The sequence below is a fragment of the Odocoileus virginianus genome, chromosome 28 (assembly GCF_023699985.2).
Source record: "Odocoileus virginianus isolate 20LAN1187 ecotype Illinois chromosome 28, Ovbor_1.2, whole genome shotgun sequence".
NCBI classification, from domain to species: domain Eukaryota; kingdom Metazoa; phylum Chordata; class Mammalia; order Artiodactyla; family Cervidae; genus Odocoileus; species Odocoileus virginianus.
Genome location: NC_069701.1, coordinates 32533083 through 32605171, shown reverse-complemented (window position 1 = coordinate 32605171; position 72089 = coordinate 32533083). Strand labels below are relative to the sequence as shown.

Below are 72089 nucleotides of genomic sequence, written 5' to 3'. Positions count from 1 at the left end.
CTCCAGGCTTTCCTATCCATCACCAACTCCCAGAGCTTGCTCAAACTCATGTCCATCAAGTCGGTGATGTCATCCAAGCATTTCATCATCTGTCATCCCCTTCTCCTCCTGCCTGCAATCTTCCCCAGCATCAGGGTCTTTTCCAAGGAGTCAGCTCTTCACATCAGATGGCCACAGCTTTTGACTAGATGGGTCTTTGTCAGCAAAGCAATGTCTCTGCTTTTTAATATGCTGTCTAGGTTGGCCATAGCTTTTCTTCCAAAGAGCAAGTGTTTTTTAATTTCATGGTTGCAAGGGGGTTAGGGCTTGAGAATTTGGGAGGACACCTCAGATCATAACAGCCCAGGCCTTCACAGGGCATTAGTTGTGCAACAGGCTGTAAAAGTGGGATATTTCTTATGGTCTTAGTTCCTTGAGATGATGGGAAAGATTAAGATTTAAAAAGGGAGCAAAAAAGGTGGAGATTTCTCTAAAAAAAAATGCTTTGTGCACATATATCCTCCTAACTGCTGCTCAGGTCAACTGAAATAAGCTTAAAGGGAGTTCCCAGTGGCTTCGACACACACCCCTTGGATTAGGGAAGAATGTGGAAGAAGGTCTGAAGAGACGAGGCCATCCCTGGCTTGGGGATGGGGAGGGCCGTGCTGGGAGGATGAAGAGAAAGCTTGCAGCGACCTGAGTGGTACCAGAGACTGGACAAGAAGAGTTTTCCAAGATCCAAATACAGATCCCAGGAAAGAGCCCAGCCATGAAGTGGCTTGAAAGCCTGTCTACCCAAGGGGGCCGCCCATGTAGGGGTGCTAGGAGGGTGACCTTGGCAGAAGAGGACCGAGCTGAACTTCCAGCTACGGGCTGGGAAGAGTCATGAACAGCAGCCAAGGCAGCTGACACCCACATCAGAAAGTGGCAGTGACCGAGCCCAGTGGGAGTGGCTCAGAGGAACCTAGAAAAGCCCCAGGAGAGAGAAAGGCAGCCTCGGGTCCTCAGCACAGAAGGCCCCATCACAACTGCACCTGTCACATAGGGAATGTGCACCCCACCACCGCCTTGCACCCCAAAAAAGCAGATGCAACAAGAAGCCTGAGAAGGACAGGAAGACCCAAGTAGGCAGTATGGTAGGGCTCGGGTCTCTGCAGGCTTCCCAGCCCCCAGCCAGGCAGGGGAGGCAGAGAGAGCCATCTGATGAGAGTTTGATAAAAGAATGGAAATGACCTGAATATTCTATGGGATCTGCAGGAAGGAAGAGGGAACTGAGAAAGAATTCAACACAACATGCAGGAAAGTCCCCTCCTATTTGCACTCTGCCATGTTCAGTCCTTCAGAAATAAGGTAAGGCAGTTATGTACAGTTGTGCTCACCAATCCAGCCACGTGGGGCTCAATGCTCTGTGAGCACCACCTTCAAATTTTTAATAATTTTTACCTGGAAGCCCCAAATTTCCAGACTTCCCTGGTGGCTCAGATAGTAAAGAATCTGCCTGCAATGCAAGAGACCCGGGTTCTATCACTGGGTGAAGAAGATCCCCTGGAGCAGGAAATGGCAACCCACTTCAATATTCTTGCCTGGAGAATTCCACGGACAGATGAGCCTGGTGGGCTACGGTCCATGTGTTTGAAAAGAGTTGGACACGACTGAGTGACTAAACACTTTCACCCAAGTTTTCACTTTTCCCTGAGCCCTGCAAATCAAATAGGTGGTTTGGTTATATAGAGAGCAGGGACTTAGATGTGTTCTATGTAACCCCATGGGATACATTAGATCTGATCCAGGGGAGGTATAAAAAAAAAAAAAAACCCAAAAAACAGCTTTTAGCCCAATATTAGAAAAAGTTCTCAAAACTCGTGGCTGCCCAAAATGGAACAGGCTATATGAACAGGAAGAGCTTCTGACACCAGCTTCCTTACAGCAGAGGAGGGTCAGCTACTTGGCAGGAATACTGGAGGCACAATTTAAGCATTGGACTCTGTACCCTCCAAAGTCCCTTCTAACCCTGGAATTATCTAATTCTTTGATTAATGAATCTCTTTCGAGGTGTCTGCTTTACCCACTTCACCAGGAAATGAACTCACTAGTGCTGAGACCAGGTAAGGGTCTTGCCAAGTCCAGCCTCTAACCCTCCGTGGTTGGGAGTTTTGCTGACTCCCTGGGTTTCTGTCCAAGTCGTGAGCTGTTGTTTTCCTTGATGAGGACATTACTGCCATTACTCACTGTATTTTTGATCATCGTTAACTTGGACGTTGTTATGGCTGGCACACTGTGACTTCCAGCTTCTAAGAAAAAGGCCTAAAAAGACTCAGAAAGTGTCTTGGGCTTAAAACCATGTTCATTAATCACCATTTTGACAACGAAGCATAAACAGACCTAACAAATACTGATTAAATGCAACTCTAGACATCTATGCTTGTGTTTTGGTTCTTGTCATCGGCCTGATTATTAGTCTTGGGGAAGAGGTTTCTCAGAGAAGGAAAGAAAGTCCAAGGCTTGCTGAGACCTTCCACAGGTAACTGCTCAGCGTCTACCTCCACGGGGCTGGTCTCTGAGGCTTCGATCTGAAGGACCAAAGCTCCGGTACAGACACCATCGGGGACTGTCCTGGGTCAGGAACCCATAGGAAACGGGTGTGCTTGGTCATGCCCAGTAAACTCATATTGGAAAACTTTGAGCTTCTTTCATACCACATTTTGGCCATGACCTCTCTATCATTCAGCCTCCCAACAATGGAGTCTATGTGTCTCCACACCCTCTGTGCAGGCCCCCTAATTACCACCATCCGTTAAGCTGTCAGGAAGAAACCCCTAGCTCAATCCGGTCTTTATCAGACTCTGGCTGCCAGTGGGGTCAAGACAGGCGTCAAGTCTGACCCGCCTGGAGGCCCTGTCCTGCGCTGGTCCCCACGCTCACTGGGGCCTTTGTGACGGGGCCGGGGGACAGCCACCTGGTGCCCCAGCTCAGCCCCCTCAGATGCGCTGCAGACAGGGCGGAGCCAGGAGGAACAAGGGGGCCGCCTCAGCGAGGGCCTCCTCTTCGGCTTCATCTTCGGGGAATTTGGCACACAGGAGTTATGCGGGAGTGTCAAGGCCCTAAACTGGAAATGGAGACTCTACTGAACAGGCAGGAATCTGGTGTCAGGGAAAAACAATTCCCCAGCTTGGACCTGCTGTCAGAGACGGTGGAGTCATAGATGTTATCACTGCCAAGGAACTTAGTGGTCATCCGACTCACCCTTTATTTTACAGGTCAGTGCAAGTCTGGCCAAGGGGGTAGGGTTTGACTTTCATTGGTGGGCCTGGTTTTCTTGAGTTCTAGGTGAGTAATATTTTAAAGTGAGCTCTATATAATAAATCCAGGCTTGTTCCTATGAGGCCCCATGTTACTCGCTGTTTGTTTCACGCAAGTGTGTTTTCTTTCAAACAAAAGATCATAGAGTCTCTCCAGAACAATTATTTCTTCTCTATTAAGACTCTGTGCTTTCAATGCAGGGGGCCCATGTTCAATTCCTGGTTGGAGAACTAAGATCCCATATGCCACACAGTGCTGGCAAAAAAGAAATACAAAACAAAACCAACCAAACAACAACAAAAATTGACCCTTAACTGATAACATGATCATTGTTATTAGTAATAATACTTGAAGCATGCAGAGCTATTAGTTTACAAAGATAAACACTGTTAACAGTTTCTTGTATATCCCTCAGTAAACCACACACATTCTTATTTATACAAGGGGAAATTCTGTCATACCTGTTGCTCTGCACACTGCTTTTTTCACTTAAAAACATTTCTGAGGGATCCTCCCACATCAGCACATGCAAGTCCACTTTATGCTTCTTCAAAGGCACTTAGGGTTGGATCTACCACATCTTATTTCACCAGCCCTATACTGATGGACAGTTGTTTCCAGATTTGTGCTTAGAGGTGTCTATTTTTCACATTCTGCCATGGAGAGTTTTAAGTAATTAGCTTGACATCAATAGTTTTATATCTTTATTTCAGTAGATGACAAAATTGAAGTCCAGAGAAGTGTGGTAATTTCAACTACTAGGGGCAAAACCCTAACAAGTAGGACTTCGTATTCCTGCGTCCTCTTCCACTGATCACTGCAACATGCTTGGGCCACTTCAGGGCACTGGACTTGCTAGCCTTGGCTACTTATATAGGCAGTCAAGAGCCACCGCCAACCTCATCTCCGAGGAATATCCACAATCTGACCCAACAATCTTTGTTGAAAGAACTGATTCATCAAAAGACTCTCATCATGGTTTAAATTTTACTAGCCCAAAGATCACTGGATTAAACTTCCCATTTCAGTGGATGAACCCAACTGCTTTGAATAAAGACGTAATTCAATAAAAACTTAATACTCTCATAAAATTGAGTATTCTCTGGTTCCCCAATGAACTCCAAAACATAATAGATTTCTTCTGCAGATGATATGAGATGAGTGGTTTTCCCTGACTAACCCTTTTAAAAATACATTATTATTTAAATGTTCAAATTTCTTTTATCCTATAAATCTACAGAGGAGCAATCACAGTGCTCCTGGAAAAGAAAGAGCTGGTGGAGGGGTTTTATCATGTGGGGTATTTTAAGACATTCATTCAAGAATTAGAAACAAAAATCATATTGAGGTTGTACATATGTATCTCACGAATGGTCTCAGGCAGTGGCTCCTTCTGCAAACTGCCACGTGAGGAGTTTATCACAGATTGAGAAAAACAGAGCACTTAAAGGGAAGGAAATGGCAACCCACTCCAGTACTCATGCCTGGAAAATCCCGTGGATGGAGAAGCCTGGTAGGCTACAGTCGATGGAGTCACAAAGAGTCGGACACGACCAAGCAACTTCACTTCAGTTAAGATTAGGACTTTCTAAGCGTGAGAATCTGAAAGTTACACTGACTTTTTAGACAAGTGCTTTTTGCTTGCTTGCTATAAAGAAACAAACAGAACGTCTTTGTTAAACAGCAAAAACCAAAGTTTCTGGTTGGGTTTCAACCATGAAAATAACAATAGCTGCCATGCATGAAGCCCCGGCTCCGCAGGCACTGTGATCACGGCCACACACTTGAGAAAAATCTAAGAGAGAGAGAAATATCTGGGAACCTTTGGACACCAATTTCTAAATAACTTCCCAACAATCACCAAGTGCCCACAGGCTATGTCCCAGTGTAGTCCTAGGTTTATGCAGGGTAGTTGGAAAAGGGACGAGCAAAAGTGCAGGGTGCTAATGATCGTCCATCATTCCTTCTGGATGAGCAATGGGAAAAGAGAAGGTCACCTAACATAGCATCTTGGGCCAGAAGAAGGATGCTCTCGTAAAAAAGGGATCTTGGCTCAACTCTTGTGTGGTTTCTGGGTCAGAAAGATTCCATGGAGGAGGAAATGGCAGCCCACTCCAGTATTCTCGCCTAGAGAATCCCATGGACAGAGGAGCCTGGCAGGCTACAGTCCATGGGATTGCAAAGAGTCAGACATGACTGAAGCAACTTAGCACTTGAGCACCAGAGGGGTTGTTGCAGGCAAGCCGAGGCTGACCAATTTCTTGGTCTTAACCCTAATCCTGCTCTTGTGCTCCCTCCTGACCTGAATCTCTTCTTTAGAGAGTCCTCGCTCCCTGGGAAAGCTCCTTCTGTTCCTCCTTCTCTTTCAGCTGATTTTCCTAATGCAGTTTTTCTCTAATCTTTCAGGTATCATTTCTGGTCCTTTTTCATTCTCTTTCCAACTGTTGCTAAATTTCCAATTTTAGTCACTGCTTTCCTCCAAGTGAGTTTTAAAAGGATTTTCTCACCTATGAGTCTAAAAAGAGAATTTTAGAAGATCAGGAATTCCATTGTACTTGGTATTTGACTCAGATGTAAAGAGGGGAAAAGGATTACTGGGATCAAATACTCTATCTGTTGTTATGTGCCAATACTTCCATTCTATACCTGCTCTATGACTTTCCCCATATTACATCTGTGGACTCAGAAACAGGAACTTCTATCTTAATAAAACAACTTGATACATGCTCAATGCCCATTGAAACAATTATCCTCTAGGTCAGTAGAAATTCTCTGCTTGCTTCTGTGTTTTTTCTTTTAAGCTGAAAGATTCTACCTCTGTCTTTCCTCTTGGGCTAAGTTGTTCAAATGAAAAGGTTCCACCTTTCTCTCTTAGCATTTCTTCATCTCTACCCTTTAGTATAGTTTGGAAATCTATGAGGAAAACATAATATTTTGTTTCTTTATAGGCTCATTCATCTAGTTCCTCCCAACCGAAGTTATCCTGGTAAATTAAGAGCAAGAAAAGCATGAACGTTTCCCCAGATTTTTTTGCTTCTAGAGCAGGGGTCAGCAAAGTTTTTCTGCAAAGGGTCAGACAGTAAATATTTTAGACTTTGCCAGCCAAATAGTCTTTGTCACAATTACTCAGCTCTGTGCCATAATGTGTGTGCCCTGGGAAATGTGTAAACAAATGAACATGGCTGGGTTCTAATAAAAACATTTATAAAAACTGGCTGTAGGTCATAGTTTACCCATCCTTTTTCCAGGTGAGTAAGGAGAAAAGGAAGAGGAGGATATTGATGGCCAACTGCATTGAACATTGAGTGCCTTTTCTGTGCAAAATACTGTGCTAAGAATTCTATGAGAATTATCTCGTTTAATCTCCGTAATTCTACAAGGTACATGCAGTTATTGTGTCCATTTTATAACTGATGAAACTAAGCTTTAACGAAGCTAAACAAGTTTCCCCACAGTCAGACAAACTAATAAATGGTGAAGCCAGAAGCTCAGCTCTGACACCAGTGAGCATGCTATCTATCACTAAGTTGTGCTGTAAAACATACACATTCACCGTTGGAAGCTTTTTGACCAACTTCTCTTAAAAATTACCTCCGAACACAGGGGTTGGGAAAGCTTAGTAAACTCACAGAATTCAATTTCAATCATTTTAATTTGCTTAATCCAAGTAGACTTTGAGTTATGGAGGTGTTTATTGGAACAAACATTTATGATGCCATTACTGTAAGCCTCCAATTATAACAGTGACTTGAGGAGGAAAATAATAGAATATAGTTGTCTTATGCCAGACACACATAGGGTCTTTTGTGGGAAAGCTTTCCTTCCCTTTCTTCTCTTAGAGTCCGTCTTGCTTGGAGAAAGCAAGCCCACAGCTGGCATTGCTTAAGGAAGGCGACCAAAATTTATTTTCTGTTGTCTTCAACCACAATGTGTTTGCCTTTCCAACCTCTGAAGACTAATGTTTTCACATGGATTATTTTTGTTCGTTTTATTATAGTGAAATAAGCAGTTTTTAGGGAATTTCAAGTGATCTTACAAAAAAAAATCTTTTCCCAAGATTTAAAGCCCCAAGTCCTGACAGCCTTTCCCAGAACATCGTAGCCTTGATGTTTATGACTGAATATCCAACCCCAGTGAGCATCCCAAGTTCTCTGACCCGTGTCCCCAGTTGTCTCGAGAACCCCCTCCCTCCTGACACTTCTCCTTTCATAAAGCTGCGCTTGTGCAACCACCGGGTGTTTTGTGTTCTAGCAGTGGGTGGCTTAGTGTAGAATCACATAAGAGTGAACATCCTGACTCTCATGAAGCTAATGACTCCTAATAGTCCATACCTCCAGCAGTTCTAGTAACAGTTCTCTCTACTGTCATTCACAGAATTGCTTCTCTGCACCCCCTCTCTTTACTCCAGATGAAATGCCTTTTTAATTTCCTTCCCCTCCAAAAGCATCTGTTTAATTGTTATCATGCCTCATTTGCACTATACCCAAATGGAAAGCAGCCTATGGTGGTGGGGCTTGGTGTTTCTTCTCCCCAAAGGTCAAACCTCACACAGCTGTTCATGAACCACCTCCAGCTCCCAGCAGCTGCCCAGAATTTATGTTATGTTAGTGATGTTCTCTAGCTGCAGAGCCAGAGAGCTTGCTGTTCGGCCAAAAGAAACCCTCAGGGAAAAGGGAATGAATGCCTGCAGATTGCACTCAGGGTTGCTGGGCACCTCCTTTGTGCTGTGGTTCCCATAGAGAAGCCAGTGCAGACCAGTGCAGGCTCACTAGTCAGATCCATAGCTTCGGGGATCTGACCTGGTTCCCCTGCATCTTCAATACCCAGAAAGGCACCATGGAAAATCCAAGAATATGTTAAGGACTTACCTCTGGGATTAAGATGTATCTCTCTGATTACCAGCCACTAGGAAGCTCTGAGAACAAGGGGAAAACTTGTATACCACCAGTGCCTTGGAGAAGCATAGGATTCAATTCTGTATTATTATAGTACTGACACCTTTTTTAATGGGTGAAATTTGACAAGGATAGAAGAGAGAAAAGAGAGAGGAGGAAGAGGAGAAATGAGATGCTGCATCTATGCTGGTGAGTTCTGCTTGGTAGAATAACACATCTACCTACAAGGCTGTAGCATGACTCCCAGGCTTCAAAAATATTTGACCCTGCCCACTCCCCATCAGCATCCTCAGTCTTCACTAGTACCACCTTAGTCAGCTCACACACACCCTTGACCAATGGCAGAGTCCACTGCTGCCTTACATATGCTGGGTAACACCTCAGAGATAGATGGGAATCCAGTAAACTCAGGATACGAAGCTCAGATAAGAGGTGGAGGAAAGGACAGGCTCCTGGGGCTCCCAAGGACAACTGCTCAGCTCCCCAGAATTCTTTTGGGAAATTCCTGGGTATGGATGGTTCTGTCTGCTTCTTGGGGGAGTTCAATAGAATGGGCAGAATGGGGCTCCTCTTGGCCACAGAAGCAGCCACTGATGCAATGTTCTCATATTGGCTTTCTCTTCTTGTCTATCACTCTCACCCATCCTCATCTCTGTAACTTGGAATCACCTCCCAAATAAACTACCTACCTAGATGCTCTTGTGTCTGGCTTTGCTTGCAGGGAAACTGAGTCTTTTCGGAGCTACCTGTCCAACATGAGACACCCGTTGGATCAACCATGATAAAACCACCACCTGGTCCAGTTACACTGGGATAGGATTGTATGATGCTTGGGGGTAGTGGTTGTGGTGGGGAAAGCTTACCTTCTTAAGGCCTCTGCTTCTCATAGCTTGTTACTCCCAAGTAGTGAGATACTGCCCATGGGAGAAACTCATCCGTCACCCTATGTGTGCCCTGATCTGTCTTCCTTTCCATCTGTCAAGGATATCCATCAGTCAGGGGGTGAGAAGGAGCCATAAAAATGATAATGGAGAGAAACACCAGTAAAAGAAATGGCAGACTAGGAAACTGCCTTATTTCCTCATGGAGACATTAAAAAAAAAAAAAACCAAAAACTGGATAAAATAACTTTGTGTGAGTTATGGAAAAACAACCAAAGGTCTACAGCAGCCTAGCAAACACCCAATCAAGAAAATGCCACTCTCAGAACAGTAGGAAATTCTGTGGTATGGATATTTTTGCCTGCCCTTTCCCCACCCTTTCCCTGGTGGTCTTGGTCTGGAGGACACAGCAGTTCTCAGTCCCCTCCCTTGAACGGGAAGGAACAGAGCAGATTTGCAAGGTTATATCATCTCACACACTAGTAAAGTAATGCTCAAAATTCTCCAAGCCAGGCTTCAGCAATACATGAACCATGAACTTCCAGATGTTCAAGCTGGTTTTAGAAAAGGCAGAGGAACCAGAGATCAAATTGCCAACAGCCGCTGGATCATCAAAAAAGCAAGAGCTCCAGAAAAACATCTATTTTTGCTTTATTGGCTATGCCAAAGCCTTTGACTATGTGGATCACAATAAAAACTGTGGAAGATTCTGAAAGATATGGGAATATCAAGCCACCTGACCTGCCTCTTGAGAAAACTATGCAGGTCAGGAAGCAATAGTTAGAACTGGACATGGAGCAATAGACTGGTTCCAAATAGGAAAAGGAGTACATCAAGGCTATATATTGTCACCCTGCTTATTTAACTTATATGCAGAGTACATCATGAGAAATGCTGGGCTGGAAGAAGCACAAGCTGGAATCAAGTTTGCCAGGAGAAATATCAATAACCTCAGATATGCAGATGACACCACCCTTATGGCAGAAAGTGAAGAGGAACTAAAAAGCCTCTTGATGAAAGTGAAAGAAGAGAGTGAAAAAGTTGGCTTAAAGCTCAACATTTAGAAAACTAAGATCATGGCATCTGGTCCCATCACTTCATGGCAAATAGATGGGGAAACAGTGGAAACAGTGAGAGACTTTATTTTTGGGGGCTCCAAAATCACTGCAGATGGTGATTGCAGCCATGAAATTAAAAGACACTTACTCCTTGGAAGGAAAGTTATGACCAACCTAGACAGCATATTAAAAAGCAGAGACATTACTTTGCCAACAAAGGTCTGTCTAGTCAAGGCTGTGGTTTTTCCAGTGGTTATGTGTGGATGTGAGAGTTGGACTGTGAAGAAAGCTGAGCGCTGAAGAATTGATGCTTTTGAACTGTGGTGTTGGAGAAGACTGTTGAGAGTCCCTTGGACTGCAAGGAGATCCAACTAGTCCATCCTGAAGGAGATCAGCCCTGAGTGTTCATTGGAAGGACTGATGCTGAAGCTGAAACTCCAGTACTTCGGCCACCTCATGCGAAGAGTTGACTGATTGGAAAAGAGCTTGATGCTGGGAGGGATTGGGGGCAGGAGGAGAAGAGGATGACAGAGGATGAGATGGCTGGATGGCATCACTGACTTGATGGACATGAGTTTGGGTAAACTCCAGGAGTTGGTGATGGACAGGGAGGCCTGGCGTGCTGCAATTCATGGGGTCGCAAAGATTCAGACACGACTGAGTGACTGAACTGAACTGAACCTTTCTGGGGCTGCTTGAAGGACTGGCCTCTGTGTTACCTAATTCAGATCCGAGGCAGAGAGAAGCAGCTAGCACTGCTCAGAAAACTATGGATATGCTGGTATCAGGGACAAAGGATTACAGGTGGAGACACACCATCAACAATCTAAGGCCCTAAGGAGAAACTGAGGTGAGACTCTGTACGGTCAAGACATTTATAAGCAACTGTGTACGTGAGGTGATTGAAAAGCCACACACAGGCCCAGGCAAGATGCATGCTCCAAGAAGACCCTAAGCTTTTTCCATGGGATGGTCCAGAGACTCAGAGTGTGCCTGGCTAATTACTTAAGGATTTCCCCCAGCACAAAGCCATTCTGCACTGGGAGAGGTGGTCATTTTTACAAATGTTCAGTTTTCAAAAAGAAGAAACTCATCAGCATACAAAGAAAAAGTAAAACATTTGAAGGAAAAAATAATGGCAGAAACCATCGCCAGAGAAATACAGGCATTGGATATAAGACAAAGACTTCATACAATTATTTATTTTTAGTACTAGGTTGACCAATGTGAAAATTACTGGCTCTAGGAGTTACTGATTAACTTCCAGAGAGACATGTAAATAAGGTATGTGTTTCTATGAGGATCTTCTTTGATCCTTCATGTATTGCAGGTAGAACTGTTTTTGAACAATGCTCCAAAGAGAAAATTAGTTATTAACTTATTCATTTCTTCACTCATCTACTCCCTCCTGCCAGGCCCACAGCCTGGTTAAATGGTTAAAATAGAGAACAGAAAAGACAGGGTTTGTGCTCTTAAGTTCCTGAGAATACCTGTTCATTCTATTCAGTTTGGCAGAAAAGTCTGTCACCTGTCATGCATTGTCATCTGACATGCAAATTCCTTCTAAAACAAGCCTGTGGGCTTCCGGTTCTTCCTTAAAAGAAATAAATGGCTGGGGGAGAAAAATTCAGAGGCAATACCCCATCTTTACTTATTTGGAATAATTTAAGTGGAAGAAAGTTTCTGTTGGTGAAAAGCCTAATTATTCTATAATTTCTGGAGGACTGTATTTTATTTCTTTTAAGTTTAAAGAAACTAACTGGATTGACTGTTAAAAGAATATGGATTGCAGATGTCCTGTAACATCTGCAAAGAATATATAATTTGTTAAGATGTTTTTATAATTTTAAAAATAATTTATGTATTGTATAGATGAAGCACAAGCTGGAATCAAGATTTATGGGAGAAATATCAATAACCTCATATATGCAGATGACACCACCCTTATGGCAGAAAGAGAAGAAGAACTAAAGAGCCTCTTGATTAAAGTGAAAGAAGAGAGTGAAAAAGTTGGCTTAAAATTCAACATTCAGAAAACTAAGATCATAGCAACTGGTCCCATCACTTCATGGCAAATAGATGGGGGAAAAATGGAAACAGTGACAGATTTTATTTTGGGGGGCTCCAAAATCATTGCAGATGGTGACTGCAGCCATGAAATTAAAAGACACTTGATCCTTGGAAGAAAAGTTATGACCAATCTAGACAGCATATTAAAAAGCAGAGACATTACTTTGCCAACAAAGGTCCATTTTTTTCTAGTAGTAGTGTATAGATGTGAGAGTTGAATTATAAAGAAAGCTGAGCACCAAAGAATTGATGCTTTTGAACTGTGGTGTTGGAGATGACTCCTGAGAGTCCCTTGGACTGCAAGGAGATCAAATCAGTCCATCCTAAAAGAAATCAGTCCTGAATATTCATTGGAAGGACTGATGCTGAAGCTGAAACTCCAGTACTTTGGCCACCTGATGCGAAGAACTTACTCATTTGAAAAGACCCTGATGCTGGGAAAGATTGAAGGCAGGGGGGAGAAGGGGAAGACAGAGGATGAGATGATTGGATGGCATCACCAACTCAATGAACATGAGTTTGAGTAAACTCCTGGAGTTGGTGATGGACAGGGAGGCCTGGCATGCTCCAGTCCATGGGGTTGCAAAGAGTCGGACATGACTGAGTGACTGAACTGAACTGATAATTTTAAAAATAATTTATGTATTGTATAGAAAGTACTGAAAATACAAAACCAGTGCAAAGAAACAAAGCATATGACCCCAGTACTCTGCTTCCTTTAAAAATTAATTTTCCTTGGAGCGTAGTTGCTTTACAGTGTTGTGTTAGTTTCTGTTCTACAGCAAAGTGAATCAGCCACACGTGTACATATGTGCCCCTCTTTTTGGATTTCCTTCCCATTTATGTCACCATAGACCACTGAGTCGAGCTCCCTGTGCTACACAGCAGGTTCTCATTAGTTGTCTGATTTATATGTAGTATCAACAGTGTATCTGTGTCAATCCCGTCTCCCACTTTCTCTAAGATCCCTCTTCCCTCTTGGTGTCCACATGTCTACATCTGTGCAGACACAACTGCCTTTGACACCAGTCCACATCCTTCATCTGATTCTTGGACCTGTGTCTGGGAATTCAGAATTTCTCCAATTTTATTCATTACAATTTAAAAAACAATTTTAAATCATGAAAGTATGATAACATATTTACAGGAGACTTGGAAAATACAGAACAAACTTACAAATAATTTTACTTATATTACAATTATTTTTAAGTAGATAAATTAAGATATTCTGGTTGGAGTTTCAATATCAAACTCTCAAAAATTAATAGAATGAATAGACAGAAAAGTAGAAGGATATAGTAGACCTGAAAAGCATTCTGAACCAATTTAAAATAATTAAGATTTATACAATTTTCACACAATAGCAAGATACAAACTCTATACATGTTCCCATAGACTATAAACTAGGAGACATTGGAATATATCCAGGGACATAAAACAAGGTGCAAAAACTTCATGGTCTAAAAGTATCAAAATCATACAGGGTCTGTTCTCATCATTGTATAATAATGTTAGAATTCAGTATCAAAAGATATTTGAAAATAACCCACATATTTTCAAGTGCAGTGTGACATTTACCAAAAGAGAGCTTTGACTTAGCCATTGAAAACCTCAGTGAAGTTAGAAGACTGGAAAAGCACAGAGGGTGACTGCAAAGGAGAAAGCATTTAAATGAGATGAATTTCTCAAATTTTAGTAAGGAAATTCAGTGTTTATACCAAAATTTGGCTTGATTTGGTATTGAGACATAATTGAAATATAACAGTATATTAGTTTCAGGTGTATAATATAATGATTTGATATATGTATATATTGCAAAATCATCACCACAATAACTCTAGCTAACATCCATCATCAGAGTTGTATTTTTTCTTATGATGAGAACTTTTAAGATCTTAATTTTCAAATATACTATACAGTACTGTTAGCTGTAGTTACCATGGTGCCCGTTACATCACCAGTGTACATTACATCATCAGGACATATTTATTTTACAACTGGAAGGACATTTGACCACATTTACTCATTTCTCCATTGCCCCTGGCAACCAGCAATCTGTTCTCTGTATCCATGAGAAAACAGTCATCTAAAATATTCTTAGAGAGCTAAAGGAAAGCCTGGGAAAAGAGCTAAGGAGAGTCAGGAAGCAACACATGAGCACAATGAGAATAGAGACAGAAATTATGTAAAGGAACCAAAGAGGAATTCTGAATCTGAAAAGTACAATAAGGTTTCCCCTACTCCCTGAAAGCAGAGCATTTCTGTGAAACTTTTTCATAAGCCAAAGTGGCATAAAGTGAAGAAGCAATTACCTTAGGTTACATATGGGTGCACAAAATAAATCAGGATAAAGCACAGATGCTCACATACACAGTTCAAAACTATGGTGTCTTGATGCTGAGATGCTGAGTGTAGTTCCTGGAGAAGTACTGTCTCTATAATAGCTCACTGCAAAACAAATGCTGAAGGCTATTTTCACTTTTTTTCTGTAAAAGGGAATATTCTCTTCTGATTTCTTTTGGTTAGTAAAAACAGTTACTAATATTGGTCTTTTGTAAAAGTGAAATGACATAAAGCTAACTTTCAGAAAGTGTGAGATATCTGTAACTAAATTGAAAAGTTAGCTAGAGGGGTTCAACAGCAAATTTGAACAGGAAAAAGAATCAATGAACCCAAAGAAAGGACATTGACAATTATTAAGCCTGATGAGCTGAAAGAAAAAAAGAATAAAGAAAAGTGAACAGAATTTAAGAAACTTACAGAACCTCATCAAGTAGACCAAAATATGCATTATGGAAGTCCTGGAAGTAGAAGAGAAAAAGGATCAGAGAGCTTATTTGAATAATAGCTGAAAACTCCTCATATTTAAGGAAAGACATGAATCTGAATTCAAAAAAATCAATGAGTTCCAAGTAGGATAGAACAAAAAAGACCCACACTGAGACACATTATAATTAATCTGTTGAAAGACAAAAAGAAAAATCTTGAATCAGCAAGAGGAAAGTTACTCATTGTATATAAAGAATACCCAGTAAGATTATCAGCCAAATTTCTTATTGGAAAACTTGGAGGACAGAAGTCAATGGGATGATATATTTAAAGTACGGAAAGGAAAAAAAAATATCAGGTGAGAATTCTATATTCAGCAACACTGTCCTTCAAAAATAAGGGAGATAGTAAGGCATTCCCAGATAAGCAAAAACAAGGAATTCATTACCACTGGTTGTGCCCTACATGCGATGTTGCAGGGATTCCTTCAGGTTGGAGTGCAAGGATGTTATAAAGCTACTCACAGCCCCAGGAAGATGTTGGTCTCTGGTAAAGCGAAATATATGGAGAAAGTCTATGTTAACTAGTATACAAGATATAAAGATGTAATTTGTGGTATCGATAGCGTAAAGTTGGGGACAAATAGAATTGTAAAGGAGTAGAGTTTTTGTATGTCACTGAAGTTAAGCTGGTATCAATTCAAAATAGATTGTTATAACTTTAGAATGGTGATATAAATCCCCATGGTGGCCATGAACAAAACACATGTAGAATATATACAAAAGGGAATGGGAAGGAAATTAAAACATGTCACTACAAAAAAAAAAATAAACTAAATACAAAGGAAGGCAGTAATAGAGGGACAAAAAAAGGCTATAATACATACAGAAAACAAACAGCAAAACGGCATAAGTAAGTCTTGCCCTGTTAATAATGACTTTAAATGTAGATAGCTTAAATTTCCCAATCAAAAGGCATCACTGGCCTGGCAGAATGGATAAAAAGAAAAAAGCATGATCTACTTTTATGCTGCCTATAAGAAATTAAGATCTAAGGACACAGATTGAATGTGAAAGATGGAAAAAGATATTCTATACAAATAATAACAAAATGATAACTGAGGTGGCTATACAAATACCAGATAAAATATACTTTAAGTCAAAAACTACGGTAAGAGATAAAGAAGGACATTATATATTGATAAATGGGTCAATTCACCAGGAAAACGTAACAAATATAAAAATATATGCAACAGGAATCAGAGTCCAAATACATGAAGCAAATATTGAAAGAACTGAAGGAAGAAAAAGACAACTCTGTAACAATAGTAGAAGACTCAATACCCTACTTTAAGTAACCAGACAGAAGACCAATAACGAAATGGAAGACTTGAACAAACCTAGAAACCAGTTGGACCTAACAGACACATACAGAGCACTCCACCCAACAACAGCACAATACACATTTCTCTCCATTGCACAAGGAACAATGTCCAGGACAGGCCCCCAAACAAGTCTTAATAGAGTTTTAAAAAGACTGAAATCATACAAAGTATCTTTTCCAACCACAGTGGAATGAAATTAGAAATCAATAGCAGAAGGAAAACTGAAAAATCCACAAATATGTGGAAATTAAACAACATACTTTTCAACAACCAATGAGTCAAAAAAGAAATCACAAGGGAAATTGGGAAAATACCTTGAGACAAGTGAAAATGAAAACACAACATACCAGAACTTATGGGATGCAGTGAAAGCAGTGTTAAGAGGGAAATTTATAGTTGTAAATGCTATAGAAAGGTCTCTAATGAACAACCTAACTTTAAGTGTCTAGAAAAAATGATACTGGCTGACAGTTTATGTTCCAAGGCCTCAGAGACCATGCTTTCTGGATGGTATGACCCACACTGACTTCAAATGTTCCCTCAGTGTTTCAACATCTGTAGCTCCAAACTTTCTCCAGCCCACACGTCCATATTTTGCAAGATATTTTAACATGAGTGTTATGTTCAGCACATCCCAAAATGAACTCTCCACCTTCTCCAGGAAGCCTGGCTTTGCCTCTATGGTTCAAATACTAAGTCTCTGGTTCCTTTCTCTCTCTGGCCACCCCCTACCCCACTCATGTTGGAGACAGTGTCTCCACTGCTTTACTCCATCTGTCTCCTTTCTTGTAAAGCCAGAGTTCTCACAAAATAGAGCTAACTGGATTCATCCTGAGTACAAAAAGGAGCAAGCACCATTGTGTCCCCTTTTCTGATTTTATCTCCTTAATTTCAAACTGTTGTTGAGCACCTCCTACAGGTCAAACCAAGATAAAATCACTTTACTGTCCTCAAAGAGATGTCAGTTTCCTTGGGGTGAAGTCAAGTTATAGAAACAAAAAGCCAAGTGATGAGACTGACATGTGTAAGATGCTGCAGGGACACAGAGGAGAAAATGTCAGTCAAGACTGCTGAGCAGAGAAGGTCTTACGATAGGTGATATTTGAGCTGAGTCCTGGAGGATTCATTGGAGCAAAGTGGATCAGAGGGGTGGCATATTGATGGAAAGGATAGAGAATGCACGGGCTTGGCACTGTTTAAAGGAACTCTGGCTAATTCGTATGACTCACACTTTTATAACAGCCGCAACACGTTATTACTCCAACAGCCCTGTGAGGCAGGGAGCACTATTATCCCCATTTTACAGATGAAGGATTTGAGGAGAAAAGAGATTAAGTGCTCAGCCTACGGCTTCTCTGAGCTTCTCAGCTCAGAGAAGCTGAGTTTTCAATCTAGGAGGAGGGGATGGATATTCACTTTGAAGCCCAATGCTCTGAGCAGAAAAGACAAATCTCTTGACACTTAAATCAAACAGCTCTGCTGAAACATTGCATTTCCACTTGTGACCCAAAACAAACTCAGACCTGAAGCTGCATTTTTACCACCTCCCCCACCCCCATACTTAACAAGACACAGTATCTTGTTTCTAAGGGGGAAAGACATGCTTATAAACAAGACTGCAAAGGCATCTTAAGACAACAAATCACTCATAAAAAGGGAACATTCTGATGAGTAAAGTGTCAATGAATCAGAAACATATGGATTCAATCTACTTTAAAAGGCCCAGTGGAGTTCTGAGCTGAAGGGTAAAACCCTTGGAGGAAGTTATACTGGGGGATTTTTCCAAACCCAGGGCTATTAGTTCTGGCCAGGCCCAGAGATAGGCTGGTAGGTGGATCTCTGAGGAAACCAGCAGAAAGAGAGCTTCAGAAAGGTAGGAGGGTCACTTTATCTCAAATCTTCAAGTCCAGACTTGGAAATTTTCAAAGCTGCATGCCTCCTAGAAACACCTTTCCTGAACATCTCATTCTGGCCCTGGGCTGGGACACTGAGTCCAGCCAGACAATGATTTCTCTTTAGAAACTCCAGCTTGTCCAACTTCAGAAGGGTGTAGAGGCTGGACCAAAACCCTTCATCTTTCACAAAGGTTTTTTCCCTTTTACTGTGAACCTTGTCCAGGCCATGGCCTTGGAAGAGGAAGTAAGGGCCATGGTTCCCTTTGGCAGCATCAAATAAGAAATGAATATGCACAGACATACTGAACACGTTCTACTAAACAGGAAACAACATAAGAAAAAGAAGCAAGCAGATTCATCAGTCTGCATGGGTTACATCAGCCACGAAAATAAACATAGGACTGAAGAGTCCAGGCTGGCTTAATAGAAACCAGGCAGTGAGCAGGTGTGTGTCCCTCGGCATAATCATCTTGGGGGCGCCCTGTGCCTTTCCTGGGGTCCCATGTGGGATGAAAGTTCAACCACGGGGAGCATGGTGGGCTCAGGGTTGCCTGGGATTTGCTCTGTTTCTTTACCCTCCCGGTGCCTGCTTCCAAATGAGAACCCAGCCTGCTCTGTTGCTGATTTTTTTCATTCTCACAGTGGCGTTGCTATGGTAACAGGCCTTTCTCATCCACGGCTGATCGAATCAAGTTTTGGGGGGAGTACTAAGAAGAATGAGCAAGTGGAACAGTATTCTCCCCAAATGCTGCCTGAAATTGACATCGTCTGTTTTCACAGCCCAGCCTCCCCCTCCCACGGCCACACACCCAGGCAGCCACACTCCCTGACTGCTGACCGCTCACCACTGGACTGGCTGCAGTCAGAGGCTGTGCTGAGAAGAAAGGCACCCTAGGGCCCCTGCATCCGTGTCATCAGCTTTCATACTCAGATGGGCCCCATCGAGGTTCTGGGTCACTCTCTGCCAGTGCCATCGAGCTAACACAGGATGCTCTGGGTGAGGCTGGTGGGGGAGCTGGGTCTCAAGGGAATTTTCTGTGCCTCTGGAAATCCCCATTGTCACCCCCTCCCCAAGACAGGCTTTCCTCTCTCTTGTTGATCCCTGAGGTCTGTCATCTTAGAGATTTATTTCTTTAATGGAAGACCTTGATTCTTAAGACCACTGATGAGACCTTGTACGTGCATCTTAACATCAAAAGATGGAGGACGGGAGGGAAGCTGCGCTAACAGGCTGGAGCCGGGGGAGGCAGGGATGGCAGGAGTGAGGTTGAGAACCTTGGAGACACCCTGCACTCGCTTCCCCGCCCCCACCCCTGGCTGTTGTAGGAGGAAAACAGGGTGCTCCAGAGCGCTGAGAGCCGCCCTGCCCCTCTCCACAATGCCTGTCCCCAGTCAAGGTATATTTGCTGTGAGGCCGCTGCATGCCAGGCACAGCTCTAGACCCTGGGAAAGCAGGAGCTGCAGGAACCCTGATGCTGCTCAGAGGATCCAGGAGCAGCTGGAGCCTGGGAACCGAAAGGGACCACCACTGTCCCTGTCACCCCTCCCTAGGCCCCTCCAGCTCCAGATCCTTCTTCAGCTGGTCCTGCCTTGGCAGAGAGAACCTGAGCTGTCTGAGGAGTTTCTTTAGACGCAGCGATGAGCTTGACAGAGTGCAGAGCCCAAAGGGGTGGCCTGCGGTGACCACAGCCAAGAAGGGAATGCACAGGCGAATGTATGCCCTCCGGCGATGTTACTCCCTGCACAGGTGCAGGGCCTAGGCTGGATCTGACCCCACCTCCCAGAGGATAGAGGCTTCTGGAATCCAGTTGCTCGTCCCTGGTACCCCAGAGTCTCCAAATCCACAGGACTGAGCGGATGCCTCTGGACCTGGAGCGCTGTTGGCCAATGTTCTCAGTCACCTGTGGATTGACAGAAAGGTGAAGAGAGGGAGAGAGAGCTGGGGTGGGGGTGCAACAGAAGGGATGGAATTGGTGGTGGGCTTCTTGCCCAGCTTACCCATCTGTTTCTCCATTGAAAGTGAAAGTGAAGTCACTCAGTCGTGACTGACTCTTCGCGACCCCATGGACTGTAGCCCACCAGGCTCCTCCATCCATGGGAGTTCCCAGGCAAGAATACTGGAGTGGTTTGCCATTTCCTTCTCCAGGAGGTCTTCCCGACCCAGGGATTGAACCCGGGTCTCCCGCATTGTAGGCAGACGCTTTACTCTCTGAACCACCAGGGAAGTCGTTTCTCCATTACTGCCCTGTAAATAAATTTTTCAGAACCATTTTTCTAGATTCCATATATATGCATTAGAATACAATATTTATCTTTCTCTTTCTGACTTACTTCACTCTGTATAATAGATTCTAGTTTCATCCACCTCATCAGAACTGACTCAAATGCATTCCTTTTTATGGCTGAGTAATATTCCATTGTGTATATGTACCACAACTTCTTTATCCATTCATCTGTCGATGGACATTTAGGTTGCTTCCATGTTCTAGCTATTGTAAATAGTGCTGCAATGAAGAATGGGATACATGCGTCTTTTTCAATTTTGGTTTCCTCGGGGTATATGCCTAGGAGTGCAGGGTCATATGGTGGTTTTATTCTTAGTTTTTTAAGGAGTCTCCATACTGTTTTCCATAGTGTCTGCATCAATTTACATTCCCACCAACAGTGCAAGAGCGTTCCCTTTTCTCCACACCCTCTCCAGCATTTATTGTTTGTAGACTTTTTGATGAAGGCCATTCTAACTGGTGTGAGGTGATATTTCATTGCAGTTTTGATTTGCATTTCTCTAATAATGAGCAATGTTGAGCATCTTTTCATGCGTTTGTTAGCCATCTGTATGTCTTCTTTGGAGAAATGTCTGTTTAGGTGGCAGGTAGGTTTTTTACCACTGAGCCGTCTGGGCTTCCTCTAGAGTCAAGAAGCCCAAAGCTAAGACCATGGGCATCTGTCTGACAGTGTGGTGCCACCTGGATTCCAGCTTTCCATTCCACCAACAATTGCCGTGTGCCTCAAAGCAGTAGCAAATCAGCCAAACACTGTTCTAAACACAGCAGCCTCATAGCGCAGGCACTCTCACTGCGTCCATTTAACAGGTGAGCACACTGAGGCCCAGAGAGGGCAGTTAACTCTGCTGAGTCCCAGGGCTGAGCAACAGAGCAGGGATCTGAACCCACCCTGTCGGGCTGAAGGCTGCACCCCCTGGACCATCGAGCTAGTCTGGCTACTTGGACAAAGCTCCATGCTGGGTTACACGAGGGAATACAAATAAATAAGTGGTGTGGTCATGGCCCTTGAGGGCTTGACCGTTGCCAAGACTGAAGCAGTCTTCCCAGACTGGCCTGACGGGCCCGCTGCCCAGGCTGGATTCCCCACACTCTGCGTACGGCTTCGGGCCTCTGCACTTCAGGGACACCATCAAACGCCCACAGCAACTGAAATCCCACCTCAGCAGCCTCCACCTATTCTTCCAGACAGGCTGCCTCCCCTGCCCAGAGCATGATTCTGGAGTAACAGGAAGGACTCGGCGGTCCTTGCCAAGCTTCATGACAAAGATGCTGTCTGAGGCCGGAGGACGCGGTTGAGTCGGGCCTGCTGCCTGGGCTCCGGCCTCCGTCAGCGGTGAACCAGGTCAGGGTGCCAGGTGACAGGACGCTCTGCATCGGCCGAGCCCGCCAGGCCCCGCTCAGCCAGCAAGGTCACCCTCAGCCATCCACTCACAAATGGGCCACTTGGCACTTCAGACGCCCTGACTACACTCGCCTGCGGGACTGGAGGATGCGGTCTGGCATTTGGTCCAGACTCTGTGCCCCTGGGACCCCAGAGGCCATGAAGTATGTCGTAAGTTAGCAAAAGCCAAAGACAGGGTTTCATCAAGGGCTTGAGGATTAAGGCTGCAATCAAGGTTACGTCAAACAGGGCTCAGAGGAGCCTGATGCCATGGTGACAGAGACATAAAAAAGGGTCCCTGGGCACAGGATTCCTTCTGGAGCTCTGAGCTCACTCATGGGGCTGTTAGAAGCTGAGCAGGATGCTGAAGCAAGAGCCCCGTCTCCTCCCTGGGGGACCATTAAAAACCAACTGCACTTGGAGATGGGGTGGGTAGGGGGTGGATATGTGCAGAGGTTCTGTCTGCCTTGCTGTTCATCTGTGGCCCTGGGGTCACTGAGTCTTTTTCCAAAGAGCCAGTGTCTCTCCTTTCCCATGGTGGGCGGGCAGCCACATCACTGGGGTGCCAGGGACCCTAGGGGCAGCTTGTCACAGCACCTTGACCAAGGAAATGCTGCCTGGAAAAAATGCAGTGGTTGAACCAATGCAGGCACAGTGTCCATGAGCAGGAGGAACGTGACAAACCAACGGAGACAGGAAGGATGCCCCCTTCCCTTCCTGTAGCCTGACTTGGTTTTGAAAACCTCCAAGAGGGCTCAAGTCTCTTCCAGGAAGGAAAGCAGGCTTCACCAAGGCAAGGCTGCCTTGGCATGACGCCTTTACCCCTGGTACCCAGAGCTGAAACGGCCTCCAGCATCGGGCTCCAGGGTCAAGATCACTAATGCCATTACCTACCCCCTGCCCCCACCCCTGCCCTTCCCTTCAGTGCCCACCTGTGCCTCACAGGAAAGGCCTAGAACTTGGGCAGGTGGCTGCTTAGGTTCTGGCAGGTTCCAGGTGGTGGCAGCCACGTGTGGGATCCAGCCCCGCATGCAGCCCTGGGGACAGGCACTTACTACAAGCTGTGCAGAAAATTGAAGGCTGTATTCTGCCCACAGTGATACATACCCCCTGCTTCCTTCCTCCATCACCCCATCAAACCACCATCACCTCCTCCTCACACCACTCCAGCCTCTCCCTGTTCCCTCTTCCTCCCCTCCCTGTCTCTCCTCTAGCTCACAATCCATAAACCTCATCTACAAACTGCCTTGGACATTCCTCTCAGACACAAGTTCCAAAGACAGCCAAACAAGAAGAAGAAAAATGGTGAAAGAACAGTGTATTGATTTGGGGTTACCAGCTGACATCCTTTGGCCCCTGCCTGATTTGGGAAGGATCCCAAATAAGTGCTCATGGGCTGGACCTCATGGGGACAGAAAGGCTGCTGGGGCCTTTCCATCATACAGCTATCCCTGGCAATGAGGACAACTCCAAGGCATCCTAGTGCCATCTGTTGTTGAACCAAACGAGCTGCCTTGACCAGCAAAGTGGACAGATTCGGTTTTTATTTTTCCTCTCTGAAGAAAAAAGGAAAAGGAATTCTGGCCATGGTGACATCTAGACTCGGCAAACGTCAGGCCCAGGTCTATCTATGCATGGAAGCCACTCCTCAGGCCTCGCGTCATCACACCCACCTCTGGAGATACACCATAATAAAGCATTAGCAACTGGCTCTGCTCTTCTGACTGATACGGGGCAACTTTCTTTTTAAGACTTCTGTGCTCTGCTGGTGCCAAATCATCAGCGACTCTGCCTGTAAGGCGGGCTGAGGTGGCCTTCTCTGGAGAGGCTCCATCAGTCCATGCCCTTGGTGGGCAGCAGCTGTCCGAGGCTCAGTGGCAGGGGCGGGGCGGGGGAGGCAACGCTTCACTCACCCTGGCCCAGCAGGGAACTTGGCCTTGGCTCTGGGGCACAGGTGCACCCTGCCGGGAGGTGCCTGACAGCACCATGGGAGGGGGAGGCAACTGGGGGGGATGCCACCCTGGAAGCCCAAGAGGCATCTGCAACTCTTAGGAGGGACGAGGGATGGCAGAGGCACATCTTCAGAGGGAGAGAACAGCACTGGGCCTGAAATATTCTGAAATCTTTGGGGGAAAGGGCTGGAAAGGAATGTTCAGGACAGCCGTGTGCTGTTCTCTCCCCTTTCAAGTCTTTCATGTTGCTGGAAGCACTTCAGATGGTGAAAACGGAAGGAACAGGAAGCTCATGGATGGGGGTGGGGAAGGGTAGGGAGGCAGAATTAGGGGTGGGGGAGACAACAAGTCTGAACATCAGGAGGAAGGAGAGGACACAGAAGAGAGAGAGAGCCCAGGCAAAGGGGAGTCGGGAGGCAGAAAATAAAGAACGGGGTCTTCTGAGGGGTGAGAGCTTGAAAACACAGATAAATTAAGAAGGTACCATAACATAAAATAAAAGTTATAAACTTCCCTGGTGGTCTAGTGGCTAAGACTGCATGCTCCCAATGCAGGATGCCCAGGTTCAATCCCTGGTTGGGGAACTGGATCCCACATGCTGAAACTAAAGATCAAAAGCACAACTAAGACTCGGTACAGCCAAATAAATAAAAAAATAAAATTAAAATTTTAAAAAAGGATGAATGAAGAAGAGAGGGACTGCTTTCCTTCTTTTTGAAGACTGAGTAATGTTCCCCTGTGTGCACATTTCACATTTTCTTTATCCACCTGTCTGTAGCTGGACATTGAGTGCCATTTGCAACGACTTGGGTGAACTCGGAGGACACTGTGCTCAGTGAAATGAGCCAGACTGCTGCTGCTGCTATTGTTGAGTCGCTCAGTCGTGTCCACCTCTTTGCGACCCTGCGGACTGTAGCCCACTAGGCTCCTCTGTCCATGGAATTCTCCGGGCAAGCACACTGGTGAGCTGCCATGCCCTCCTCCAGGGGGATTCTTCCAACCCAGGGATTGAACCCCAGTCTCCTGCTTGGCAGGCAGATTTCTCACCACTGAGCTGCCTGGGAAGTTCATAAGCCAGACACCAGAGGGGAAATACTGTACAATGCCCCTTGTATGAGGAATCTCAAATAGTCACAGAAGCAGAAAGTAGAACAGTGGTTACTGGAGAAGGAGGAGGGGGAAGTGGGGAGCTGCTGATCAGTGGATATAAAGTTTCAGTTGTGCTGTCGCTCAGTCCTGTTTGCCTCTTTGCCACCCCCTGGACTGCATGTAGCACGCCAAGATCCTCTGTCCATGGGATTTCCCAGGCAAGAATTATTGGAATGGGTTGCCACACCCTCCTCCAGGGAAAGTTTCAGTTATGCAAGATGAATTAGTTCTAGAGATCTGCTGTACCATGTAGGGCTTGCTTATGGTCAACAAAACTGTGTTGTACACTTAAAACTTTGTTCAGGGAGTAGGTCTCATGTTAACTTGTCAGTATGCACACAACCATCAAACAGAGGGACACAATGACGGTGTGTCTCAGACAGTGAGCGGAGATGATGGTATGTCAGTTACTCTGAAATCGGGGTGATGGTATCACGGGTGCATGCTTGTGTCCAAACTCATGAAACTGCATTCATTAAACACATTCAGTTCACCGTATATCAACTACACATCAATCAAGCTGTTAAAGAGAAGAAGGAAGGGACAGTGACTAGGGAAGGGCTGGGTCTTTGGAGAGAAAGATTAAAAACTGTCAGCTCTTCCTAAAACTCAGACACATTCCCGGATGAAAATTTTCCATATCCATGAACTTTGCCCCCCTTCTTCAGTCTCAGTTGCCAGAGCATTTAAAAGTCAAACTTTTTGTTGTTCAGTTGCCCAGTCGTGTCCAACTCTTTGAAACCCCATGGACTGTAGCCCACCAGGCTTCCCTGTCCTTCACTATTTCCTGGAGTTTGCTCAGATTTATGTCCATTGAGTCAGTGATGCTATCTAACCATCTTGCCCTCTTTTGCCCCCTTCTCCTCCTGCCCTCAGTACTTCCCAGTATTGGGGTCTTTTCCAATGAGTCAGCTCTTTGCATCAGGTGGTCAAAGTACTGGAGCTTTAGCTTCAGCATCAGTACTTCCAATGAATATTTGGGGTTGATTTCCTTTAGGATGGACTGGTTTGAGCTCCTTGCTGTCCAAGGAACTCTCAAGAGTTTAAAAGTCAAACTTTCTGTCTAACTTTTGTGATCTGTTCAGATTAGGTGAGTGAAAATATCTCCATCTGTTTCTCTGAGAAAGTCCCGGTTGTGTGATGCTCAGATTGTCTCTAACCACACAGCTCCCCAGCTTCAGCCAGCGTTAGCCCTTCAGGAAGAGGGGAACCCCAAAACTTGAATAAAGGGCAAAGGAATACCCTCAAAGACCCAGGAGGAAACATTCTCCTGATCCTTCTCATCTCTGGAAGGGAAAAAGGTGTGTTCCACAGCAATCAGATACAGCTTGGTAGGAAGCAGGCTCCAGAGACGAGGATGCCCTGGGACAGGCAGGTCCCAACGGGGCAGCCGTCCAGACACAGTAACCAGAGCAACCAGTCGGCCAGTTAGGGGTTTTGCAGTTGTTTTATTGCTTTGGTTTATTTTTATTTACCTGATAGTTTAGTTGGTACCATGAGAGCAGGTAGGGATTCCCTAACGTCCCAAAGGCTATGCAGTGAGAAGTCGGTTGCTCTTTTCCAGCTACGGCCCCCTCCCTTTCCTCCCCCAGGCAAATGCTGACAACAGATCCCCTGAAAGGAGATTATGGGGTTCTCTAACAGGCTTGACAAGGGACCCTGGCCCATTCCAGAGATAGAGTTTGAAAGACTCCTCCATGGGAGTAACACTTGAGCTGAAAGGCGAAGGACAAGCAGGGATTTGTGGTGAAAGAAAGAACTGCATGTGCAAAGGCCCAGTGGTGAGTGTGGTCACAGCACTTTGGAGCAGAGGGCAAGCAGGTAGGGTGGCCTGTTCTGGGAGAGTGAGATGGGGGCGGGCAGGAGCAGTGGGCAGAGGTGGCAGGGCTCCCCAAGCCATCTTAGGGTTGTGACCTTTATCCATGTATGCGTGTGTGCTAAGTTGCTTCAGTTATGTCTGACTCTTTGTGACCCCATGGACTGTAGCCTGCCAGGCTCCTCGGTCCTTGGAGTTCTCTAGGCAAGAATACTGGAGTGGGTAGCCATTTCCTTCTCTAGGAGATCTTCTCAATCCAGGGATCAAACCTGTGTCTCCTGCCACTCCTGCATTGCGGGTTCTTTACTGCCAAGCCTCCGGGGATGCCTGACCTTTATCCACAGATTTAAGCCCTGAGAGTTTGGAGAGTATATGTGACAGATCCAGTTAATGTTTTGAAAACATAATCCCTGTTTCTCCTGTGCAGAGAAGAGCAAGGAGCCAGCACGGAGGAGGGCAGAGGTGGTACAGGAAGAGACTGTATGGTTAGGAGGTTGCACGGGAAGCCTCGACGGCCCTGCCCCTCGCCTGTTCAGCATCCCCTTTGCGTTCAGCCTCGGGCGTGGGAGACACTCCCTGGTGGTCTCTGCCTCACACTCACAGCCCTAGCCTCAAGTGCACCTTTGCCTTGCAGTGACCTCAATGCTGGGGAAGCTGTTGGGGCACCTGTAGGAATGACCCGAACTGCAGGAGAGCTCGTGATTCCAGGAGCAGTCCTCAGCCAGTGGAGAAGGGGAGACGATGGATAAACCCCTTCCTGGGCCATCAGGCTCTACACTCCAGGTCCCACGGCGGTGACCCCACTTGCACCCTTGTCTGTGAACATTCCTTCTCCCCCCATCTGTCTGCCCCTCCCTTCTGATTCCTGGGACTGCTCCTAAGTAAGTGATCCTCGCAGAAGTCCCTGTGGGCTCCGCCTTATCTGTGTGTTCCAGGTAAGAAGGAGGCACCTGCAGGTGTCTAGGTAAGACAGGATGGCAGCTTGGACTAAAGTGGCAGCTGTGGGAATGGACAGGTTGAAGAGCTGTTCGGATGGTGAAATTAAGTGTCCGATGCAGCCATGTTCTCCAGCACCGCTGTCTCTTCTATTCCCTTGACATTTGGTGCGGCCCATCTAGGCTCACAGCTTGTGGTGAGTCTAGGATGGAGAAGGTGTTTTATGACTGTGCAAATGGCCACAATGTACGGAGACAGAACTCAACAGCCATTGCAAGATGAAGCTTACAGGAGATGAAGATGGTATTTCCGGCAGTCCTTAACTCTGTTCAGTTCAGTCGCTCAGTCGTTTCCGACTCTTTGCGACCCCATGGACTGCAGCATGCCAGCCTTCCCTGTCCATGACCAACTCCCCGAGTTTGCTCCAACTCATGTCCATTGAGTCGGTGATGCCATTCAATCTCATCCTCTGTCATCCCTTTCTCCTCCTGCCATTTATCTGTCCCAGCATCAGGGTCTTTTCTATTGAGTCAGTTCTTCACATCAGGTGGCCAAAGTATTGGAGCTTCAGCTTCAGCATCAGTCCTTCCAATGAATACTCAGGACTGATTGCCCTTAGGATTGACTGGTTTGATTGTCCTTAATTGGTTGAGTTTAAAGTGGGGTCTTTGGGGCCTCCCTGGTGGCTCAGTGGTAAAGAATCTGCCTTCCAATGCAAGAGACATGGGTTTGATCCCTGGTCTGGGAAGATCCCACATGCCTCACACAACCAAGCCTGGGCACCACAACTGCTGAGCCTGTGCTCTAGAGCTCAGGAACCACAGCTATTGAGGCCCTGTTCTATGACTATGGAAGCCCGTGCACCCTAGAGCTTGTGCTCTGCAAGAGAAGCCAATGCGATGAGAAGCCTACACACCACAATGAGAGAATAGTCCCCGTTGGCCACAACTAGAGAAAAGCCAAAGCAGCAAAGAAGACCCAGCGCAGCCCAAAATAAATAAACAAATAAACAAAACTACAAAAAGGGGCCTTTGGCAGGCATTGCTGTCTTGAGCATCTTCTTCGGACAAGATGCCGGGCCTCTGTAGCAGAGAGAGAAGCAACAGGACATGGAGGAGGGGTGAGGCCTGCTCACCCAATGACGAAGAAGAAATGGAGACTCAGAGAGAGAGGTCTTCCCAGGGCCCCAAGCAGTGCCTGATAGAACCAGTACGCATATCGCGGTCCAAATGGCTCCAAAGGCTGGCTTTTAACAGTGATCTCCTTTTCAACTTCCCTCTGCTCCAAAGCAGGGCAGGAGCCCTGCCAGAGTCCAGCCACAGCCATCTCTATTTATGCTGGCTCATTGGACCAGATGATTGTCAGATTCTGTTACTCGGTAGAAGAGGCTCAAGATTTTTTTCCCATGAAGGGCTTATTTTAAATATTTTAAGGATAGAATAAGCTTACATCATAATTATAAAAATTACTTACAGAATTAACAGGTTTATATTGTTTATACTTCCAAATGTAGAGAACAGGGTATTGTCTACACATTGAATTGTGTGCATGCGAAGACATTTCAGTTGTCTGACTCTTTGTTACCCTGTGGACTGGAACCTGCCAGGCTCCTCTGTCCATGGGCTTCTCCAGGCAAGAATACTGGAGTGGGTTGCCATGCCTTCCTCCAGGGGATCATCCCAACCCAGGGACAGAAGCCAGGTCTCCCGCATTGCAGGTGGATTCTTTCCTATCTGAGCCGCCAGAGAAGCCCAAGAATACTGGAGTGGGTAGTCTATCCCTTCTCCAGGGGATCTTCCCGAACCAGGAATCGAACCAGGGCCTCCTGCATTGCAGGCAGTTTCTTTACCAGCTAAGCTACTGTGGGGCTTCAAAAAAGAAGAAGGATTCCAACGTGGTAGATGCAAAAGGATGGTTTGCTGCCTAACAAACTGCTCTAACACTCAGTGGTTCAGAAAACACCTACCTGTTGTCTTGCACAAACTGTGAGGGGCCGGGCAGTTCTGTCTGAGGTTGGCTCAGCAGTGCTGGGATGTCTAGGGGAGCCTGGCTCACCCGTCTGGGATGGCTGAGATGGAGAGGATGTCTTGTCCTCCAGTTGTGGTCCAGCCTCACTCTCCTGGTGGAAAAAAGTTTCGGATCAGCTAGATAGAGGAAAAGCCCTGATGCACACACGCTTTCCCAGCCCCTCCATGTGTCGTGTTTGCTCATATTCCACTGGCCAAAACAGGCTCATGATTCCAGGGGTGGAGAGACTCGCTCCCCTCTGCTGGACACCAGCATGTTGCAACGAGACATGCTTAGCAGAACTGGATGAGCGTGTAGTTTGTTTTGTTTTCCATCAGTCAGGATCAGAGGAAGCCTTACAGAAAGGAGGGGCTTCAAGAAGTGGCCGGAGCTGGGCATTGTAGCCGATCTCCCACAGGTGTTGAAAACCCACAGAGGTGAGAGAGGAAGGTCTGTGATGGCCTGCCAGTGCTCCATCTGGGCTAGGGAGAGGGTTGGGAAAGAAAGCTGGAGCTAAATCAGGGAGGGAAGGAGTGATGTCTTTCAGAGCTGGGATGGTAGCCAATGGCTGACTAAGAGGCTGATCAGGGCAATGCCCTCTCAGAAAGCATGCTCCATCACATGCCGGGTAGCTATGGCGCCGCAGTTCTCTTGCTCCTGGAACCTGAGGGGCAAGCAAAGGACCTGGGGTAGCCAGTCTACAGGCTGCCAAAGCTAAGGTGGCTGGAAAAGGTGAGCTGGGGAACGAGGCATGAGTGGCAGAGGTGAGATGAAGGGCCACTGAAGTTAAGTCAAAGCTGGAGAACCCAGAGCGGGGTCCCAACTGGCCATGTGGGAACTAAGGACAAGGAAACCAGCTGGAGAGACAGGAAACAGCATTTCATACAGGTAAAAATTGACCCAATGAGGGAAGACCAGTCCCTGGAGCAGCCTCAGGTCTCGGAGACCTTCCCATCCTCGTGTGGGTTTACAAGTAACTCTCTTTCTCTGCAGGGGTTGAATGTGTCTGTCCCATATCACATGATGGGTGGTCCTCTCCTTAAGTCCCTGGTTAGAGCATCAGTTGGAATAAAATTTTGAAAAGAGGCAGGGCACCCGGGAATAGGAGAATGTGTTGGTCAGATTGCAAAGCAGGGTGAATGTTCATGACCGCAGTTGTTTTATTTTTTAAGTATAATTTGTTTATTTATTTATTTATTTTTGGCAGTGCTGGGTCTTTGTTGCTGTGTGGGCTTTTCTCTAGTTGTGGTCTGCGGGCTTCTCATTGCAGTGGCTTCTCCTGTTGCACAGTGCAGGCTCTTAGAGCACGTGGGCTTCAGTAGTTGCAGCTCCCCCACTCTAGACCACAGGCTCGGCAGTTATGGCTCACGAGCTTGGCTGGTCTGTGGCATGTGGGATCAACCTGGTCAAGGTATCGAACCTGTGTCTCCTGCATTGGCCGGCAGGTTCTTTACTTCTGAGGCACCAGGGGAACCCAGGACTCGGGTTGTTTTTTAAAAGGAGCTGCTCTTTTACTACCTCCCCTAGCAACTAGACATACCATAAAGTGAAAACAGAAGCCATCATATTTTCAGAAAATTTCTGGGATTAGGTAAAGTCTTAAAAGCTTCAAGAATGTTAGTTTGTAGCCTATTATTTCTTTCAGAAAATGTGTCAGTTCTCACTCTAGGTGCCAAAGAAGCCAGAAGCCATATCTCACTCTGCCTTATTCCTTCTGGAGTTTACCCAGTACATCTCAGCAGTGGCACAGGAAACATATTTCCCTGGAAACCAGAAGTCACACAATAGGTCTCACCCCTCACAGCCCCGTGGGGTACAAAAATCCCCATTCTATTTGAAATCCAATTATTCTGCTTTTATGTCACCTTCTCTGCTCTAAATGAGCACCAGCCCATCTGCCAGAGCATAGAATGATACAGACACAATGTGGTGTGTCAACCGCTCATGCTCCTCTTTTGTGAGATCAACCCTTGTAACACTGTAGTCAGTCCACTGCCAGACTGTTAACCTTGGCTTGTTGGAAACAGACACATCAACCAGGAGACACCATTTGTCAGATACCGGCCCTCTTCTGGACATGAGTTGGTCCTTACAGAGAAGCTGCTAGGAATGGGAGCCTGAGTTGCATCTTGGGCTGTATAGGCACCTGCCCAGGTCACCATAAATACTGCTCCTTTTGAAAAAACACCACGCTGAATCCCACCACTAAATGTGTGATGTTTGTGGGTTAACATCATGGCCCATGAATCTTCCAGGAGAATTTAGAGTGCTCGAGTCCGGCCAAATGTTACCGTCAAAGCCTTTTCTAGTCTATTTGTGGCTACAGAACTGTCTTCTCTTTTGAGATCCCAGAATGCTGACAGCAAGGGCCAGCTCCCACTTCAAAGGCAGAGTTCAAAGCAGATGCTTCTCTGGATTTGAGTGCCAGCGGGAGGAGGAGTCAGTGTCACAGGCTGGCCTTCATGCACATTCCACCCCATCCCTGTCTTACCTTCACTGCAAGCTCAGAAACCACCACTGTCCCCCGACTGGTCTCCTTACACACCAAGGGGACTCTGAGGTCCTCAGACCAGACAAATCTGGAGAGTGTCCCTGGAGCCACGGCTCTGCTCCCTCTCGAGCCACGTCTTGGTTTGGGCCATGACTTTCTTCCCTCAGTATATCAGGCGCTCGGCTATAGCTGAGAGGCGACTCAGTGAAGCTTCCTGATGCCAGCGCTGCTGGAAAAGCACGTCTCCATGGCAACCACAGGGTTACTTCACCCAACAACATTCAGATGTGACCGACCACAGAGCAATTATTTTTTTTGATGAGGAGGAAGCATTAGCTCAGTCTACAGAGCCAAGGGGGTTTTGCCTTTTTTGTTTGTTTGTTTTTATGTTATATCCTTCTCTTCAGAGTTTTTGGCATAATGTTACACGTTTGGGGAGCATTTTGTATATAGACAGCATTCTCCCCCATGCCTCAGCACACAGAGATAGCTTTGCTACGAAAATAAGACAGCTTCTTCTAGGGAGACGTGCCATTATTCATCTCTGCTCTAGTCACTGCCTATTGCCAAAGGGTTGTTTTCATGTTCTGAATTCAGAATTCCTCTTTCCTCACAGCCGCAGCAGGGTCTGGTCCACTTGGCACTTGTTGCGGTTTGTTCATGGGAAACCCAGGTGCTTGGGGTGGGCGTGGAAGTAACTGCTGTCACGGTGACCCTTCACCTACCCCCCAGACTGGACTGGTTAACTCAGGGCACCCATGTGCTCTGCACTTCTCCACTCCATCGACCTGCTGGGGATCAGCATCATCGGGAATGACATCTTCTGTCTTTCTGGGATCCCCTAAGTACTAACTTAATTGTCAGAATACAATGGAGAAAAAAGATGTCATCCCTTACATCACTGGTTCTCAACATGGGGGAGAGGAGGGATTTCATTCCCTGGGAACAACTGGGCAATGCCTGGGAGCATTTTTGGCTGCAGGAGTGGGAGGGAGTTGCCAGAGGTAGCTAGTGGGTAGAGGTGGGTATGTGCAGCTAAACATCCTGCAATGCACAGGACCGCCCTCCCGCCGACAATAAATGATCCAACCCAAAATGTCACTAGTGCTGCAGCTGAGAAGCCCTGGAAATCCAGAAAGGTGTGGCCTCAGAGCAGTTTGGATCTCTGATATTATTAATGGGAGGACAAGCAATTTACTCAAATTTAGTGAGCAAACACAGTTATTTAGTAACTGTATGAACACCTGCCTCCAAATATATTCACCAGGGAACCCCAGTGTGCAGAAGGACTTCTTGTGACTGCAGAGTTTGCAGGGTGTGGGTTCTTCCTAGAAAGCGATTTCTTCTCTGAATTCTGATCTCAGTCTGTGCTGTCTAGCACTGCCTCTCTATTTGTTAAAATTCTTTTCTGCACAATTCATGTGAGCCTAAGTCCTTTCTTTAAGCTCTAACCAATTAGACTTGGGAAAAAGTAGCTCGTTTACTTAAGAGCCATAATCTCACCTCCAATCTCTCTCTCTCTAGAAGTTTTAGGACAGGTGGAAACAGGGCAACGAATGAAGTGATCTTCAGAAGCCATCTCGTGGCCATGTCTAAAATCTACTGTTTTTGCTTAACTGGCACTTCTTTGCTATCACTACCTTTCTAGTTATATGTCTTAGATTATTACCTAAGATGTGATGTATTTGCTAAATAATATGGCCTGCATTTTTATGTGTTCCCTAAAAATAATGGGGCTTCCCTGGTGACTCAGTGGTAAAGAATCTGCCTGCCAATGCAGGAGACCCAGGTTCGATCCCTGGGTGGGGAAGATCCTGTGAAGAAGGAAGTGGCAGATCACTCCAGTATTCTTGCCTGAGGAATCCCATGGACAGAGGAGCCTGATGTGCTACACGGTCTATGGGGTCACAAAAGAGTCTGTCATGACTTAGCAACTAAACAACAACAACAAAAATGGGAATAGTAGGAAGCAAGAGAGGAGTTTAGTCCCTGGAATCCACCAGCATATAAGCCAGCAACAGAGGTGGAACTGGACAAGTTCTCATAGTCAGTCGCTCCGGTTTCCACCACTGGCTTTCTCACCAGGGCCACTTTTGTTCCACAGCCTAAGTGGCTAAGTCATGTCAAAGCAAACTCAGGTCAAGATTACAAACGTCCAGGCCTTCTGAACGTCTTACCCATTTGCTCACCGCCATGGGGAGGATGGTGTCAGGCCAAGGGAAAAAGTTTGCTCTGTGGGCTCTCAAGGCAGATTGGACGGGGTTGAGATGGTGGTCCCCTGGGAAGCACCACAGATTGGAGAGAATGTTGTAGAATGTTCCACAGTGCTTCCACTCCAGCTACTCAGACCTGTCGCATTTAAGAAAACATTCAAGGTGTTCAAGCCGAGAGGGCATTTTAGAAGCCGATGTAGATATATTCACAAGGTAGGCAGACACATAGAAGACAATCATCTCAAGAAGCTACAGCAGCAAGCCCCACCTCGCCGTGGAAATGTTTTTAAATGATCCTGTTAGTGGACTTTGAATTCATGCTCAGCTGATCTCTGGGGCTGAGAGCTTACTGAATGTATGCAGCACAGCAAAGCTTACAATCTGCACCAGTGCTGGGACACAGCACGGCTGCCCCTGAGAGGGGAGCAGGCTTCGCAAGGCGCATCACCCACTGATGATCGGGGCAGAGTCTGGGCCTGATTGGCCCACCCTCGCTGGGGGCACCATGCACCTTTACTTCCCAATATAGGAATTGATCAGCTTATTTCATAACTTGAGCAGAATTTGTTTCTTGCTTCCAACTGCAAGGCAGCCAGCAGGGTTGGTCTCACTCTATACCCCTCACCCCCATGGCCACTTCCTGTAGCAGAAACTTCCTGGCTCCTGTCGTTTGGGGTTGGGGGAGAGGGATCGAGGGGACAGCCCCTTGGGGTCTAACGCAGCGTCCCGTTTAAGGTCTTCACCACTCACACCCCTCACTCCTCACCTGGACGGCCATCCCTCCCTAGAGGATGCTTCACTGTCTGGTCTGGAGGAACAGAGCCTCAGTAACCGAGGAAGAGCTTCTTGCCTTGCAGAGCTGTCAGCAGCGTTGCTGCACACGGCCCTGGAGGAGCTGAGGGGGCCCTAGCTTAAGGAAAACCAGCATATCCACGCAGATGTTTCTGTGCGGGCTGCTCCAGGCAGGGCTCAGAGATTCTGCCCTGTCTGGTATCACATAGCATGGGGGGGTGGGAGGGCAGGGGGGCGGTGTGGGGGAGACCCACTCCTTGAGAGGCAGGAAGTATATTACATGAAATCAAAATGTAAGTGGTTCTTTTTGGATTAGGCCATGCTTTCCTCTTCTGTTTTTCTTTACATAACCTCGTCGCTCAGCTCCTTTATTTTCCCTCCGCCTTCCTTGGCTCCCACGCCCACTCCTGTTTGCAGGATAAACTGGACCCATGGGGCAGGCGCTCCGAGTGGCATGGTTTCCAGCTCTTCTCCAGTCTCATCCAGTTCTCACTAAGGCTTTACTGACCTCGTTTTCTTATCCGATGCAGAAATCCTACTCCACCTAGTTTTTCAGATCGCAGGAGACCTCTGATTTACAACCAGGAGGGCAGGGAGTGGGGTGGTGGTCCACAGCTCAGCCCGACCCACTCCCCGGGGGTCCACGGTGCCTCTCGCTGCCCACTCTTCTCAGCTGCCCTCTTCTCCTACCGGAACGGGCTCTGCAGACAAGCATCTGATATGCTTTAAGGGGTTGAAACAGACTTCCCACACCTCATATTTCTTTAGCTGCGTACAAGGAGTTTCATTTCATAATTTGAGATGAAACGGTTCATGCGAGTCCTCCTGGGAGAGCAGTGGGAACTGAATTCACGGGGAGGCGCAGTTGGTCTCGTCTCAGCTCAAAACACAGGTTTCTTTGTGTGTGTGTGTTTGCAAGCCTGCTGGGGTTTAGCTTTGGGCTTCTGGTTAAGGAGCATCCCTGGTGGCTCACATGGTAAAGAATCTGCCTGCAATGCAGGGAGATCCAGGTTCGATCCCTGGACCAGGAAGATCCCCTGGAGAAGGGAATGGCTACCCACTCCAGTATTCTTGCCTGGAGAATCCCATGGACAGAGGAGCCTGGAGGGCTCCAGTCCATGGGGTCCCATAGAATGGGACATGACTGAGTCACTGGCATTTTCACTTTTTTCTAGTTAAGAGGGTTGAGAGCAGAGGGACAACAGAAGAGCAGAGAAGCACTGGGCTCCTGAAAAGGAAAGGCGATGGGAAACAGGCTTGTTCCTTCCCACCTTTCATTAAGCCTCCTGTGCAAACTCTCCCCATCCCCAGGCTTCCCCCGGCCCACATCCTGCATCAGCCAGACCTGAACTGATGGCCAGTGTGGGCTCTTCCACTCTGCCTCACATCCATCCTCTAGCCAGTCTTCATGTTCCCACAAAGTGCTTTCCTCAGAATTTGGGAAAAGAGCCTGTGCCCCAGAAGACAGCCATTCTGCTTCTTCACGACCCCCAAATTTTGAAAAGCACCGAGAAGTCTATAAGGAAAATACGGCAAAAGAGAGAAGAGCCCTGGGGTGGCGGAAGTGAAGAAACTGCTGAAAACTTAAATTAGCTAAATTGTGCTAAATGAGCTTAAATAATGATGTGACGCCTCTTTGGGGCAGTCCTGGGCCTGTCGGCACATGGATTCCTCCTCATGCCCCATCTGCTCGTCTCCCAGGGGCAGACCCTTTGGGCTGTTTCTCAAACTCCTGGAAAAGTGGGGTTCCGCTGGGTTCATCCATGAAGGCACTAGCCGGAGACAGGAGGGCAGGGAGAGTGGAAAGTGGGGAATCTGTCCCCCTCTGTGTCTTATATAATTTGTATGTCAGTACATCTTATTTCTTTTAATTTTACTTATTTATGTATTTTTAGCTATGCTGGGTCTTCACTGCTGCTCAGGCTTTTCTCTAGTTGCAGCAAGCAGGGGCTCTTCTCTAGCTGATGCATGCGGACTTATTGCAGCGGCTTCTCTTGTGGAGCACGGGCTCTGGGAGTTGCAGCTCCCGGGCCCTAGAGCACAGGCTCAGCAGTTGTGGTGGTATTGGCTTACTTGCTCCAGGGCATGTGGGATCTTCTTGGACCGGGGATTGAAACCTGTGTCTTCTGCATGGGCAGGCAGATTCTTTACTACTGAGCCACCAGCGGAGCCCAGATTTCTTATTGTTGGCACAAAATCAAAACAAAACAAACAAATCTATCCAACAGGGAACTCAGGCTTTTATGACCCAAATCTAGGAGGGGCAGAACATCATTCAGAAAGCCCGGTCTCGGTCTGCACGCATTTCCCAAACGCTGATGGCAGAAGAGCCCGTGCCCAGCTGTGTCCCACTTGTCTCCCTTCTTCGGGGGTTTTGGGCAGGCGGGTGACTGAAAGTCCCAGAACCAGATGGGGCAAAATCAACCTTCAAGCCCACCTCCTACCAAGGCCACTCTGTGGGCTGCTTTGGTTCCAGTTCAGACACCGGGCTCGAGCTGCTGCCTCCTGCTTTAGCAAATCTAACATGTGGTTCCTCCGCTTCTTCCTGTGATGCTGAAAGAACATTGTAGAACAGTCACACTATTTTAAAATGTGTCCTCCTTGTATGATTCCTTCAGCTAGTTTGTACTCATCAATCTGCCTCATAACAAGGGGGTCATTGTATCACTTCATAAAGAAAAAAGTGGTGCTTTCCAAATTTGCTGCCCTGTTAAATGCCATTCAGAAACAAAACAACCCATTTCACCTGGAAATTGTTCAAGGAGCAGACTGTAACTAGGGAGTCAGATTTGGGAAAATGTACAATGTCACTTTAGCTCCCCAATAGCCTCTTCTGGCCCTTGATTTTTTCTGAAAACAATGGAGTGCACAGTGAGAGAAGAAAGCTAGGAGAATAGATTGACTCAGAGGTTAAGGGTCTTTCAGAAAGGGATGCCCTTCTTAATAAATAAGATTATTCCTAAAATAGCTTTTCCCTCTGGTGGCCTCTCTCTCCTGCCCGTTACTACCAAGGTCTTAAACAGCACTGTCACCCTGAGAAGCCCTCACAGCACCCACCCCTCCCCTCGCTCTGCACCCTGACCCCCACCACCTCCTGGAATTGCTCTGTCAAAAGTCACCTACTTTTCGGGAAGTAAATTCAGGGACATCTCCACCTTCATCTCCCAGATGCAACTGTAGGAATGGATCACATTTTGTGTCTCCTTTGTCCTCTCTCCATCCTGGCACTCTCTTCCTCCAACCCGGGCTGAATGCTCTCAGAAACTTTCGCAAATGTGTCTCTTCCTTCCTTATTCCTGTTGGCCCTGTGGGGATCGAGGCATCAGGTTATTTGAGCAAATGTCCACATTAGCCCTTTGCCGGCTCCTGGTTAGAGTTCTGCATTTGCACCACCTGGGACACCTGTGCCAGTCCAGAAGTCATACATTGAAACTAGGATGGCATTGTTGCCCAGCTCAGAAATCTTCCCCTTTCTTTGTTCACAGAACACAATAAAAATGACCGAATCTGGACCCCAAGTCCTCCTCAGCCTACACTGCAGCCCCATCCCCTCGCACACCTTGTTCCTGGCTGGCTTACCATAGCCCAACAGGGCTCACTTCCACACCTCCACCCACTCGCGCATGCTCTCCTAGTCCCTTCTCTGCTCTCAAGTCCTAGCAAGAATCCAGCCTATCCTGATGCCTATCCTGAATCTTTGCAACTGAATGCAATTGTTTCTTTTAAAAAAAAGAGAGAGAGAGAGAGAAAATATCCTCCTTAAAATGAGTATTGTATGTTTAAATTTTAAATGTAAAATATTTTTTAAAAAGAAGGTACAGCTAAAGTTCCACTAACTACCTGCCCAATCTTGGTCTCCTCCTGACTCATTTATTAATATATACACAGCTGAGCACAGAAGAATTGATGCTTTTGAACTGTGGTGTTGGAGAAGACTCTTGAGAGTCCCTTGGACTGCAAGGAGATCCAACCAGTCCATCCTAAAGGAGATCAGCCCTGGGTGTTCATTGGAAGGACTGATGTTGAAGCTAAAACTCCAATACTTTGGCCTTATGATGCGAAAAGCTGACTCATTGGAAAAGACCCTGATGCTAGGAAAGATTGAAGGCAGGAGGAGAAGGGGACGACAGAGGATGAGATGGTTGGATGGCATCACCGACTCGATGGACAAGGGTTTGGGTGGACTCCAGGAGTTCGTGATGGACAGGGAGGCCTGGCGTACTGCGGTTCATGGGGTCGCAAAGAGTCGGACACGACTGAGCAACTGGGCTGAACTGCACTGAGGATGTAAAACGTGCAGTCACCAGATGGGGCCCAGGACCTGCTTCTCTTAGTGCTGATCGCCACTTCTACCGCACCCAGCACCACTTGGTTACAGACCACTCCTCAGAATGTCGGGAGCTCTGGTTTCTCACTTTACTTTGCTCCTATCTATCCAACGCCTTTTAGAAATTCCTAATGGTTTCCAGTTGATGGAAGTCATTTCTTGAATCTGCAGTCCTGTTAGGAATTTTTGTAGCTGGTGATATGTCACCTTTTGTGTCAGTTTTAGGACAGGAGGGAAAGGGAGCCACAGGGGCTCCCATCTGGATGGCCTGACCACCTGTTGTTTTAGTTCAGGTTTTGCCTCAAAATATTTGCTTCTCACAATCCCCTTCACCTGGGGAATCTCTGGGTTTATCTCTGATACCTAGCTGGAGTGCCCGGCAGGAGCTCAATAAGTATACCAGGTTTCAGTAAATGGTAGGAATGTTTTTGTTTTTTCCCTCATCCACATGACTCAATACCATCAGTGTGCTGCTAGGAAGCTCTGATGGCTGTCAGGGACTCATGTTGACATGATACATTCTTAGAAGGTCTTCCCTGGGAAGCCCCCTTTAAAAAAGCAGTTTATAAACTAAAGTATAAAGGATTTAAAACTGTGAACATAGTCAAATCCAACGAACAGGGAGAAAGATAAACCACTTTCAAGGGAATGAATTTAAGAGAATATATCAGTAATAAAGTATTCTAATTATGGGCTTCCCTGGTGGCTGGGGTGGTAAAGAATCTAACTGCAATGAGGGAGACCCAGGTTCGATCCCTGTGTTGGGACGATCCTCTGGAGGAGGGAATAGCTCCCCATTCCAGTATTCTTGCCTGGGGGATTCCAGGACAGAGGAGCCTGGCGGGCTACAGTCCATGGGGTCACAAAGAGTTGGAGGTGACTAACACTTCACATTCTAATTGTATTTAGGAAAAAAATACATTTATGCAATCAATGTGTTTAATGGCTTAAGGTAAAAGTAAAGAAAAGGTATAGAAAAGTTATAGGATTTAAGTGTTATTATGCAAAGTTGTAATAGCATATGAATTGAGAAATCAGGAACTGCTTGTCACTCACTGAGCCCCTGGTGGGTGTTGCAGCAGGATAGACCCCACTCATAATTCTAATGCTTCCACAGTTGATGCTCTCCCCTTAGCCAGCTCCTTTTAATTCTGATACAAAGTTGGTTCCAATGGTTATGAGGAAGGCCAAAATAAGTATCTATTGTAGGCAAGATTTCTGGAAATTTAGGGGAAAAAAGAGAAGGCTCCACAGCTTCCTTTCCTTAAAGTGTTGCCCATCTTACAAGCCTTTACCACCTTCTTCCCAGATCTCCTTCCAGAAGGATCTTGATGCATGTTTTAAGCATGTTTCACATCCTTAAGCCAGCACCTCACTGATCAGGCCTCAGTCTGACTTGCAAGCAGTTTCCAACCATCACAAAGGCAAAAGGCTCTGGAGGAAACCAAAGCTCCCATGTGAGTCATCAAGCAGCCTCAAGCAACTTTTGTGACAGATGTACCAGAAGCCTTCAGGAAATCTCATCTCCCTTGGCACTTTCTGGAGTTTAAGGTGTTGAGTCAAAATATGCTAATTTATACACTAGGCATTGGAAGTATGTAAAGTAGAAAGGTTGCTACATAGGGTGTCAGCCCAGGACCCAGTTGACTTCCAGCAGCTTTCTGACTGTAGACAAGGCAACTACCTCTGGCCTCAGGTCCTCCATCTATAGAATGACAGGCTGAATTCATGAAATCAGAGTAATATAAACAAGGCTCTGCCCAAATGCCTCGTAGTCGTTGTAACCGTTCATTAGCAGCACAGTCCTACATGGTGTGTATATTATCTCCATTCTACAGAGCATTTCTTTTGGGTTTTTAAAAATATTTTTTAAAATGTTATCAAGGGGCTTCCCCGGTGGTCCAGTGAATAAGATTCCACACTTTCAATGCAGAGGGCATGGGTTTGATCCCTGGTCAGGGAACTAGATCCCACATGCTGCATAATATGGCCAAAAAAAAAAAAAAAATTATTGAAATCTAGTTGACTACAGAGCATTTCTAACATCCCCACTCATTTTAATATTTTTAAACTCTGTATAATTGAGTTTCATATCCATTTGGTTCTTATTTTTCTGCAAAGTGACTTGTATTTATTTTTTAAAGGGTTTATTATAGGCACTTCCAAAATGAAGAGAAGTAATTACCCAATGGACTCAGGAAATGAGATTGCTAATTTGGATGCTAAAAATGGTTTCTGATTACATTGATGAACTGTCTATTCTTTCCGAATTCACCAGTAATTCATTTCTCTGCTCTTCTCCAGCTCAAGAGACTTGATTCATCTGCATCCTCCACAGACTATGCATTTCAGATGAATCATTATGCTGACTTCGGCAAATACATCCAGTAGTCATGTACAGACATGAGAGTTGGACCATAAGGAAAGTTGAGCACTGAAGAATTGATGTCTTTGAATTGTGGTGCTGGAGAAGACTTTTGAGAGTCCCTTGAACAGCAAGGAGATCAAACCAGTCAATCCTAAAGGAAATCACCTGTATATTCATTGGAAGGACTGATGCTGAAGCTGAAGCTCTAATGCTTTGGCCATCTGATGCAAAGAGCTGACTCATTTGAAAAGACCCAGATCCTGGGAAAGAGTGAAGGCAAAAAGAGAATGGGGCAGCAGAGAGGAGATAGCATCACCAACTCAATGGACATGAATCTGAGCAAACCTCCGAGAGACAGTGAAGGATAGGGAAGCCTGGTGTGCTGCAGTCAGTGGGGTCGCAAAGAATTGGATACTACTGAGTGACTGAATAACAACAAATGCAAATACACCTTGGGATCATTTCAGACAGAGGAGTGGGGCAGCAATGAGGTCCAAGCAAGAGGTTACAGGACTGGGCTTCTCCTGACCTGTGGCTTCCCTCTCGGCACAGGCCTTTATGTTGGCCTCTCCCACTATTGTGGAAGGCTGTCTCATGTCTGAGTCAAGTGACTGGCTGGGGTCTTTAAGGGGGGAGCGGGGGTTGGGTCAGTTAAATGGCTGGACCACTTATCTTCTGGCATTTTTAGCAGGTGCGAAGTGAGAAAGAAGCTTTCAAGTCTGAATTAAATGAGAAAAGCCCTGGAGATGAGGCCAATATTGCTCAAGTTTTAAAAGACACTTATTTTGAAGCACCTGCATCTTGGAATAATTTGAAGGACTTCAGTTTCAGGCTCTTCTCCAGCTCAAGTCCAGCAGGAATCCTGTGGACTGTGCGGCCACTTGGGAGGTGACGGAGATGCCAAAAATTTATTCTTGGGAAAGTCATAGCCAGAAAAACCTTCCAGGCATCTCTGGCTGGGATTCTTCCTAAAATTCCAGGGAGGTCCATGACCATTTGGCTTCTGAGATGAAGAACTCACAACTGTGTCTAAAGGATACCAGGACAGCAAAGAAAACTTGAGAGGTCTGGTCAGCAAACCCATTTGTTTAATCTTTTTGACACCAACCAGTACTTCATTTTCCCAGAGTAGCCCTGGTCTGGGGGGATCAACTTCCAGCCCAGTTCTGCCACTTACTAACAGTGAGATTTGGGGGGCACTAACCCCCATCTCTCTGGCTACAATTTCTAGACCCATAAAACCAGTGCTGGACAGGTTGAAATTCTTTCAGCCGTAGCAAAACTAACTCTATAAAATATACCGTTTGTTTTGTTGTCATGGAGACAGACTGGAGCTCAGTTAACCCCATCAGCTCCCCTTGCAGGACTTACTCGAAGTGGGTCCTGTCTTAGGAAGCTCGGGGCAGGGAATATGCGTGAGACAGGAACCCACAGCCCGCGGGCATCAGGGCAGCTTCGCCTCAGAGTGGTTTGTCTTCTGAGCATACACTCTTCTAAAAGGAGAGAAGTGGATTCGGTAAATGTGGGTGAGAGATGAGTGCCCACGTCCTAAACATTGAATGGACTGGGGGCTCAGGGGTCAAGCTGGCCAACAAGAGCTGGTTTGAAATCAGTATTCTGATAAAGGGGTGCATGGGCATTTTCCCAGGGGGCTATTCAGGCATTGACAGTCTTGAGGAAATTAAATTTCAGATGCTGGAGTTAATTTGTACTTTTCCTGCCTGAGGATGTATCTGTCGTTTACATTTCTCAACTTTTCTTGTTTCCTGACTGTGTTTGGGTCTCCCTGGCTTCGTAAGGGCTTTTCTCTAGCTGCCGGGAGCCGGGGCCATTCTCTAGTTGCAGTGTGCAGGCTTCCTCCTGCTGTGGCTTCGCTTGTTACAGTGCATATGAGCTCCAGAATTCTTTTTTGACCATAGTCATCAGTGGCTCAGATGGTAAAGAATCTCCCTGCAATGCAAGAGACCAGGGTTAGATTCCTGGGTCAAGAAGATTCCCTGGAGAAGGAAATGGCAACCCACTCCAGTATTCTTGCCTGGAGAATCCCCAGGACAGAGGAGCCGGGTGGGCTAGAGTCCATGGGGTCCCAAAGAGTTGGATACAACACACACACACACACACACACACACACACATCCTTCTCCCACTTTAAAAAACAGAACCAAAAAAGACTGCATGTTCCTCATCCATCCTGAAGCTAATGAGGGTGAAAACCTGTGGGCACCACATACAGAGGTGGTTCTAGAACACACTTCTCCCCTGATAGGGACAAAGAGAAATACCCTTGAAAACACTGGAGCTGGAGGCCCTGACTTCACCCAGGTGACAAGGTTCAATGAAGGCTATTTATGCCTCTGTAAGAATTGGGATGGCCACCTCATGCGAAGAGTTGACTCATTGGAAAGGACCCTCATGCTAGGAGGGATTGGGGGCAGGAGGAGAAGGGGATGACAGAGGATGAGATGGCTGGATGGCATCACCAACTCCCGGATGGGAGTTGGACAGGGAGGTCTGGCGTGCTGCGATTCATGGGGTCACAAAGAGCTGGACATGACTGAGTGACTGAGTGACTGAACCAAACTGAACTGAACTGAAGAATTGGGATTCAAAAGCAAGATAATTATCATAGGGACACAGGGAAACTTGTCTGAGCTCAAACATGAAGTTAGGGGACTTCGCTGGCCGTCCAGTGGTTAAGACTCCAAGCTCCCAATGCAGGGGGCCCAGGTTCCATCCCTCATCAGGCAACTAAGATCCTGTATGCTGCAACTAAGACCTGGGACAGCCAAATAAATAAATATTTTAAAAATTCTTAAAGTGTACTTATCTTAATGTGGAAAACAGTTTAAAAATAAAAAAAATTTTAAAAAAAGAAATCAGAGTTGTTCTGATAATAGTCAGATGTGTCTCACTGGTCTGAGGAGGCTCTTCCTCTAAGCTGAGTGCTAGATGCCGTCCACAAGGAGCTACATCTGGGAACAAAAGTTTTCATAAACATATATTAAAGCACAGGATAAAATGATAGCCTCCACTGTAAAATGCCACATTTGCAAAGGTGTGTTTAAATGAATAATCATGACAAACACAGAGAAGAGCCATGAAAGACCCTTGGTGACTAAGAGATGGCATCAGCTTCCAGCCTCTCAGCCCCACCACCACTCCTTTCCTCACTTCCGCCAGCGCCCAGCCCCGTCCCAGCTGTGTCCTCATCTGGTCATACCTGAGGGCGCTACCTCCACTTGGAGTCCGTTGGTAAAGCCTGTGGCCTGGGGCTGAGGCTTCCAGAAACGACCCACGTGTCCAAATGGGGGGGAGGCAGTCATTGAGCTCAGCCTGTGCCCCACCCTGGGGGCGACTCTGACACACTTTCAGGTTAAACTTCCCCAAAAGTTATAAGCCTGTTTCTTCTAAGACTTTCTGGGCTTCAAGCCAAAGGAGAGTCAGCAGGAATCTAAAAATGAGGCTGAAAACTCCTAACAATTGGGACAACTGGGAAAAACACATCAATATGCTTAAAGCTTTTCCTTTTTTTTAAAAATAATTTTTTGATGCAGACTGTTTATAAAAACCTTCATTGAGTGTGTTACAATATTTTTCTGTTTTATGGGTTTTTTTTTTTTTTTTTTTTTTTGGTTTTTTGGCTGTGAGGCGAATCTTAGCTCACACACCAGAGATAGAACTGGCACCTTGCACTGGAAGGTGAAGTCTTAACCACTGGACCTCTAGGGAAGCCTTTTGTTTTACTTTTATTTTCTTTTAATTTTTATTTTGTTAATCAATTTTATTTCACACAGATGGCTCCTGGTTTAAATATCTTCACCCAAGTCACCTAGTTAGTGATTTGGCTACTCCTTGAAGCCAGGTCTTCTCCTGGGAAATTACCAAGCGTCAGAGCCCCTGGGGACGGGTCGTATGAAAGAGATACATACTCTTGTGATACTAAAGTCTAAGAGGTGAAATGCTGCTCTCAGGCCTACTAGAGGGCCTTTGCACATGTGATTCCTCTGTCTGGAATGGCCTCCTTCACTCCAATATTCTTTTGGTTAATTCCATTTTATCTGGAAGAATCCACAGGACAGGTCAGGCCCCTATTGCTTGCTCTGCTAGCAGCCTTGCTTTTTCCTAGCACGAAGAAGTGGGCACATGCAAAGTCTTTCAGTCATGTCCAGCTCTTTGCAACCCTAAGGGCTGTAGCCCACCAGGCTCCTCTGTCCATGGGATTCTCCAGGCAAGAATACTAGACTGGATTGCCCTGCTCTCCTCCAGGGGATCTTCCTGACACAGGGATTGAACTGGTTTCTCTTATGTCACCTGCATTGGGAGGTGTTTTGTTTTTTTTTTTTTTTTTTTTTTTACCAATAGCACCAAGTAGAAACTTAATTCAATAAGTAACAGGATGTTTATTCCCAGGACCTCTCTTTGAAATGTAAATTCCAGGAAGACAGAGAACACTGTATCTCAAGGTGTGCGATACCACCCTGCGCATAACAGATACTCAGGAAGTCTTTACAGCATAAATGCAACTTACTTCCTCACCTTTTGCAATAGTTTCAAATTTCTATTCCCCCTTTCAGGCCAAGGTTAAAGCCTGTTGACAATGATCCTCACCTTTTGCAATAGTTTCAAGTTTCTATTCCCCCTTTCAGACCAAGGTTAAAGCCTGTTGACAATGATCCAACATGTAAATTCATCACTCATTCTTCTCTGTTCCCACAGTATGTTATACATAAGACATAATAGTATCTGAACCATAGGCAATTTCGTGGTTTTTAATAGACCAGAGTAAGTGGCTGAATGTCCACAATTTTCATGTGATTCCCTCTAACAGTTCACACTTTCATCTCTCTTGCTAATACATGAGTTCCTTGAAAACAAGACCAGCATTGGTTCATCTCCAGTATCTGACATTTCTAGCAAAGGGCCTAGTACCAACAGATGCTTAATCAGTGTTGTTTATAAGAATGCCTGAGTGGCTGACAAATCTCTCCTCGGGCTCCATGTGGATTTCCAAAACGACCTTTACCCAACAGACTCTTCCAAATTTGGGGCACTCCCTGATGACAAAATGCCTTTATGGACTAATTTTATTTTATTTTTTTACTGTTTCCAATTGGACACCTTCACTCAGAGTCAAGGAATTCAGTCCCAGCTTACAGAAACCACAAGCCATGGAAAGCTGAGGCTATTGCTTGTTGAGAGAAATAACATCAAGATGGATGAGGTCAGTCTAATGGCTCAGGTTATGCCTGCCAAGGGGATTGTGAAGTTCTGTGAAACACCCCACCTTCCTCCACACACCCAGACAGCCAGACCCCTCTAGCATCCATCTGTCCCCTCCCTGGACAGATTTTCGTGAGAAGCTGGAATAATCACACAAACAATTTGTTTCGCACTGCTTGATTGGTCTTGCCCATCTACCTATGGTGAGGGTGACACCTGTCACTGGCATGCCTCACCACAAGCAGCTGTAAACCATAGCAGAAATGGCAGGTGTCCCTGAACTTGCCCCACTGCTTTTAGCTCTTCAAGAACTTAGAGCTAGTTCTCTGGCAGCTAAGCTTGCCCTAAGGCACTTCACACATTAACCGCTCATGATTGCTCCAAAGCCCCAAGAACCTATTTCCATCAGCCTCAACCTTAGGATTTTTTTTTTTTTTTTTTTTTTTTTTGCAGTGTGGCATGCACAATCTTCTCCAATATTTGTGCCTGAAAAATTCCATGGACAAAGGAGCCTGGTGGGCTGTAGTGCATAGGGTCACAAAGACTTGGACACAACTGAAGCAACTGAGCAACCACACACACATGCACAATCTTAGTTCCCAGACCAAGGACCAAACCCACGCCCCCTGCATGGAAGCATGGAGTCTTAACCACTGGGCTGCCAGGGAAGTCCTGGAAAATTCTGTTCTTAAAGGTTAAAAAAAAATCACATAAACTTGCAGATAGATGAGAACTCATCACGAACAGAGAACTGAAATTATTGTTCCTCTGTCACCCCTTAAGGCTGAGAGGAAATAGAGTTCATAACAACTCAACCAGAAGTAAGAAGAATGGCAGTGTGACCAAGTCTCTAGGAACTAGAGGGGCTCGAGGCATGGAAATCCAAGCCCCCTCTTTATAGCTGAGTCTATTAGGAGACATGAACGTGAAAACTCACCTAAAGTCACAGGTATGTTATCCCGAGAGCCATCTCGTCACTTTGCCTCCTGTGCAGTTAGGTTGAAGAGGTCCCATTTGCTTTATTAATGAACTGAGGCAAACCTGTGTATTCATCTGCTGGGGTTAACATGGCAAAATATCATGAACGGGGGGCTTAGACAACCAATTTACTGTCTCACAGTTCTGGAGGCTGGAAGTCGTAGATGGAGGAACTGACTGCCTGCGTTCCTGGTGAGAGCTCTCCTCCTGGCCTGCAGACGGCACCCTCTTGCTGTGTCCTCACCTGGAGGAGAGACAGGAAGCTCTGGTGTCTCTCCTTGTAAGGGCGCTAACCTGGGCACAAGGGCCCCATCCTCACCTAATCACCTCACCCTCAAAGGCCCCACCTCTAAAGACCATCACACTGGGAGTCAGAGCGTTAGCACGTGAATCCTGGGGGGACAAACACATCCTGTCTTCAGTCCATGACTCAGAATATATCTCTTGATGTCTTTAGGAAAAAAGTATATTCATGATTTTAAGTAAAGAATTACCTTCTGGGGAGCCATATTGTCACATTTCTAATTAGTAAGTTAAATACACTTATAGGGACTTACAAGGCAGTCCAGTGGTTAAGACTTCACCTTCCACTGCAGGAGGCCTGGGTTTGATCCCTGGTCAGGGAGCTAAGATCCTACATGCTTTGTGGCCAGAAAATCAAAAATAAAGGAAAAAAGAAAAACCCATAAAACAGAAGCAATTTTTTTTGTTTTTTGTTTTTCAGAAGCAATGTTTTGACAAATTCAATAAAGACTGTAAAAAAGACCCACATGGGAAAAAAAGCTTTAAAACAAATAAGTAAATACATTTATAACTGATAAGAGTCCTAAAATACTGTATTTGAGATATTCTCTCTGTGCTGACCCAGTGTGAGTAATTTCTCCCTAGGCCTTTGGAATTACCCATTATGAGCAAGTATCTGTATTCTGAGTGAACATCATGCTATGACCTCAATATCCACAAAGTTTTCCTTCTAAGGTATCATTCAACATTTCCAAGGAAATTCCAAAAAACATTGACTGAATTCCCCATTCTGTCCTTTCTCACTTTATCCATCACCTTAGAGTGACCTTAGAGGTCATTCCTGACTCCTGTATAATCAGAGTGAATTTCCTCAACTGTCCTTCAGACATGGATACTGAAGAAGATGAATTACTTGGTAAGAGAATGAGAGATGGAGCCTTACAACCAACCACCCAACCCTCATCAGCTGCATCCATCAAGGCCTTGGGCCTCTAGATGGTTTATCTCCCCATCTGCTCTCCCCAGTCCTGCTAGAAATGTGCTTTTTTATGTTTAAACCTCCCTCCTTCCTTCTCCCCTCCCTTCCCTCAATCCCTTTCTTATCCCCATTCTTTTATTCTTCCTTTCATCATGATCCATTTTGCTGATTCTCATCTTATCTGGTTGATGGACAGCAACTCTTGATTTGATGCATGGACCTGATGGATGAAGGCTTGACCCCTGAGCCTGACATGCATGCCAGGCTGCGCTTCTGCCTCCAGCTCATGTTTGCCCCTGCTCCCGCCTGTGCTTTCCCTTATATTGGGCCCCACATGAGAACAGCTGTGGAGTCAAGAGTCCATGGTCAACAGCTATGGATGAACATTTCTGGTTAAATAGGTGAAGTAAAGCACATTATTTCACCTCTCTAAAGGTGAAATACATTTTTCTCATGTACAAAAAGGAAATAATAACACCACTCATACCTTAAAAGAAATGACATATATAGAATCTCAGGGCACTGCCTGGCACATAGTAAGAATTCTGTAATTAGCAATTATCATCTCACTAACAGTGAGTACCAGGAAGGTATGGTCTGCAACTGCTTTGTTCTCTTTGCTGTTTGGGGGGGCATCTATGGCTTTACGGGGGTTTAATTGACATGCAATAAATGGCACATATTTAAAGTTTACAGTGTGATGATTTTTGATGTGTGTGAAACCACAGCCACAATCATTATAATGAATACATCTCTCACTTCCAAAGTTTGTTCTTGTTCCTTTAGATCCTTCATCCCTACTCCCATCTCTGGGCAACCACTGAACAACTTTCAGACCTATAGATACATCTCCATTTCCCAGAACTTTATGTAAAAGGCATGGAGCATATTATTTGAGGTTTATCATGTTGTGATTAATGGTATTTCTTTCTTCCTGTTGCTAAGTATGACTCCACTGTATGGATGTGAAGTGAAATGAAAGTGAAAGTCGCGTCAGTCATGTCCAACTCTTTGTGACCCCATGGACTATACAGTTCATGGAATTCTCCAGGCCAGAATACTAGAGTGGGTAGCCATTCCCTTCTCCAGGGGATCTTCCCAACCTAGAGATCGAACCCCGGTCTCCCTCATTGTGGGTGGATTCTTCACCAACTGAGCTAGCAGGGAAGCCTATATGGATTTACCACAGTTTATCAACTCATCTGTTAATGAACATTTTGATATGTTTCTGTTTTGGAGCTGTTAGAAATAAAGATGCTCCATAGAGGCTGCATCAATTTACATTCCCACCAACAGTGTAAGAGGGGTCTATTTCCAGCATTTATTATTTGTAAATTTTTTGATGATGACCATTCTGACTGGTGTGAGGTAATGCAAGCATGCGTGCTCAGTCACTCAGCACCCCACGGACTGTAGCCCACCAGGCTCCTCTGTCCATAGGATTTCCCTGGCAAGAATACTGGAGTGGGTTGCCATCTCCTCCCCCAGGGGATCTCTCAACCAGGGATCAAACCCGCATCTCCTGCACTGCAGTCAGATTTTGCTGCTGAGCCACCTGGGAAGCCCCCTCATTGTAGTTTTGATTTGCATTTCTCTAGTAATTTGTGATGTTGAGCATCTTTTCATGTATTTGCTGGCCATTTGTATGTCTTCTTTGGAGAAATGTCTGTTTAGGTCTTCCACTATTTTCTGACTGGGTTGTTTGTTTGTTTTGATATTGAGCTGCATGAGCTGTTTGTATATTTTGGAGATGAATCCCTTGTCAGTTGCTTCATTTGCAAATGTTTTCTCCCATACTGAGGCAGATTGTCTTGTTTATGGTTTCCTTTGCTATACAAAAGCTTTTTTAGGTTACCTAGGTCCCATTTGTTTATTTTTGTTTTTATTTTCATCACTCTAGAAAGTGGGTCAGGAAAGACCTTGCAGCAATTTAAGTCAAAGATTGTTCTATGTTTTCCTGATCTAAATGGGAAGGAAATTCAAGAAAAGAGGGGGTATATGTATATGTATGGCTCATGCATTTTGCTCTATAGCAGAAACTAATGCAACATTGTAAATCAACTATACTTCAATAAAAATATATTTTAAAAAAAGAAATAAAGCTGCTAAAAGCATCCATGTTCATGAACATGTGCCTATTTCTCTTAGGTAAATGAAATGACTAAGTCATGTGAAAGGTGAATGTTCAGCTTTTTAAGAAACCACCACACTGTTTTCCAAAGTGGCTGCATTAGTCAGAGCTCTCCAGAGAAACAGCCAATAGGATGTGTATACACAGGGAGATTTATTTTAAGGAGCTGGCACACGTGCTTATGGAGGCTGGCAAGTCTAGCATCTTCAGGGTAGTCTGGAGCCTGGAGACCCACACAAGAGCCAATGCTGTCATTCGAGTTCAAAGGCCGTGCTGGCCGAGGTCCTTCCTGCTCACAGGAGGTCAGTCGTTTGTTCCAGTCAGGTGTCTAGTCTGCTGCTACAACAAAATACCACAGATGGGGTGGCTTAAGAGACAAACTTTTATATCTTACAGTTCTGGACAATAGGAAGTCTGGGATCGGGGTGCTAGCCTGGCGGGGCTCTGGTGAGGACCCTCTTCCCAGCTTACAGATGGCTGTATCCTCATTTGTGGAAGAAAGCAAACCCTGGTGTCTCTTTCTTGTCTCACAGATCTCATCAGGGGGATTTCCCTGGTGGTCCAGTGGTAAAGAATCCTCCTGCCAGTGCAGGGGACACGGGTTTGACTGATCCCTGGTCCAGGAAGATCCCACATGCCGTGGGGGCAATTAAGCCCATGCGCCACAACTACTGAGCCTGTGCTCTAGAGCCCACGCCCCACAGTGATAAGTCTGAGCATCTCAGCTAGAGAGTAGCTTCTATTTGCTGAAACTACAGAAAAGCCTGCATGCAGCAACAAAGACCCAGCACAGCCAAAAATGAACATGAATAGACAAATATAAAAAACAAAACAAATATCATCATGGAATTATCTAAACCAAATTGCCTACCAAAGACCACACCTCTTAGCTTAGTACCATCACATTGGAGGCTGGGGCCTCAACACATGTATTTGGGAAGGACATAAATGCTCAGTCCAAAAGGTCAGGCCCTCACCTCATGGGATGAGACCCTCTCACATTATGAAGGACAATCTGTCTCACTCCAAGTCCATTTATTTAAATGTTACTCTCTCCAACACCACACTCAGAAACATTCAGCATAATGTTTGACCAGATACTTGGGCATCATGGCCCAGCCAATTTAATACATAATATTAACCATCACAAGATCAACCTTTGTCAGCCTGACACTTACACACATCTCTTTAAACCATAATTAAGCTCCAAATGAAGACAATAACAAGATCACCCTTCCATCTAACATGATACAACTATCCTGCATACTACTGAAAATGCACAAACTCTTTTCCCTGAAGAGGATGTAAAGTCCTTGAGTCACATTTAGTCTTCTTGATATCCTGCAGCTTAATCACTATGATGTAAAAGTAGCCCCAGGATGTACTTGAGGTCATCTCTGAGGACCTTAAGATTCTCAGGTGGTTCAGTGATAAAGAAGCCACCTGCCAATGCAGGAGTTTGTCCCTGGGTCCAGAAGATTCCCCTGGAGAAGGACATGGCAGCCCACTCCAGTACTCTTGTCTGGGAACTCCCATGGAGAGAAGAGCCTGGTGTGCTACAGTCCATGGGTCACAAAAGAGCCCAACAGGACTTAGTGACTAAACAACAACAATAACAATAGCAACAATACATAAAGAGTGTGTACTGTACCAATAGTAACAGTACATAAACACTACATATAAAGTCAACACATATTTCATATCATGTAACACACACACATAACAAAATGAGGAAGCCATACTATAACTCAGGAGCTGTGGTTTCTACTCTGAGGTCAGCCCTACAAAGAAAAGCAATTACTGAGCTCTCCAAGGACACCGGGGCTCTGCTTACAACTTTGTCCCTCACAGCAGTGGTGAATGGTGTGTCTTTTGGACTCTCCCAGGGCAGGTGAGTGGGTCTTCAATGACAAATCTGCTCTCACATTTCCATGTCCCAAAGCCACTGGTGACATTCACATGCCAGATGACCAACAGGCACATGAAAAGGTCTGGATGAGACCAGACACTCTTTCCTTATGGCTGATCTTAGGGGAAAAGCATAGAGGTTTTCAGCAGTAAGAGTTATGTTGGTTGCGGACTTTTTGTAGATTTTTAAGATTGAAGATTCCCCTTTTATTTCTATATTGGGGATTTTTTTAAAAAACCAGAATTGAATCTTGGATTTTTCATATGATATTCTGTGTATCATTTATAGATGATAAAAAGGCATTTTTTTTTGCTTGTTGATATGGTTAATTATATTGCTATTCTCAGAAATAAAGAATAAACTATATTGATACAGGCAATGATTTAAATGAATCTCAAAGGCATCATAAGAGGTGAGGAAGCCAATATCAAAAGGTTATATACTGTATGATTCAAGTCATATGACCTTCTAAATGCTTTTAACAGCCTGTGGCAGGATAGTCCCCTCTGACATCATCAATAGTACAACATTTAGTGAAAGGCTTTGCCCCCAGTTCTGGGTGCTGGGATGAGGAAACTGGGCTTCTTTGTTATTTTTTTCTTGTTGAGCTGTTTTTTTTTTAATCTCTTGCTTTATATTTTTTTCCCATCTCTGCATATGCTGAATGACTGGTTCTGTAACATTTAAAAAATAATCCCACTGCAGGAGCTCCAAGGAGAGAGTGGAAGTGCCACTCCTTTAAAATGCCCTGGATTCTGGCCCCAGTTCTGCTGTGGTTACAGTGGGTCCCCATCAAAGCACAGATGCTTTCAAATTATGGTCCTGGAGAAGACTCTTGAGAGTCCCTTGGACTGCAAGATCAAACCAGTCAATTCTAAAGGAAATCAACCCTGATTATTCATTGGAAGGACTGATGCTGAAGCTGAAGCTCCAATACTTTGGCCACATGATCCGAAGAGTTGATTCATTGGAAAAGACCCTGATGCTGGGAAAGACTGAAAGCAGGAGGAGAAGGGGACAACAGAGGATGAGATGGTTGGATGGCATCACTGACTCAATGGACATGAATTTGAGCAAACTCCAGGAAACAGTGGAGGACAGAGGTGCCTGGCATGCTGCAGTCCATGGGGTAACAGAGTTGGACATGACTTAGTGACTAAACAACAAAAATTCTACATGGTCCCTGCAGCTGTGAGGGAGCATCAACTGGAGAAACTTGTCCTCAGGAGATGTTGGGCTGGGCTCTACCTCTCCGTGCCACCTAGAAATCTTTACTCATAGGTAAAGAACGTGGCAGCCTGCCCTCTGAGGAAACTCACCGCCCCAAACATTTTCATGCAGATCATTCAATACATTGCATGGGATTTTGCTAAGTTTATCTAAGAAAAACATCTATGTTTTCCTGGAAGGCATTACAATTCTCACATTTGAAATGTAATCATCTGAGAATCTTGAGCGACTCTGATGATGTGTTAAAGGACAGGTTACAGCATCCAGGGCACAAATAGTAGTAAAAATCCTGACCTAGACTCTGAGAAAGGCTTGACGTGAAGATTTAGGTGCTGCAGAAATGTCACAGAGAGAGCTCTGCTGGATTCAAAACAGACTTGGGCAGCGATAGAGTTTCGTCAGTGATAGACTTTAATGACTATTCATTGCAGCCTGCAGTAAGCATTGCTGATAGTTCACCAAAATGAAAGCTTAGTTTAATTCTAAAACTGAAAAAATAACTCATGTGAGGTCTTATCAGCAAACTGCCTCCATAGTCATTTTCTCCTGTTTGTCCTGACACATGGGTGGGATGGGTGACTGGTCAGCTGGGGGGTGCTGATAATGGGAAACAAACAGACTCAGGGCTACCAGGGGGCAGGAGGGAACCTGGAGTGATTTTGGAAGAACGTGTCCTCTCTTCCTGCTTTATCTAACGACTGGTGTCTCCCCTTCATGGGGAAAGTCACAAGGTGGGTGGTGGGCTGGTGCCCTCTGTGATGCAAAGACTCGTGGATGAAGTTGCCATGGCAGCAGCTACATCCCATCACCAAAGGTGATGCAAGCTGACTGAACTCTCCCTCTGGTGGAGGAGTCAGCATGGAGGCATCAGGGCTCCAGTTAAAGGAGGGCAGCCTTTCAGGGTGAGGTGACCTAGTGCAGAGTGTGTGTAGGGCACACTGGTACCCCAGCAGAGAGTCAACACTGGGGTGTCTGCCACCCCAATATCAATGGCACCAGCCAAAGATTCCTTCATCTCTTCCTTCCCCTTCATCCAAACTCAGGCACGAGAGGAAAGGTGAGGCAGGGAACAAAGACAGCCCAGACTCAGGTTCTGAGCCCACTGTGGGCAAGTGGAGAAGCTTCAAAATGGGAATCAGATGGAAAATGAGACGATGCCCAAAAGTACCTGGGAGAGCAAAGGGATTTGCCAAGAGTTCCTTGGACTTGGAGCAGGGAGACTGGATGGAGAAGATTGATGAGCAGTGCTGTAAATGCATAATGAAGTCACCAACAGTGGAAACCTTGAGGAGGGCTTCCCCACTCGTGGACCTCAGCAGCCTGTGTTAGGATGAGCCAGGATAATAACTTCTTAGCTCCCAGGGCAACTGCGAGGGTACTGGAGAAGCAGAGCCCCCTAGGCTAAAGCATCCAAACCTCTTTGGCGGTAATATAGCTGCTACTGTGATCTGAATGGCATCAGGGCCTTGCCTGTTGCTGTTTCAACAAACCGGTTACCACTGGCAGCAAGTAATTGATGGAGTTTACCTAAGGCAGGGACACATTGCCTCTGCAACCATCCAAGGAGTCAATAAATCCTTGTTTGACCAAGTGACAAGGAATGAGCCTTATATCCTTTGGGTGGAAATGTCGTTTTCCTTCTGCTCAATGTGGATATGTACATAACATGTTTGATTTTGTCAACTTATTTCAGAAGATTCTTAACGCCTCCAGAGGAATGAGTCAACAAAGGGAATTTGAGGAAGGGGGTGGTACCGAGAAAACGAGGCAGGAAAGGCTGGATCTGTCATTGAGCAAAGGAGCTGTCAGTCGTTTCTACTCAGCAAATCAGGTCTCAGCATACTTGCTCACAAGTTAGATCCCAGGAAAGGAAAATCCAATGGGTGGTCTTAAAGAGAAGTCAAGGTTTGAGAGGAGATGTTAGGCAGGCTGACCCTGGAGGAAGAAGTGGCTGCCACAGAAGCCAGACCCCACTGCCCTGTAAGGTGATGGATGAAGACCGGAAGCCTTCGAGAAGGGAGAACAAGTGCTCATTTCTGGCGGGTGGACGTGCTACAGCCAAAACCCGCACAGAAACAGAACAGGCAGGGAGGACAGGATCAGAAGCAAAGGTGGAATCTGGGACTGGGGAAAACTCCAGGAGAGACAGAGGGAAGGCTGGCTCAGAGCCCAGAGACAGACACACAGGGTCCCACTCACTTAAGGGACCAGAAGAGGGTGGGCCCCAGAGGGAGGGTCCAGAGGAGACGGACACCAGCCCTCAGCTGGAAAAGGGCTGCGGAGAAAGTTCTGGGGAGGGATCAAATTCTTGCCCAGCTTGGCGGCTGGAACAGCCCGTCTGCCATGAGCTTGAAGTCATTAACTGTCATTTATCCAGGTCATATCCAGGACAGCCAGGTAAGGATGGAATACTTTTTAAGCTCTAGCAACCTGCAATTGGTGACTATACTCTAAGAAATCTAAACTCGCGCGCACGTGTGTGTGTGTGCTCAGTTGTGTCCAACTGTTTGCGACCCTGTGGACTGTAGCCTACCAGGCTCCTGTGTCCATGGGATCTTCCAGGCAAGAATACTGGAGTGGGTTGCCATTTCCTCCTCCTGACCCGGGGACTGAACCTCTGTCTCCTGCATTGACAGGCAGATTCTTTACCACTATGCCACCTGGGAAGCACCAAGAAACTACCTTTGCTCACTTGTTTCTGTATCTGTGTGTGTGTTTTCTTTTTGCAAATGTTAATGGAGGTTTTAACTAAACTCATATTTAAGAAGCATCAAGAGATTCTTCACACTGATACTGATGAGAGGAGAAGCCTGGGTGCTTGTAGCCCTGGGGTCAGGGGTCAGAGAGCAGTGTATTATCAGCATACCTGCCCCACCCCTTTCCACGCACACAAGATTGAAATTGGAGTTGCAGCGAGAGCAATTGATTAAAAGTTTGTAAAACTGTCCTCTACAACTTAAAATCTGAAGATAAGCCAATGCTCTTAAAGATAAGTGGACTGAGCTTTTGGCAAAAATCTAATATCCCAATTCTTTCCCTCGTATTTTTTAATAGTCACTGAAATAATGATAGCTAACAATTTTCTGTGCCAATCAGTCTTCTGAAACCCTTTAAATAGGTTGTTTCTTTGTATCTTCATCTGTCCTTCATCATCCTTGAGGGAGCCACTATTCTGACCCATTTTACAGATGAGGAAACTGAAGCCAAAAAGGGTGTGCAATGTGTCAAGTTGAGAGCCGTCTGACTCCAGTGGCTGCATTCCTCACGATATATGTCAGAGACCCAGGTGTGATTTCTCTTTTAAATAGTTGCTTTACAACACTGTGTTAGCTTCTACTGCTCAGCAAAGTGAGTCAGCTATGCAGACATATTTATCCTCTCTTTTTTGGATTTCCTTTCATTTAGGTCACCACAGAGCATTAAGTAGAGCTCCCTGCACTTTACGGCAGGTTCTCACTAGTTACCTATTTTACATATAGTATCCATAGTGTATATGTGCCAATCCCAATCTCTCAGTTTCTCCCACCCTCGCTGTCCCCCTTGGTATCCATACATTTATTCTGTATGCCCGTGTCTCTATTTCTGCCTTGCAGACAGGTTCATCTGTACCATTTTTCTAGATCTTCACATGGTGCCCAAAGTAGGTCAGTTCAGTCTGGGAAACAGGGGGCAGTCAAAGTGTTGGAAGGCAGTCTTTCGTGGTCTAGAGCTAACAACCAACTATTGCCCCAACTTTGTAATTTTCAGCCTGGTTTTGTCATCATACGGGCAATTCCTCCGCAGGAGGGCAGAGAGGTGCATGGAGCGGAGTGTGCCCATCGGGGAAGAGAGTGGGTGCATGTGGAACTGGTTTGGTCGGTACACAGTTCACCTCTGTTCAGAATTACAGGGTCTTAATTTCTTAAAATGTAAGAATATTGCAAGGATGAGTTAAAGGAACTTGGGTAATTTTGCTGTGGGCCAACAAATTTAACAGATGGGGGCAGGTCACCAAGATAGGGAAGATTTTTCATTTTCTTCCTAAAAGAACTCTAAAATAATAGGAGTCTAGTTTATGTTTTTGCTGGTTGAAGGAGGGCATGAGATATGATGATGTCATGAGCACAGCACTGACGTGGAAGCCAGGAGGCCAGGCCAGCTCCTCCCAAACAAATTATTTTAAATCTCAGCCTCAGTTCCCCTTCTGTTAAACAACCCAGTTGGATTATTTCTCAAATTCTTTCAGCTGTAAAATTCCAAGATTCTCCAGTATGTCTGTTGCAGTGACAAATAAAATGAATACTTTTAAAGTAGGAAAAGATGATAGAAAATGACTTTTTGAGTTCATCCTGCCTTTGCCGCCTGGCTCCATGTCTCACCAAAGCCCCCAGCAGGACCCAACGTCTTCACTAAAGACCAAGGGAACAGCTTCTCTTGGGTGTAGCCACAGGCACTGATTATCTACCCAGGAGGAATTTCCTCTGAGCTTGAACACAGAGCTTGACTTACTCTGGGAGAGGGAATACTTTGATAGGAAAGGGGTAGTGATGAGGTTATGTATTGGAAAGCATGTCTCCCCTGTTCCATGAAGTCTGAACTGTGCACAGCGTGCATGGACCTTGTCTTCCTGCAAATGGGGTCTCCGCCTACATCTTCCTGCCTCCTATGTCTGCTGTACCAACAGGTCAGTTACTTGCTCTGAAAGTCCCATAGTGTGGCCCCCATTCAGTCCTGCCTGTCAGGTCTACCACCAATGTCTGTCTTTCCTGAGGTCAAGTTCACATGGATCCTGGCCAGACACAATGTCCTGGGGTTTACAGCATGTTGCTTAGCTTCTTAAGAGGCCCTTTGTTTTCCTCACAAGTCCATCGCCTTGGGGGGCTCCCAGGATTGAATGTTTTGTATCTGCCTTTTCTCTGCAGCTTCTCTATTCCCCGCTGTTATCTTTGGCTCTGTTGCTATGGGTGGGAATATTTTCTTGTCCTTGTTTAATAACTGCTTGGCTGCCAGACGGGCTCATTTCTCATTGTATCGGTGCAGGATTAGCCGAGATGTTTGGGAAATATTTCCTGTATTAAGCAGCAGGGGAAAGCGTGTTGGGCCCGTGCCTTCTTTTGACATCGCGTCATACTTTCTCTCCACTTTTTCCCTTGGAATGTGCTGAGGCCAGTTCTTTGCATCCAGAGCCTCAGCCCCTCCCTGACACTTTGCAGAGCTGGGTCCATTTCCAGGTGCCGTGTGTAAACACTCCTAGGGAGGCTGCAGGGAATCGCAGGCAGGCGTCTCAATTGATTTTTGATATTTGGGGTCCAATAGTGAACTGCACCATCAACCTACTATCCAGGCGAAATTGCCTATAAACCTATTTCATACTTCAGATTCTTTGACAATTAACTCACTGGCCTCCAATCAGAGCTGCCAACTGATTGACCATGAACTTGAACGGGGTCTTTGCTGTTGCCTAGAAGTGATAGCAAGTTTACAGCTCTGTCTGAAACTCTAACCGCTCACAGATTTTTTGGCATTCTTGTGTTTGCTTGCAACAGCCCTCCAAGGGTTGAGAAAAGCTATTCGGAAAAGTTACCAAAGGAGGACAAATATCTATGAATTTTTGGCTCTAGGTTAAATTGAGATAAAGAAGAGCGTGTGCTCAAAATCTGGCCAAAAGTCAAAGCCGTGAGCTTGGTTGCATTGCAGTAGCAATGACACAGTCTTGTCTCAGAGTAGGAGTCTCCGTGGTTGAAGTCTGAGGTCACTTCCTCAAAACCCTGGGATCTTGGGTGGGTCCTCTCTGTAACATGGCGGTGACTGACTCGTATAGCCATTGTGCAGAATGAGTGTGAGAACACCTTGTAAACGACAAACATAATATTATTAGAAATATAGGGGACTCCCCTGGTGGTCCAGAAGTTAAGACCTTGGGCTTCCACTGCAGGGGGTGCAGGTTCGATCCCTGGTGGGGGCACTAAGATCCCACATGCTGCATGGTGTGGCCAAAAATAAATAAATAAATAAATACATTTTAAAAAGAATTGTAGGAAAACATGTATGAAAATATTTGTAAAATGAAAAGAAAAAGTTGGCACAGGAGCTAATAGCTGTAGAGGCTACAGTGAAAACCTCACAGAAATGTAAACACAATTCCAAGGGGTGGGAGAACCATTTTCTCCTAACTGTGGAGGTTAATGCTTCCTTTTCTTTAAAAAAGGATCCAAATCTCCTTCCTGACCTGGGCAAGGCAGAGCCCAGCTCCTACCTAAGAATGGCAGCTGTCTGAGGCACACTGCCCCAGTCAGGGTGACCCAGGCTCAGACAACCCTGCTCCTGCCTCAGACTTTGCTCCAGGAGCCAGTCCCCTAAAGAAGTTCCAGCCTTGCTGCAGCAGGATGGAGGTGACCACTCCATCCCAGACAGGGCAGTGGTGAGAGATCCATGGCCTCCACTGGTCACCCTCCTGTGGAGAATTTGGGGTGTCACTCCTTGGTACCATCCTGAATTGGCAGACAACTCAAGATTCCCTAAGCTCCCCAATATCCTTTCATATAAAACTCACTATGGAACATTTCAAGCATTCAGAAAAATTGAAGGGAACAGCATAAGGGACCCCTATGTACCCATCACTCTGTTCATCAGTAGTCAGTATTTTGCCAATTATTTCACTCATTTCTGCTCCTCCCTTCACCTCTTGTTTTATTTTTGGCTGAAATATTTTAAAATAAATCCAGGATATCATATTATTCCACCCAATGCTAGAGACTCAGATTTGATCCCTGGGTCAGGAAGATGCCCTGGGGAAGCAGATGGCAACCCACTCCAGTATTCTTGCCTGGAGAATCCCATGGTCAAAGGAGCCTGGTGGGCTATAGTCCATGGGGTTGCAAAGAGTCGGACATGACTAAGCAACTAACACATATACATACATTTTAAAATAAATCCAAAACATCATATTATTCTGCCCATACGTATCTCAGCATGCATTTCGAACTGATAGAGGCCATTTTTTGTGGCATAACCATAACATCATTTTCCCATCGAACAGGATTCATAGTATGCTCAGTACATCCCAGTGGTCATTTCTGCTCAGATTGGCAAGACATGCTTTGTGCTAATTGTAAGACACCAGGCTGATACACTGTCTCCCCCGCTTCTGTCATCTTGGTGCCCCAAGCAGAAACCTCAGCCTGGGAAGGTGTTGAGAGAATGCATTCCTCTTCCCAGGTCCCCTCTCTTGCTGGAGAAGCACTCACCTTCCTGGTGTATTGGTACCAAGGACGTGGTGAGAGGCTGGGCTCCTCAGGCATCTCTCTGGGATCGGTCTGTCCCCAAGGCAGCTACCGTCCCCCCAGCATGGTGTCCACAGACTCAGTACCCATGGCCCCAGACCAGGCCCACCTTGTGGGGTGAATCTGGAGGGTAATCGCTCACCTGTGGAATGAGGAAGTGATTCTGGGTCAATAGATCTGCTCTAGAAAACCCAGTCTGACCGGCATCTCTGCTACAGGCTCTAACTTCATCAGCAGTGATGCTGGTATTCTGGTCTGTTTCTGCTGCGGGGCTCTAACTGACGGGTGGGCACAGCTCTCAGTGCCTCGCATCTTTCCCTCCACTCCTCCACCACCCCACCCACGGGGGCTTCAGCCTGCTGGGGAGAAAGCAGGACTCAGGGATCTCACCTTCCTCTCAGGCCATCTCCCCATTAACACTTCCCACTGGACAAAGGGCTGGACTTTCTCTCCTCTTAAGGAAGGAGGGGGCTTCCTATAGGGGCCTGAGACTTCTCTAGCCTTGACTTATGGCAAGTTCAAGATTTAGCTCCTCCAAACCGGCTCTTGGTATGTGATTGGTATTTTAGTTGTTCAGTCACTAAGTTGTGTCTGACTCTTTGTGACCCCATGGACTGCAGCATGCCACGCGTCCCCATCTCTTGGAGTTTGTTCAGCTTCATGTCCATTGAGTTGGTGATGCCATCCAACTATCTCATCTTTTGTCATCCCCTTCTCCTCTGCCCTCAATCTTTCCCAGCATCAGGGTCTTTTTCAATGAGTCAGCTCTTTGCATCAGGTGGCCAAAGTATTGGAGCTTCAGCATCAGTCCTTCCAATGAATAGTCAAGGTTGATTCACTTTAAGATTGACTGGTTTGCAGATCTGAAAGAGACACGTGCACCCCAATGTTCATTGCAGCACTGTTTATAATAGCCAGGACATGGAAGCAACCTAGATGCCCATCAGCCGATGAATGGATAAGGAAGCTGCGGTACATATACACCATGGAATATTACTCAGCCGTTAAAATGAATTCATTTGAATCAGTTCTAATGAGATGGATGAAACTGGAGCCCATTATACAGAGTGAAGTAAGCCAGAAAGATAAAGACCATTACAGTATACTAACACATATATATGGAATTTAGAAAGATTGCTAATGATAACCCTATATGCAAAACAGAAAAAGAGACACAGATGTACAGAACAGACTTTTGGACTCTGTGGGAGAAGGTGAGGGTGGGATGTTTCAAGAGAACAGCATTGAAACATGTATATTATCTATGGTGAAACAGATCACCAGCCCAGGTTGGATGCATGAGACAAGTGCTCTGGCCTGGTGCACTGGGAAGACCCAGAGGGATCGGATGGAGAGGGAGGTGGGAGGGGGGATCGGGAATACATGTAACTCCGTGGCTGATTCATGTTAATGTATGACAAAAACCACTGTAATGATGTAAAGTAATTAGCCTCCAACTAATAAAAATAAATGGAAAAAAATAATAAAATAAAACCCAGCTTCTATATATAAAAAAAAAATATTGACTGGTTTGATTTGCTTGCTGTTCAAGGGACTCTGAAGATGCTTGGTATTTTAAGGAATGTAGCAAAAAAGATTTTTTTCTCAATGAATTGTGCCTCGAAGACTGATCTTATTAGGAACTCAGAAGTCCTGTTGGAGGTCAAGTACTGAATATTGGCTCCTTTTCCTTGTTTTAATAGAACATCCCTCTCTGCTACCAATTTAGAGAGAGCAGCCCCTAGCTGTCTGAACTGGGAGAAATCCCACATGTATGGAAACATGAAAAAGAAAAGGCAAAGCTATTATTTTGTTTACAAACTTCCCCCGGGTAGGACAAGGGCCAGATCTGATAGGATCCCAAGGCTCTTGTTTAGATGTGTGAGAGTGAAAGATGATGCCCAGTTTCTGATTTAGGGGGTCAGGCGATTATGCTGACCCAGGCCAGGAGATACGTGAAGAGGACTGGGGGAAATACTGGGTCCACAGCAGCGGATGTTGAAGGCGAGGTACTTATTGGACATCTGGGTGGAGGTGCTCAGGTGGCTCCTGGAATCATGAGCTCCAGAGAGGCTGGAGGGAGATAAGGAATTAGGGCTTAGGACCACTCAGTGGTGACTGGCGTGGGGATTAGAGATTTCCCAGGGGGTGGCTGCGGGTTACAGTTTAGGCAATGTCAGGGTTATAGAAGTAGTTTGGAGCTTACACAAATCCTCCCAAGTTGCTCTGTTCTGGCGTTAAGAAGGTAGCTTACGCAGACCTAGAAAACAAACTTATGGTTACTATAGCAGAAAGGGAGAGGAAGGATAACTTGGGAGGCTGGGATTAACACATACACACTGCTTTATATAAAATAAAGAAACAACAAGGAACTACTACTATATACAAGATATAGAAAAAAACAAGGATATACTGTATAGCATAGGGAACTGTACTCATATTTTGCAATAACTTATAAGGGAAAAGAATCTGGAAAACTATATGTATGTGTGTGTGTGTATATATATATATATATATATATATATATATATATATACATATTGAGTTTCCCACATAGTGCAGTGGTAAAGAATCTGCCTGCCAATGCAGGAACTACTGGAGACTAGTTTTCAATCCCTGGGTTGGGAAGATTCCCCTGGGCAAGGAAGTGGCAACCCACTCCAGTATTCTTGCCTTGGAAATCCCATGGACAGAAGAGCCTGGTGGAATACACTGGGGTAGCAGAATCAGACAAGATTGAAGTGACCGAGCTCACATGCACGCTACATTTCTCAAATGCGGGCCCACCCAGTCCCCTACACTGTTAAAACCTGACTTTCAGGGATTTCTCTGATGGTCCAGTGGTTAAGACTCTGTGCATCCAATGCAGGAGGTGAGGGTTTCATCCTTGGTCAGGAAGCTAAAGTCCCATGTCTCAGGGCCAAAAAACCAAAACATAAAACAGAAGCAGTGTTGTAACAAACTCAATAAAGACTTTAAAAATGGTCCACATCCCCCCCCAAAAAACTTAAATTCCGCTTCCAAGACCACACCCTAAAGCCACTGAATGAGGATGTGCAGAGTGGTGCTCAGAAACATGCATTCTGGGTCTCACATGTCCCTCGGAGGCCTTTATGCCATGGAGAGAATATTTGCCTTCTCTCTTGATAGCATAACTGCTAAGATAAAGATGACATGTGTAGCAGTGTTCTGCAGGTGGCATGGCATAATTCCAAGGGACTGTGGGATGAATCATGGAACCCCAAGCTTGCATTTTCATTTCTGTCCGGAAATCCTGTGCCTTCTTCCTTGACCTTGGGCTCACCTCTGTCCCACTCTGCAGAGGGCACACATGGTTTTCTGGGTATTCATTCTGTCTGTGGGACAGAGAGGCACATGCAAAGTGTCAAGGTATTACTCATAACTTTACTGTAAACTCCACCCAGAATCTGAAAGCCTGGCTTCAGTCCAGTTCCTTACATCACCAGCAGTTTCAATTAGGAACCATGAAACATAGGAAGCATCTGGAGGTCAGAGGTCAGAATCAGCTCTGGCCCTGGATGACATAGTGAAGCTACCAGTTGCATCTGACATCTCCTGATTCTCCTTTTTCTGCTATTTCCTGCTCCTCATCCCCACTGCTGGAGCTTTCTCTAGCCAAGACACTGTCCCTGGTCTGGGGAAGAGCTGATGATCTAATTCTAACTAAAATGTTAGTGACTTTCAGGGACTTCTCTGGTGGTCTAGTGGTTAAGACTCTGTGCTTCCAATGCAGGAGGTGAGGGTTTAACCCTAAGCTTTTGTTTAACCTAAGTTTTTGTTTTTGTTTTTTTTCTTTTTTTAAAACCTTTTTATTTTACTTTGGAGGCTTCCCTGGTGGCTCAGATGATAAAGAATCTTCCAGAAATGTGGGAGACCTGCATTTGATCCCTGGGTTGGAAAGATCCCCTGGAGAAGGGAACGGCTCCCCACTCCAGTATTCTTGCCTGGAGAATCCCATGGTCAGAGGAGCCTGGTGGGCTACTGTCCATAGGGTGGTAAAGAGTCAGATACGACTGAGCCACTAACACAGTTGATTAACAAAATTGTGATAGTTTCAGGTGAGCAGCGAAGTGACTCAGCCATATGTATACATGTATCCATTCTCCCCCAAACTCCCCTCCCATCCAGGCTGCCACATAACATTGAACAGAGTTCCCTGTGCTATACAGTAAATTACCCATTTAAAATACAGCAGAGTGTACACGTCCATCCCAAAGGAGCCTCATTTTAAATAGTGGAAAAGCAATACAAAGCTTAAATTTACCATCTTAACCATTTTAAGTATACAGTTCAGTCGTGTCAAGTATATTCGCATTATTGTGCAACCATGAAAAATGAAGATCTATGATGGTGGTACTGGAGGTGGGGATGAAAAACTTCACAACCTTTTCATTTTGCAATAGGAAACTCCATATCCATTAAACTGCTACCTATTTGCCTCCCCGAAAGTCCCTGGCAACCACTGTAAGTTTTTTAAAAAGGGATGGACAGTGGTGCAGCGCTTAACCCAAAGAATGAATCACTGGTGGTGGAGGCAACTGGTGGTGGAACTGGACTCTACAAGAACAAGCAAGTAAGGGATATTTTCAGCTGGAGGAATATTCTATAATACTGCGCCCCCCCACTACCACCACCATCATAGGTCTTCCCAGGACCCACCCTGGTGGTTGAAGGAAATGGTAACACATTCCACTGTTCTTGCCTGGAAAATCCCATGGACAGAGGAGCCTGGCGGGCTACAGTCCATGGGGTTGCCAAGAGTCAGACACGACTGAGCTACTGAGCACCCTGGTGGCTGGACCATTGGTCATTCACTCTGGGCTCCAGGGCATTACCTGATGGGCAGGCTGCTGACCTCATTAAATATCCAGAAAAGAGGAGGACCATGAGAGTGTTGCGCTCTTCTCAGGCTGTGGCTAATCCAGGCTTGGGAAACTCTGTGGGCAGGCCTCGCTCCCAGGCCACAGAGCACTGAAGTTAATCCCTCAGGGCTGGGCAGTGGCCAGAATCATCTCCGGATGAGCTGATGGCCTGTTCTGGGCACAGCTGGCCTCCACCCATATCCTGGTGGGACATAGTAGGTGAAAGGCCATGTGGAAAAGAAAGAGTTTAGTAAAAGAGAAAGCATTTTTAGCTGATCCTCGGGGAAACCTGGGGTTTGGACCCACTGCTACTGCTATTAGACTTGGTCACCATCCACAGATAATGTCCCCAGTGACAGGCTCCCTTTTCTCCTAGAAACAGGAGTTATTGAGATTAATGCCTCAGAGTTAAGATCCATGCCTCTCTGAGAAGTCATTATTCTTTGTACCAAAATAAACCACAGAGCTTCGCACATCCTCCGTCATGAAGGGGCATCGGCCATTATTATATGTTCTGGAAGCCAACGGTGTCTGCAATGTCTTGTGCCTTTGCTTCTCAGAATGAAATGCCTGGAAATGGCAGCACCGGCCCTTGGGTCTGGCACAAAATCCCAGACTCAGGCTATTGCATACTCTGCATTTTAGCAAGATGCCCTTGTGTTTCTATGGCCCACAAGAGTTAGAGAAGGACCACTTCAACATGGGCGGCACCTGGCTAAGCATCGTGGCACCTCAACACTTGTATTGGCTCCTTGTGACCCCAGAATAAGCCCGAAATCCTTAACAAAGGTGGAAGGTCACCACCAGCTGGCCTCTGCCTCCCGGTCCAGCTTCAGCTCCTTGGGTCCCCCTCCGCTCTCTTCAGCAGAGCTGTGAGGACCTCTTTTGCTGGGCTGAGCATGTGGCCATCAGACAACAAATTCCCTTGGCTTGGAATCTCCTCCATAGAACTACCCCCTTTTGTTAACTCCTCTGTTATCTCTTCAACAGATATTTAGGGAGCATTTCCTAGGTCAGGCATCCTCTGGGAATAGTCCTCATGGAGCTTACGCTGCAGGCCTCCCAGATTTCACCGACAGTCATCTCCCCAAGGATGGCAACCATGACGCCTAGGGAAAGGTAAATCTCTGAGCGCTGTCCTCCCAGCCACCTGCATGCCCCATTTGTAACACGTTATGCTTTACCCAAGTTCGTGGCTCATGTCTTCCTTTCCTGTTAGTCTGGAGTCCTGCGAGGGCAGGGCCTGTGTGTCTTGTTTGCGTCCCCTGCTCTCAGCCACCAGCTCACCCAGAGAAGGGCCCCGTGAACTCAGTACAAGGAGGAACTCCAGAGGCAGCGAGGGCCATGGCTGAGATGCAAAGAAAACGCTCCGTGACAGTGGGACCGGCTGACTCTCATCAGAAGCATGAGAGAACGACTTTTATGTTTGACTCTTATTTCTTTGATCTGAACTTCTAAAGAGATGATGTGTGCCCACAGTGTGTGCCCTTTGAAGAGAGAAAATCTGAGCTGGCATCCACAGTGGATTCCTATCTGCCCAGCTGCCTGGGATCTAGCCCCACTCCCTTTCCAAGGAGAGAATGGTGGATACTACAGGGATGGAGTCAGGGTGTGGCTCCAGCCCGGTCTGGACTATGAGAGGCTGTGTTCCTGCACCAGTGGGAGGCGCTGTGGCTTCCCCCTCCCCAGCCCCCTGGAAAGGAGGTGGGTGGATGTGGCCTCCGAGGTGTCGGGGACAGCGGCCCAGATGAGAGCAGCTCTGCAAAGAGAGAGGTTCAGGCATTTTTCAAATCAAATCTTATTAAGAGATCATGGACCATAAAGACTTATTCTAAATTGATGAACTGGGACAGTCAATGCAAGCGAGAATATTCCTTTTCTCCCTCCCTTTGCAGGTAGCTATGGTGGTGCTAGTGGTAAAGAACCCACCTGCCAATGATTCATAAGAGACATGTGTTTGATCACAGGGTTGGGAAGATCCCCTGGAGGAGGGACAGCAATCCACTCCAGTATTCTTGCTTGGAGAATCCCATGGACAGAGGAGCCTGGAGGGCTATAGTCCATAGAGTCACAAAGAGTCAGACACAACTAAAGTGACTTAGCACGCATGGTAAAAAGAGCTGTGGAAACCTAAAGAAAGTCAGGCTTGTCATCAGAGATCACAGGGGCCAACTTGCAGACTCCCTTGAATTTACTGTTTAGTATCAAAATGTTGGGGTCTTTTCCCATGTCCTTCTCATTTTTCTTCTTGCATTTCTGAGGCAGGAGAGGCAGATGGTGTGGATCCCAGGCTGGCCAGGGAATCGGCTGGGCTTCACTGACCTTCCCTTTGTCACACAGAGTCCTGATTCCAGTTTGCCATGATTCCCATTAGACGTTCATGCTGTGGCATGCACGCAGACTGCGATGAGGTCAGGCAGATGGCTCTGTGACCTTAAGCTCTGAGCAAAATTGGTCATGACTGCAGCTGCCACACACACCCAGGCCCACAGTGCAGGCAGGCAAAGGCCACCTCGAGTCTGCACAGGACTGCTCTCAGGAAACCTTCAGATAAATTCCTTTTTCAATAACAAATTCCCTTATGTAAACGAATGAAGAGAAAGCAAACCCAAGTCTCTGCGTAGTTGACTTATTTTGTATTATTTTAGCTGTCTTAGAGTGCTTGTGAGTCAGAAGCAGTTTCAGGAAATACTGCCCGTATCACCAGCTGGAATCCAGGGTCCTGTTTTCCAAGAGCCCTCAGGCTCATGGTCACGTGTTTCTGGGCGTGCACACACACACACACATACACACACACTCACTCAAGCTCTCACACAACACCTACACTCACTTTCACCAACTGGCATATTCACGTACACTCACATAAAACTCATATATACACACACACCTTCCCACACACACATTACACATAAGTTCCTACCCAGGCACCCTATATACACCCACGCATGCGCGCACGCACACACACACACACACACTTTCACACATCTCTGGCCAACTCTGCCTGATGCTAAATGTAGCACAATGGACTCTTCACCAAAGGCACTTGTTGCATGAGAATTAAACCTGGAGAATGTTCACTGGTCATTCTTTAATAGATATTTCCAAATGCGTGTTTTGGTTGGTGGACATCAGACTGTTGGATTGAGGCAAGTTTTTCTCTGCAGCTCCCTCTCTTCTGGGGATGTGTGAATCAGTTATTCCTGGCCATCCCTACCCACTGAAGCAGAGCAGTGGGAAAAGTAAGGGCAATTCACTCTGTCTCCACTGCAAAGGACAGACAACATATAGGAAGCTGATTTGGAGTACCTAGGCACAGGTAGCGCAGTTGGTAAATAATCCACCTGCCAATGCAGGAGACGTGGCTTTGATCCCTGGGTTAGGAAATCCCAGGGACAGAAGAGCCTGGTGGGCTACCGTCCACGGGGCCGCAAAGAGTCAGACGCGACTTAACAACTAAACACACGGAGCACAGCAGGGACAGAAGGCGCTTTGCAAGCAACAACTCCATTTCCCTCCAGCCCCTCCTGATTTCTCCGCAAAGGTCCAGAAGCCCCTCAGATCCCTACCCTTGCACAGTGGTCACTGCAGGTCATACCCAACTCCCTGGGAACCTGCGATCTCTGCTGAGTCCAGTGAGGACAGGACACGGCGATGGCCCCATCTGTGGGAACGAGGCTCCCTTCTGTAAATGCAATGGCTCCCCTGCACTCTTGGCTTTCGTACAAAGCCAATGTTTGTCCTTAACTATTTGTGTTTGTCCACTGTTTGTTATATAGTTGTGTCTGTTTCCTCTTGGCGTCCATCAGCCTCAGTGTGTCTCCCTCTCATTGTAAACACACAGAAGAGCGAGACTTTCTCTGAGTGATGGTGAGTATAGGGTTCCCGGAAACAGAGCTCTCCCTCAGTGCTTTCTGATGGTGGTGGGAACGCAGGAAGGTTGTGACAATGAGCTCTCATGGTTTCTATGCGCATCTAGGTGATTCTGTTTCAGGGGAGGGCTCCTCGATCCTCTGGGTGCACTTTGTCTCTAGATGCTCATTCAGACCCGAGTTACCAGGTGACACATCAGTGTGGACCTCAGGAGAGCTTTTCCCTACAGTATTTTATGCCGAGTGTAACATTCAGAAGGGCTTCCCGGGTGGCTCAGGGAGCTTGCCAGCCATTGCAGGAGACACAGGTTTCAATCTCTGGCTTGGGACAATCCCTTGGAGAAGGAAATGGCAACCTATGCCAGTATTCTTGCCTGGGGAATCTCATGGACAGAGGAGCCTGGCGGGCTACAGTCCATGGGATGGCAAATAGTCAGGCACAACTAAGCGACTGAATAGCAACAACATTGTGAGTGTGAGGTCGTGCATGAGCAATCCCAGTGGACAAAAGGTGGGGGGACGTGCCAGCAACTGCTTATGCAGAATGGAGGGGTTGGTCTGAGGACCCCCATATATAAGGCTACACCACATATGATCCGAATAAATTGGGAAGCCCTCGGGGTTAGAAGACAGTGTGCTTGGGTGTGGCTGTCAGCAAATGGAGCGTTCTTTACAGAAAAGATGGGGACATTGCCAGGACACCCACAGATCTGGGTGCCTACCAGCAACCTATGACCAGGCAAAACCATACGCTGATGCCTGGAGAAAGTGGATGACCTTGCTAATCTGTAGAATGTGTACAATAACACTTATCTCATAGGATTATTTTGGAATTAATTGAAAACACATGCAAAAGGGCTTAGCACATTAGCACTGAACACTAAATAAGTGGGAATCATTACTATAAACACAATCATTATTACCCCACGAATACTCATCTTTTTCACCCCCACAAATAATTAGAAGGGAACAAACCCTTGTAGAAGTTACTGTGTTTGGTAAAAAGAATGTGACTCTTCTGGGGATAAAAGAACTCAGTAAACTGAGGCCTAAATAATGAGAAAGACAAATTTCCACCTGAACAGAAATGATGTGAGGAAGAATAAAAGGGAAGAAAAGTGGCTAAAATGGTCGTTGTGTAATGGCTTGAAAATTTCCATCACCCACTTTCATGAATGGAAAAAAGTCTACATAATAACCATTATTTTATTGTTGTTCAGTCACTCAGTCACGTCCAACTGTTTGTGACCCCATGGACTGCAGCACGCCAGGCTTCCCTATCCTTCACTATCTCCCAGAGCTTGCTCAAACTCATGTCCTTTGAGTCGCTAATGCCATCCAACCATCTCATCCTTGTCATCCCCTTCCCCTCCTGCCTTCAGTCTTTCCCAGAATCAGAGTTTTTTCCAGTGAGTTGGCTCTTCGCATCAGGTGGCCA

The 72089-nt window shown here is 45.9% G+C and overlaps 1 long non-coding RNA gene across 1 annotated transcript; it reads right to left on the bottom strand.

Annotated features, from left to right (window-relative positions):
- Positions 1-13246: 13246 nt before the first annotated feature.
- On the bottom strand, positions 13247-32457 carry LOC139031845 (uncharacterized). Its single transcript, XR_011484363.1, has 3 exons — positions 32249-32457; positions 29717-29869; positions 13247-20132 (listed from the first exon to the last, which is right to left on the bottom strand). It is a non-coding gene; the product is annotated as an uncharacterized lncRNA (long non-coding RNA).
- Between the last annotated feature and the right edge of the window lie 39632 nt (positions 32458-72089).